Source organism: Streptopelia decaocto (assembly GCF_964273445.1).
Source record: "Streptopelia decaocto genome assembly, chromosome: 1".
NCBI lineage: Eukaryota > Metazoa > Chordata > Aves > Columbiformes > Columbidae > Streptopelia > Streptopelia decaocto.
Window position 1 is genome coordinate 26,481,603 of NC_138663.1, and position 71,058 is coordinate 26,552,660.

At 42.5% G+C, this 71,058-nt stretch overlaps 2 protein-coding genes across 2 annotated transcripts in view; both read left to right on the forward strand.

Annotated features, from left to right (window-relative positions):
• The window catches only part of LOC309453159 (uncharacterized protein), a gene marked incomplete at its 3' end in the record, with an annotated part of 16,120 nt that extends 14,864 nt beyond the window's left edge, over positions 1–1,256 (forward strand). Inside the window, exons 8-9 of the mRNA XM_082076365.1 lie at positions 345–626; positions 1,098–1,256. Of these exons, the coding sequence (XP_081932491.1) occupies positions 345–626; positions 1,098–1,256 (441 nt within the window). The remainder of the gene's footprint in view (positions 1–344; positions 627–1,097) is intronic.
• Positions 1,257–2,776: 1,520 nt separating this feature from the next.
• LOC309435132 (uncharacterized protein) lies at positions 2,777–59,746 on the forward strand. The gene is made up of 39 exons (XM_082043045.1): positions 2,777–3,010; positions 11,176–11,290; positions 11,558–11,731; positions 11,853–11,959; positions 12,475–12,612; positions 13,384–13,529; positions 16,950–17,000; positions 19,809–19,842; positions 19,922–19,994; positions 21,244–21,304; positions 21,461–21,726; positions 22,604–22,751; positions 23,406–23,461; positions 24,217–24,328; positions 25,979–26,007; positions 26,110–26,176; positions 28,796–28,851; positions 29,819–29,930; positions 31,581–31,609; positions 31,712–31,778; positions 34,398–34,453; positions 35,421–35,532; positions 37,183–37,211; positions 37,314–37,380; positions 40,000–40,055; positions 41,023–41,134; positions 42,790–42,818; positions 42,921–42,987; positions 46,391–46,476; positions 48,174–49,157; positions 49,993–50,231; positions 51,319–51,468; positions 52,438–52,471; positions 55,000–55,106; positions 55,286–55,379; positions 56,364–56,441; positions 57,337–57,618; positions 58,315–58,550; positions 59,282–59,746. The coding sequence occupies exons 1-39, from the start codon at positions 2,808–2,810 to the stop codon at positions 59,598–59,600; spliced, it is 5,181 nt and encodes a 1,726-aa protein (XP_081899171.1). The 5' UTR covers positions 2,777–2,807; the 3' UTR covers positions 59,601–59,746.
• The last annotated feature ends 11,312 nt before the right edge of the window (positions 59,747–71,058 follow it).

Sequence of the window (71,058 nt, forward strand, 5' to 3'; positions counted from 1 at the left end):
TTACTCAGATTTTTTGCTAAAGCAGCCACGTTTCAGAGCTGCATATATTTTTAGAAGCGATTGCTGCAGAATGAGTGAACCGCCTTTGCGGTGGCTCATTTTTAATCCAAAAGTTAGCAGTGGTTTTGTGTTTCTGTTGGAAGGAATCCTATCAGAAATGATGTGAAAGCTGTTTTTGTTTTAAAAGAGCCTGGTTTCACTTTGATATAGTGCTGGATCAGCAGATGATAAACAGAGTCTTGATGGCCAACCCCTTTACTGATTTTTCACAGAACTGACTTCTTTTAGACCCCTCTGAGTTGTTTTTTCCTTTTTTTTTTTTCTTTCTTTTTTGCTGTCTACAGGTTGCAGAACTTTCCCAGCAGTTGGAGGCACAGTCTGAAAAATGCAAGCAGCTGGAAGATGAAAATAAAGATTTGCGAGAAGAGTTGTCCACCATGCGTGAGAACCGCCAAAAACTGGAGAAAAGCAAATGGCAGCTGATAGAAGAGGTGGCTAACCTGAAACATCGTTTGGAGAGTAGCATGGTGGATCGCAACCTTATAGAACAATACGAAAAAGAAGTCAAAGAACAAGCAGAACAAGATATAAGACAAAAACTACAAGAAGTCAATCTATTTTTGCAGGTAAGTGAATTTCTTGTGTGTGCCTGTAGTCTCAATTATATACTTCTCTTGTGGTGATAATTTTGTAGTATGTTATTTTTGGTTCCTGATTCTGTGTGTTAGTGCTGTACTTCTTCTCCCACTGCCCTTCAGCAAAGACGGGAAATATGGTTGGGCAATGGTGCTTTCACGTGTGAGTAACGTGCCTGCAGGGCGCTGAATGCAAAGCTTGCCCAGGGTGGCTTTCTGTTTTGCAGTTCCTGGGCGGTATCACTGTCTGGCCTTGTTCTTACTGTTCATCCTTGAACTCAATATTGACACTTAGAGTTGTCATGGCCAGACATACAGTTCCTGCTTTATCATTGTACAGGGGAAAGCGCTCAGAAAAGAAGTCACTGAAGTTGTACAGGGGGTGGAGGTGAGGGACTTATTTTAGACCCCTCTGAGTTCTTTTTTTTTCTTTTTTTGTTTTTTCTTTTTTGCTGTCTATAGGTTGGTGAACTTTCCCAGCAGTTGGAGGTAGAATCTAAAAAGTGCATGCAGCCAGGAGCACAAAATCAGGATTTGCAAGACGGCATGGTATCTGATCTCATAGGGGCCACGGAGCAGCATCACAGGCCCTCAGCAAGAAAAGCAGAACAGGTCTGGTGACAGTGAGCAGGGCAGCCATGACCGCAGGTCACCAGGCCAGGCCATAGGGACGGGCACGTCTACAATTCAACCAGACGTCACGTCCATGGGTGAGGGTCAGGGCTGAGAGCAGTGAGGCTGGCACAGGCCCGGCTGCAGCTTCAGGCCTCGCCAGCTTCTTCTAGGCCTGGCAGATGAATTCCTTCTCAGGAAGAGAGGGAAGTAACACCGCCATAACTCGGAACAACGGTATGAAGTTGCCTTTGCCCAAGATCAGCCCTTGATCCCCGTCTTAGGCATGAATTGAGCAAGAGGCAGTTCAGCTTTGGCTTTTCTGAATGGTGTCCTTGCTTTGCAGGGCACAATGTGGTAGAGGTGATGCAGAAAAAAAAAAAAAATCTGTAACATTTGCCACCAGTAGCTGTCTCTGCCCATCTTTACTTAGTCACCTTGACTCAAAAGCAGAGTTTCCAGAAGTGTTTTTGAGGTGCTTTGACTGTTCAATAGTGTGTAACCTTTTCACAGAATCACAGAATGTTAGGGATAGGAAGGGACTCAAAAGATCATCTAGTCCAATCCCCCTGCTGGAGCAGGAACACCTAGAGGTTAGGGTTACACAGGAAGGCGTCCAGACAGGTTTTGAATGTCTCCAGAGAAGGAGACTCCACAATCTCTCTGGGCAGCCTGTTCCAGTGTTCTGTCACCCTCACTGTGAAGAAGTTTCTTCTCAAATTTAAATAGAACCTCCTGTGTTCCAGTTTATATCTACTGCCCCTTGTCTTATCATTGGTTGTCACTGAGAAGAGCCTGGCTCCATCCTCGTGACACTCACCCTTTACGTATTTATAAACATGAATGAGGTCACCCCTCAGTCTCCTCCAAGCTAAAGAGACCCAGCTCCCTCAGCCTTTTCTCATAAGGGAGATGCTCCACTCCCTTAATCCCTGCTTCTCCACTCATTCCTCAGGTTCCTTGCTAAAGCAGCTGTTTTTCAGAGCTCCTTTCATTTGTAGAAGGTGTTACTGTAGAAGAAGTCAACTGTCTTTCCCTATTTTCACAGCTGAAGACACCATTACCAATCAGATGCTGGCAAAGTCCCAACTCCAGAAAACAAGGAGTGGTTCTACTGCGATACGTACAAGTAGGACTGATCAATAAACCAGGACATGAATTGCATTGGAGATTTTGTCCACAAACAGCCTCACACACAAATATGGCGGCCGCCCCTTGCCTACTTAACGGTGCCACTAACGGCCACCACGCTCTCGAGGCGGCGCACGCGGGGAGCCGCCCGCGCGGCGGGCAGAGCCAGCCGTTCCTCCCGTCACCGCCCAACCGCGCCTGCGCCGTCGCGTGGGGGGCGGTGGCCGTTAGCGCTGTTGCCGTTACCGGGGCAGCGAGACGCTGTTGCGTGGGCACCTGCCCCTCGCAGTTCGCCGCGCAGCAGTAGTAGCGGGCGGAGGCCGCTTGCGGGAGCTCCACTCTCCCCGTCCCAGTCCCCGACTCTGCCGGCCGATTGCCTGCTGCCGTTGCTCGCCTGAGGCGGGACCGTGCCCGCGCCCCCGCTGCGGGATGAAGAGGATCTTTGGCTTCGTGTGGAGGAAGAAGGGGCAGCCGCCGTCCGGCGGCGCCTCCCTGCCCTGCCCCGCCGGTGCCTACGACATCCAGTACAAGGAGTTGAGCAAGCTGCACCGCGCGGCTGCCAGCGGAGACCTGGCCCAGGTGCGGCGGCGGCTGAAGAAATTCAGCATCGACGGGCGGGACGAGGAGGCGAGGTAAGGGGGGAGCAGCGCCGCAGGGCGGGGGGCGGCAGCGGCGGGAGCCTCGAGGTGCAGCCGCAGCCCCCGGCAGCGACGCGGCGCTGGGGACAAACGGCCGCGTCGCTGCGAGGGGCGGGAGGGCTGGTTCTGTCACCGAGCTCGGCCCTTGTGCTGCCAGAAACACTTCCATTCGACCTAGCATCCCACTGTCGCCTTTTGTCCCGGTATCGTTTCCTGGAGTCGTATTTCCCTGCGCAGGGGTGGAGGGGAGCTGGCAGCAGAAAGACGGGGTGCATAAGGGACATCACAGCCATTCTCCAGCCACACTCAAAAGTCAAACTGCAATGGCATGCATCTCCGTGTATCTCTAAGGGCTCGGCGTGCAAGTTTAGCAGTTGAGCCAAAAAAGCTGCATTCTCTTACCAGGGAGTAACTTGTGGAGAGGTAGGCACTGCAGTTAGGAAAGAGTTCTAGTGCAAAATGACTGTGTTTTATCTTGGTTCTCTATGCGCAGTTGCCTGATACGTCTTTTATGACTGTGATGTGTCAGCCAAAGCAATAGTCTGATTTTGGGTGGCAGGTACTTAGTTGTTTGTTCTGAGGCTTTCACACAGCTAATCGGTGCCTTGGCTTGGAAGATCTGGGCAGCAACTTGCAGGAGAAACTACTTTTTCTGGCAGGTGTTACTCTGTGGGTTTTTGAGTCAAGCATAGCAAGTGCTTGCAATTATATTTTAAGGAGAAGCCCTGGGCTGCAGCATAGCTCTTAGTGATCCATCATAAGCATAAGGGAATTAGCTGAACTTTTGTGTCATGTATGTGTCAATTCTCTAATGCTTTTTTTTTGAAAAGTCTCGGATTCAAAACCTTTATGACATTTTGAAGACATGCTGGTTTAATAGAGTAGCTCAACATCTATTGCAAAGCCTGGACTTTTGCCAGCCAGCTAGCATACTGCCTTGAAAGCACCTAAATGGGATGAAGTTCAACAAGGTCAAGTGCCAGGTCCTGCGCTTTGGCCACAACAACCCCCTGTGCCCTGCTACAGGCTGGGCACAGAGTGGCTGGAGAGCAGTCAGGCAGAAAGGGACCTGGGGGTACTAATTGACAGGAAGCTCAACGTGAGCCAACAGTGTGCCCAGGTGGCCAAGAAGGCCAATGGTATCCTGTCCTGTATCAAAAATAGCGTGGTCAGCAGGACAAGGGAAGTGATCCTTCCCCTCTACTCTGCATTTGTGAGGCCATACCTGGCGTATTGTGTTCAGTTCTGGGCCCCTCACTTCAGGAAAGATATTGAAGTGCTGGAGCGGTTCCAGAGAAGAGCAACAAGACTGGTGAAGGGACTTGAACACAAGACCTATGGGGAGAGGCTGAGGGAGCTGGGGTTGTTTAGTCTGGAGAAGAAGAGGCTTAGAGGTGACTTAATCACTCTCTATAACTACCTGAAGGGAAGTTATAGCCAGGTGGGGATTGGTCTCTTCTCCCAGGCAGTTAGCAATAGGACAAGGGGGCATGGGCTTAAACTCTGCCAGGGGAAATTTAGGCTGGATATTAGAAAGAAATTCTTTAGGGAGAGAGTGGTCAGGCATTGGAATGGCCTGCCCAGGGAGGTGGTGGACTCACCATCCCTGGAGGTTTCTAAACTGAGATTGGACATGGCGCTTAGTGCCATGATGTAGTAAATGGACTGAAGTTGGACCAAGGGTTGGACTCGATGATCTGTGAGGTCTTTTCCAACCCAGTCGATTCTGTGATTCTGTGATTAAATACAGCTATATTTGTAGGAGAAGCAAGAAAGAGCATGGTAAGCATACACTTCAGTAATGTGTGTTGTGTGCCTTTGTGTTGCCAGTTAGGAGTTGTTTATGCAGCTCGCGATGGGGGATGCAGTTTAAGATGGTCTGAGTGCTTTTTGTGCACACTCCAGCTTCCTGAGTCAAGGTGCCCAATGACATTTGTGGAAATAGCTGCTGAATGTTTCTCTTTTTTTCTTACTACCCCTTCTCTTTGACTGTGGCTGATTCAGTCAGTCATCAGGTCTTAGCAGACCCCGGTAGGAAATTTGGCTGGGTTTTAGATTTTAAGTTCATCTTGTCTAGAAAGCTTTGTTTCCTCTGGAAAGGCTTCCTTCTGTATGTCATACTACTATCAGTGTTATAACTGAGCAAATAAAGTAACACACTGTAAAAAGAAATAAAAACAAACAAACACAAGAGAAAGTAGTGTACATACACAGAGCACTGTGATGATTTTGGCATGACAGTGCCCAGTGCTGAAAAGCTCACCTGAGAGGAATTCAGTGGACAGTCTGCCTGGTTGCTGCAACCCCTGTACACTATACCAGCCATGAGGGTTGCAGGCCCAGCTGTGCCCTCTTAAGTGCTTGTGGCTGTGATATGTGTTGTGAGTGACCATCACATGCAGTTGTGTTTCACAGCTTCACTGTGTCCTCCAGGGACTAGAAGAGTTGACGTAGTTGGAAAGTGATGTAAAGAACAAGAAACGTGACTAGTAATGGCTAAGGTGTGCACTGTTCATATGAGTATCTCTGTTCTGCTCCTCAGGTTTTCCAAAACCAAAATCTTGTACCAGGGACATGGCAAGTATCAGATCTACAGGCTCCTTGCATAAAGAAGGTCCTGTAGCACACAGGACCTCCCAAAAACTGCACCTGGAACGGTATCAGTTAGGAGTGTGCAGTTTTTCAGAGGTGGTCTCCTTCTCTGTTGGGACAGGTGTCCTGCAGAGCAGCAGGAGCTTTACCTTCTGCACAGAGTGAAGCTTGTGCTGCTTTCTGCCTGTGATTTAGAGGAAAACACATGCAAGGACTTTCTGGGTGATTGTGTCTTTGGGTACAACTAGGCTGATTAATTGACATCAGACCTAAAATGTTCTGTGGCTTGAAGGAGCTCTTTACTTTCTGACAAGACTTTAACTTGAAGAAAAAAGTTTCATTTTCTTATGCTGGTCATGTACTGTTGAAATACAGTATTCCTTCCTTAAAGAGGACTTCCTCTGTAGTAGGCTTTTTATGACTATGATAGTCTAACATGTTAGGATGGTCAAATATTACTTTCCTGTAGTCAGGATTACAGAGTCTTGCTCTCTGGTTTGCTACATGTTATCAGAGGCACTTCGGTGCATGTGCATCCTTGTGTTTGGTGCAGTAGTAAACATGCTAGGAAAAAAAAAAGAAAGCAGCATAAATTCTCAAAGCGCAGGGAAATACTAATATTCTTGCGATAAAACCCACCTTCTACATTTCTGATACGCTTCCGGGATGTGAATAATCACGGAAGAACTTAAGAGTTTTACTTGCCATAGCTCTCAGATGCTCAGGCTTTGGTCTCTGTTGTGCCTTGTGTGTTGTCCTGCTGGATGCAGTGACCAACGCCTGGGCCCAGGAATCTGTTTGTGCAGGGTCAGTTTTACGGTGAGGGAAATGTCACCTTACAAAGTGGACTCTCTGGAAGGTTTTTGCTAGCCAGCCTCAGGCATATGGTGTGCAGCTGCTGCTACTTGTAATCTTTTGCTGTTACAAAATCTTTTCTTAAGCTTACTTTTTACAAAGTGAAACTCGTGGTCATATCAATTTATCCCAGCCTGAAATATTTCTTTAGTTGTCTGCCTGTGCTAATTTAATATATTTAATTTTTAGGACACCTCTGCATCTCGCCTGCGCGAATGGCCACGTGGATGTTGTTACATATTTGGTAGAAAGCAAGTGTAAGCTAAATCTTCTTGACAGTGATAACAGATCAGCCCTGATGAAGGTATGTGGAATATGTTATGTGCTTGTAAGTGGGGCTTATGGATTATGCACTAAATGATGTATCTGGCAGGATTCTTTACACAGCCCTATGTAGAAGCATGCATATTGTGGTGGATTGGTATGGAATAGGCATATGTTACTGTTAGGGAATAGAGTGCATGAGCTAATCTTAGAAGGTGCTCTTATTTTCCAGCATTGGGAAGCTGGGGGAATGGTAACAGAGTGAAATGTAAATTCTGGAAGTTTTTCCTTTGTGTGTTGTTCCCAGGCAGTACAGTGCCAGCAAGAAAAATGTGTGGCTATTCTACTAGAACATGGTGCTGAACCAAACCTGCCAGATGCTGATGGCAACACTGCCCTGCATCTGTCTGTCATCTCTCCTAATACGACTGTGGCAGAGCTGCTACTTGATTATGATGCCAATATTGAGGCCCAGAATAAGGTAAATTTTTGTATTTGTTAAGGAAATTCTTTCAAGAAATTGCATTAATATTTCTCTTCAAGGTTGTGTTGTTTTTTTTTTTTTTTTTTATTTTGAACTTTATTTATTTATCTGTCCTTTCAGGAGGGATTTACTCCACTTGCTCTTGCTAGCTCTGAACACCAGGAAGAGATAGTAGAATTTCTCCTTGGGCACGGAGCTAACGTGCATGCTCGAGATCAGCGTGAAAGGTGAGGGGTTAGTCAGAACACTACATGAGTCTCCTTAGTACTGTCTAAGCTGGATTGATGAGAGGCATGAGAATGAGCTCTTAAAGAAAAAAATCAGGGAACCACACGGAAAGAGCTATTTCTGTGTGACTTTTGAAAGCAGGTCTGCACTTGACTGCTGTCATACCTCAGTGGATGCTTTCTGCATTGAGTTTGCAGGAAGGCATTGGCTGTGATGTCCCTTCTGGCAGGAAATGTGCCATTAGCTCAGCAGCGTTGCCTCAATTTGAAAACAACATCTCCTGTGCAGCAGCATGTGTTGTCTGTGTAAAAAGTTATGAAACTTGTTTATGAAGTTATATTGATAGAGGAAACTAACATTTTAAGGGTTAACCAACCACATAAAAAGGGCCTATTAAAGAACCACCACTTTAAGCCACATAATGAATATCTAGTTTAGAGCTGTATGTAACCAGTTGTGTTAAGAAAAAAACAGAACCTCATCGAATGCCAAGATAAGTTTTACAGCACCAGCTGTAACCTTGAGGCGACAAGATAGCCAAGATTTACAGCAAAAAGGAAGTGCCAGTCTGATTTCGTTCGACTTGGCAGCTTGGGTTCCAGCCAATTCATCATAATGAGCCAATGCTGAAATTTTCACTGTGACAAAGCTGAAGGAGCCTTCATCCAAAGACCCCTCCTCAAAATCACCAAGTGGCACTGCACAGGTGCAAGAGGGGAGGGTCAAAGAGGAGGCTATGGAAATGGTTATCTGAGACTGATTTTAGAAGAGGCGGGGAAAGGTTATGAATATGTATAGGCATTCCTGGGGTTATTATGAATATGTAATACCTTACTGTATTTAAGCACATTTCTTATTGTTAAAAGGTATGCGTGTTGGGTGGAGCGAATCCCCCACGCACCCAGCGCTGTTTTGCTTATGCTCTAATGAACATGTGTTTAAGGAATACAATTAAGGAATTGGATTAAACGTTTTTTATACATAGAAAAATCGTAAGTTGTTTATTTCATGAGCAAATAAAGTAACACACTCTAAAAAATAAAAGACACCCAACCAAACAAACAAAAAAACCCAACCAAAAAAAAAAAACCACAAGAGAAAATAGTGTACGTACATAGAGCACTGTGATGATTTTGGCATGACAGTGCCCAGTGCTGAAAAGCTCACCTGAGAGGAATTCAGTGGACAGTCTGCCTGGTTGCTGCAACCCTGGTTGCTGCCATGAGGGTTGCAGGCCCAGCTGTGCCCTCTTAAGTGCTTGTGGCTGTGATATGTGTTGTGAGTGACCATCACATGCAGTTGTGTTTCAGAGCTTCACTGTGTCCTCCAGGGACCGGAAGAGTTGACATAGTTGGAAAGATATGTAAAGAATAAGAAATGTGACTAGTAATGGCTAAGGTGTGCATTGTTCATATGAGTATCTCTGTTCTGCTCCTCAGGATTTCCAAAACCAAAATCTTGTACCAGGGACATGGCAAGTATCAGACCTATAGGCTCCTTGCATAAAGTAGGTAGGTCCTGTAGCCCACAGGACCTCCCAAAAACTGCACCTGGAACAGTATCAGTTAGGAGAGGGCAGCTTTTCAGAGGTGGTCTAGCAAAGCCTTCAGCCTTACTGAACGAGATGGGCAGAACTTAGCAGGGAGTTGGAAGCACTGTAGGCATGATGCCAGCTAGTCATGAATCCTGGGTCGAAGCTAATCGCTAAGAGAGATTTACCTTGTCAGCTGCCTGTCAGAGTGAACTCTAGAGCTTTTCATTGCTTAGCTTGTAGCTGCTGGGTCATGGGCTCAAGTGCTGTTGGAAATGCATGACGCCAGCCTGCTGTTTCCCTGTTGTATCCCATTGGGGCGGTTTTGCAGCTGCTCAGGCATCAGCAGTTCTCTTTTACCCCATGGCTGATCAGCATAGGATTGCAGAAGCAGGAGAAGCAGAGTCTGGACAGGGTCCCCACGGCTGGGTGGCAGAGCAGCTTTGATGTTACTGGAGGTTTCTTGCAGGTACGTGAAACTGTGATATTCCCTGCCAGCCTGTTCCCTAAAGTGGATCTTCTGTGGAGCTCAGCAGGCCTTGCTGCAAGCAGAGCCATCTCCTTTCCTGTTGGCAGGCTGAGAGGCTTGGTTGAGGAGGGCAGCAACCAGTTGCAGGTTTCCTGAAGGCTTTTCGGTTTGCAGAGCTGATAGTGACTTCTTGAGGTTTGTCATGTTTCATAGTGCTTGCTAGTAGAAGCTTTTAGGTGATGGTGGAATCCTTCATGGCCAGTTACGGTCAGCGCTCCCAGATAATCTTAGTCAGTCATTTCTTCAGATATGGAGGATCCTGTATACTTACATGGGAATTTCTCAGGAAGTGGTGGTAGTCACCATTGAGGGACTCCTCCGTTGATGGTTCTGTCTCTTCCCCATCTGTAGCAAGATATTGCAAGTTCTGTGTTCTGCGTGTTTTTCTTGTCCTCGTCCTTGTTGCCATGGAGGAGGCGCATCAGCTGCACTGTAACGAGAAGTATCTGCATTACGAATTACTGTGTTTCTGCATCACATACCACTGCATTTGTTTACCTCTCCCTTTTCATTGCCACCTAGCCAGTGGGAGAGAGCTGCTGTCCTCTTGCTTCTCAGCAAGGTACCAAAGCAATTGCAATGTTAGTTGAGCATTTCTAAATACAGACAAGGACCTACCCACAGTGTTGCAGTTCAAAACTGGTGCTGCCATCCCCCTCAGTTTTAGAGGAACTGCAGGATTGTTATTGCATCTCCTTCAAGGGAGAAAGGTCCTGTGTGTTTTGTGGATTGTCTCCTTCTCCGTTGGGACAGGTGTCCTGCAGAGCAGCAGGAGCTTTACCTTCTGCACAGAGTGAAGCTTGTGCTGCTTTCTGCCTGTGATTTAGAGGGAAACACATGCAAGGACTTTCTGGGTGATTGTGTCTTTGGGTACAACTAGGCTGATTAATTGACATCAGACCTAAGATGTTCTGTGGCTTGAAGGAGCTCTTTTCTTTCTGACAAGACTTTAACTTGAAGAAAAAAGTTTCATTTTCTTATGCTGGTCATGTACTGTTGAAATACAGTATTCCTTCCTTGAAGAGGACTTCCTCTGTAGTAGGCTTTTTATGACTATGATAGTTTAACATGTCGGGATGGTCAAATATTACTTTCCTGTAGTCAGGATTACAGAGTCTTCCTCTCTGGTTTGCTACATGTTATCAGAGGCACTTCGGTGCATGTGCATCCTTGTGTTTGGTGCAGTAGTAAACATGCTAGGAAAAAAAAAAGAAAGCAGCATAAATTCTCAAAGCGCAGGGAAATACTAATATTCTTGCGATAAAACCCACCTTCTACATTTCTGATACGCTTCTGGGATGTGAATAATCACGGAAGAACTTAAGAGTTTTACTTGCCATAGCTCTCAGATGCTCAGGCTTTGGTCTCTGTTGTGCCTTGTGTGTTGTCCTGCTGGATGCAGTGACCAACGCCTGGGCCCAGGAATCTGTTTGTGCAGGGTCAGTTTTACGGTGAGGGAAATGTCACCTTACAAAGTGGACTCTCTGGAAGGTTTTTGCTAGCCAGCCTCAGGCATATGGTGTGCAGCTGCTGCTACTTGTAATCTTTTGCTGTTACAAAATCTTTTCTTAAGCTTACTTTTTACAAAGTGAAACTCGTGGTCATATCAATTTATCCCAGCCTGAAATATTTCTTTAGTTGTCTGCCTGTGCTAATTTAATATATTTAATTTTTAGGACACCTCTGCATCTCGCCTGCGCGAATGGCCACGTGGATGTTGTTACATATTTGGTAGAAAGCAAGTGTAAGCTTAATCTTCTTGACAGTGATAACAGATCAGCCCTGATGAAGGTATGTGGAATATGTTATGTGCTTGTAAGTGGGGCTTATGGATTATGCACTAAATGATGTATCTGGCAGGATTCTTTACACAGCCCTATGTAGAAACATGCATATTGTGGTGGATTGGCATGGAATAGGCATATGTTACTGTTAGGGAATAGAGTGCATGAGCTAATCTTAGAAGGTGCTCTTATTTTCCAGCATTGGGAAGCTGGGGGAATGGTAACAGAGTGAAATGTAAACGCTGGAAGTTTTTCCTTTGTGTGTTGTTCCCAGGCAGTACAGTGCCAGCAAGAAAAATGTGTGGCTATTCTACTAGAACATGGTGCTGAACCAAACCTGCCAGATGCTGATGGCAACACTGCCCTGCATCTGTCTGTCATCTCTCCTAATACAGCTGTGGCAGAGCTGCTACTTGATTATGATGCCAATATTGAGGCCCAGAATAAGGTAAATTTTTGTATTTGTTAAGGAAATTCTTTCAAGAAATTGCAGTAATATTTCTCTTCAAGGTTGTGTGTGTTTTTTTTTTTTTTTATTTTGAACTTTATTTATTTATCTGTCCTTTCAGGAGGGATTTACTCCACTTGCTCTTGCTATCTCTGAACACCAGGAAGAGATAGTAGAATTTCTCCTTGGGCACGGAGCTAACGTGCATGCTCGAGATCAGCGTGAAAGGTGAGGGGTTAGTCAGAACACTACATGAGTCTCTTTAGTACTCTCTAAGCTGGATTGATGAGAGGCATGAGAATGAGCTCTTAAAGAAAAAAAATCAGGGAACCACACAGAAAGAGCTATTTCTGTGTGACTTTTGAAAGCAGGTCTGCACTTGACTGCTGTCATACCTCAGTGGATGCTTTCTGCATTGAGTTTGCAAGAAGGCATTGGCTGTGATGTCCCTTCTGGCAGGAAACGTGCCATTAGCTCAGCAGCGTTGCCTCAATTTGAAAACAACATCTCCTGTGCAGCAGCATAAGTGTTGTCTATGTGGAAGCTCTGTGTGAAGATTGAACTTTTGTTTTGACTTCCTCTCCCGTTTTGCTGTTGTTTTTAATACTTAATGAAAACCACTATTTTTTTGTTCATTTTGAAGTAATTGGACAATACTATTTTTTGAGAGCAAATAGGAATAAAAATAATTACAGTGTCTGTGTGAAAGGATCTATTTTTTTATCATATTTTGGATGTTTCAGAACACCACTTATGATTGCTGCTTCTGATGGGGAGCTTAATTTGGTCAAGCTGCTTCTTCGGTATGGTGCTGATGTTTCCCATACAGACCCTCATGAATGGACAGCTGAAGATTATGCTGTTATTCATGGACATTCTAGGTAAATTTTTAACTTTTTCTAATGATAAAGTTGTCAGCTATCAGCGTGGCTTTGGAACATCTGTGGTAACAGCTCAAAGGTTTAATGGTGTGTTGAGACCTGTCTAGATGCTGTGCTCAGTGGCATCTTCCAATACGTATTGTTCCTGTGTCTAGTGTTAATCTGGAAGTTGAGGAAAATTTCCGCCCAGAATTCTCTCTTAGATTTCAAGTTTTGTTGCAAAGCTCCCATTTGACCAATAAAAGCTCTAAAAAGTGTCTGTATCTTACTGTTATCCAGTGGTGGAACTTGGCAAACTGCAATGCATGTAAACCCTCTCTCCAGACCAGCACTACTGTCTTTACTGACTTCCATTACAATGCCCACGAACTACCAGCCTTTTATTGTAGAGGAGGTCTAACTGATATCCCTTTTGTTAAAATGTTAAGCAGTTTTAATCCTGTCTGCATAGCTTTGTTCATGTGGGTGTTCCTTCTCTAAGGTGGTTATGTGTGCTCAAAAACCAGGCTGAAAAAAATGTACCAAGCAGGAGTTAATAACTTTGTTGGGATGAATATCCGTCTCTAGAATTAATATGACTGTAAGAAATATTGAAGTCATGCCATAAGTTCTGTGTGTATTACCCTGAGCAAATACATACAAGTATTTAAATTCATATGGCTATGAATGTGCACAGGATGGATAATAAATGGCTGCTAACTATTCTGTTAGATGGTATAAGCAAGTATATGGTTATTTTTGCCAATATATTTCCTTTCTTTCTCTCTACAGTCTTAGTGAACTACTGGCACAACACGCAGACTCAGAAAACACAGCAGAAGCTTCTGCAGGTGCTGCGCCAGGCCTCCCAGTACTTAGCATTCCTCCCTGGGCAGGAACTGCTGGCATTATGTTGGGTGCACCTGCTGTGGACAGAGGTAGGATCCTTAATCATGGAGGAGCTCAGGAGGAAAATCACTATGGCCTTTTCTTTAGGTGTTTTGTATGTTAACGCTTGTTGTGTTCACCATTGACTTCAGTGGAGGTGTCAGTGAGAGTAGGACAAGAAGTTTTGTGAATGCGCTTACTTGTTGCTAGTTGGAGATGCTTCTCGTCAGACTGTGAATTGGGATTTTTGTGTTCCGTGTCCACTTAGGGCTTGTTCCCTTCCGCCTGTCAGATTGCCCATCTCTAGATTGTTTATCTAGAGGAAGAGAGAAGTGGGACAGGGAAGAAACTAGGCGGGAGTGGTTTTGTTTTTCAGATGTGTCCTTTTACCTGTAGATGGCCATTCAGATTGTGAAAATCCAATCGTAAAAGCAGTAGGTTCATCCTGAGTAGTTGTTCATCTTTCTGTAGTTAGGAAGTAACAGATGAGTTAACAGGAAGATATGTCCTGTTGATTTCCACAGAGTTTGTGTGTCTTTGTGTTGACTTTGTTAACAACAACAATGCACTGTGTATACTGTATCTTCTTGGACATCGTTTGATTTACAATGAAAATAATGGGTTTCTTTCACTTTCAGTAATTTTATGAAATAAACTTTAAAAAAATCTGTATTACCTCGTGATCCAGAAAAAAATCAGCTAAATTGACCTGTGATAAAAAATAATTAACTCTTTCAGTGAGTTTTTAAAATCCAGTCTATGCTTATGAGCATAACTGTAGAGGAATCTTAGAAAATTAATATTTTCATGTAAACAAAATTGTTTGTCTTGAACTTTATAACTCAGGCCCTACAGTGGGAGGTTTTATTCTTTCTGGTTTTTTAAGGGTGTTATATCAGAACTATGTGGCAAATGGGCAGCAGACACTGTTCAAACACAGTTCATTACTCCTTTTTTTAAAATATGAGCACGACATGGGATGTTTTTCCTCATTGACTTTTCCAAGATAGGAGAATATGGGAATTTAATTTAGAGCAGTTGCTTTGATCTAGTTGGAGATTTGTGAAGTTTCTTGATAGAAGAAGGAGGATTGAAGGAGGATTTTCATTGTGCGGTGCTATTTTTGTGGGTGGTGGTGGTATTGGTGTTGTTTTAAGGGCTTGGTACAGGTAGTTTAATCAGCAAAATATTGCTTTCAGCCAAACAGCACTCTCTGTTACTGCTTCCTGTGAATGTAGATAATTGCTGTGATACCACATTGTAGTGGCTGATAGGCCTGAGTTATTATTTTAAAATATGACTTGAAGAATACTATTGGGTGATTCTGAAACTGACATACCCTCAGTGAAAATAATTTGCCCCATTCCTTGAAAATGATCATACTACTAATACAAGTCCCCAGTATTATGGGAAGTCTTTACTTCTTATGTTCATTTGAAGAGGCATCATAAATGCGAAGAGAATGTTATGCAAGTTAAGGACCTGGAAGGAGAAAGTGTGTGCTGTTCTCAGTCTGCTTCTAGTAAGGCTTGGTTTTCTTCTGAGTAGCATGAATCCTTTTGATCTTGTGCTCAGTCTCTTGGAAGATGACCTCAGTGTGTTGAGAGAGATGAGTAGCATATAGAGGACACTCATTGGCGTTAATTCTGCAGTGTCTGGCTTGCACCTGCAAAGCACATGTCCTGCATCATGATAGTCCCTTTGATACGCTGCATAACAGGCTTTGAAGCCTCTGTTAGTGGAGAAGCTGGGATGATCTTGAGTGACCAGAGAAACACCCACTTCAGAATTACTTTATTTTGCTCTTCTCTATTGTTTTCCTGGCATCTTCAGTGTTGTCCTTATCCCTTTTGCTGGTTTTGTACTTGTCAAACATTCTTCAAAATATTCTCCTCTAATGAGCAAGTCAGCATACTTAAGAAGTTGGCACAAGCTTATTTGATTGTTTACTTCTTGTCAGAACATGAACCTTTCTATTAATCACAGGCGAGTTTGCAAAAACCTCCAAATGAATGGCTTCCAGCCCTAGCATATTGAATGACAGACCTTTTGGATTTGAAGTTGGAATTTCTTTGGCAAAAATAACAATTCTGCAACTTTTCTAAAGGCAAGGATTCAGATTTCCTGTGTGTCTGCAGTGGCAGCTTGTTTTAGCTGCTGCACTGCCTATTAGCATATTGTTCCTTCAGTGTTTCCCTGAGTCCCTTCAGACACTGTTGGTTTTTAATCGTAGAGCTCTTGGAAAATAAGTGAGTGCTTCAGTGTGATTTACATCTCCTGAGGTCAGGAAAAGTTGTCCTGTATCACTTTTGAAGAAAACCAAGAAATGGAGATGGGATGCGAAACCATCTTGAGGTCTTTAAGTGTATGTTTTTTGGTAGGAATCCTTTTGCCACATCCGTTACATGTATTTAGAGTAAAATCAATATCAGCAGGACACCCTTCTGCTCTGAGACAAATGTTTCCTTACCACAGAGAAATTTGGTGTCAGGTAGCTGCAATAACAGAACCTCACTATTAAAATAAAAAATTTTACTAAATAGGATGGGTGGAGCAGGTGGTTGGTGATTTATATTCTAAAACTTCTGCCCCACAATACACAGACATGCACAGGCACAGAAACACGCATGCGTGACACTCACAACAGTCCACGCACCTGTTTTGGTCCACTTGTGGCCTGCCCTATGGTGCTGAGGGAACAGGGTATTCATTCAGACTGCTTGTCATGTCTGCATTCTGGTTGGTGGCGTAGGCTGCCGCATGTCAGCAGTTTAGCATGGTCACATCAATGTAAGCAGGACTCTCTTGTCTTCACACTGATGTAGGAGGGTCCTATGTATCAGGCACCAACTGACACAGCTTTTAAGGTGAGCTGGTTTAAGGCAACATGTTTCTGGGCTGCTTTTTCAGTGAGGGATAACAAGCATGCTAAAGCTGTAACTTGAATGATTGTAGATAACATAATGGCTGGAAGTTGTGTAGTGGTGGAGCCAAGATTTCCTTCAAAATGTCTGGACAGTGTATGTCCAAAGTTCAGTTGTTGGCACTTAGGGATTTTGGGATGCTTAGAGGGAGTGGGTTTGAGTGTGCTGTATGTATAAAGCACTCTACAAATACGAAGGAATTGCGTTTGCAGTCTATGCTAGATGAGAACTAATCAAGTTAGCAGTACATTTCTGGTAATCTGTTGCAGTATTTCAAAATGTTGGAATGTAGGTATTTTACATGGAGCTAGTAAATTAAGTTACACTGTTTGACACTGTCCCTTGAGAGTAGAGTTCTGCCGTTTGTGATTGTTTTCATTTCTAGCACTTAAAACTGTAGAGTAGGCTCGTAGTTGCAGTACATTCTCCCATTGCTGTAGTTTTGTTGATGTGCTGTTTATGTTTTCCAAATTTCTGGGAATTGAACTTTATTCTGATGTCACTGTTTCGTCTGTCCTTTTCATGCCTTTTCCTAAATGGATATAGAAATGCAACAATCTCCTAACTACACATCAAGAACAGGAAAATCAAGGAAAGGTATTCTGTACAGTAGCATTTCAAATATGAAACACGTTGTATTATGTACAAATACATCTATGATGTTTTGTATCCTGGAGGACCCTATTTTGATGGGTTTGCTTTTATAAATCAGATTTGTGAGCAGTCTTTGGGCACTTTTTGTTTGTTTGCATGTTTTGCGTGAGTCATTTGTTATTGAATCGTTTGCTTTGTGTCATCAGTGACAGTATTTTTTTTTTTTTTTTTAAATATGTTCTTTGATTGCTCCAAAATGGAAATAGACTTCAGTTAAAGGGGAAACAAGTAATCCCCAGAGACAGCTTTTCTAGATCTTGTTTCTGTGGTAGGGAATCAAGGTCTGTCTGAAAGCATGCTCATGAACTTCCTCTGTTGCCTTCTAACAGGCAATGTGACCTGGTTTCGATCATTGCTTAAAGTTACTGTACGTTGAAAGCCGAAGTTCGGATAACTTCCTTAGCTGATTTGATTAATTATAACTGTACTAATCAAAAATATATCTGAAGTATTGTGTCAAGAGTTTGTAACTGGCTGTTCCTCCCTATCCCCCCAGTTCTAAGAGGCATGTTTTCATTCAGCTTGGGACGTTAGCAGGTAGATTAGACTGTGAGCACTGAGTTTACAGGAAGCTGCAGAATGTAAAAATAATTACTCTTTTAAAATATGATGTGTTTGTAGTAGGAAACATTAAAAATCAGAGACTGTATTAGTATTTTAGCTAGTTCAGCTTGCACTGGAAGTTTCAGCCTCTAGGTTTTGTCTGTGTGACGTGTCTACACTGAACATGTCTACTGTATTTCATGGTCTGAAAGCCTTGTTCAGGTCAGGAGATGTACTCATCAAAGTTCCCACATAAACCCTGTCTTTCGGACAGACGCAATTTGCATGCTCGTTTGTGGTTTACTGGTAGTAGAAGAGATGTCTTCCAGCATGGTATGCCTTTGTTGTCTTTTGCCTTCAATGACTTTGCCCAACACCTCAGTTTGGTTGTCAGCATGTGACTTCATGGGAGGTCACCTGTCTCCATCTCCTGTTTATAAACAACTTCATTTTGTTATGATAGTTAACAAGAATTAGTTATTGAGAACTTGAGGAGTGCTGAAATTGCTGCTCTGTGGAGGTTATATTTGTTTGGTTTTCCCTTCCGTCTTGGGACTTGAAGAGCCCTTTTGTTTCATCTTAGTTGTTGATAGTTGAGATGTTAGCACTCTTCAGGCTGGATTCCTTGAGTGCAGATTTCATTAGGACATCAGCGATGTGCTAGAGGGCACTCTCATTGAGTTTGCAGATGGCCCCAAACTGGGGGGATCATTCTATACGCTCCAGGGCAGCGCTGCCATTCAGAGGGACCTTGGCGAGCTGGAGAAAAGGACTGTCAGGCATGTCTTACAAAATGCAGCAAGGACAAATGCCAAGTCCTGCACACAGAGAGGAACAGCCTCTTGCTACAAAACATGTTGGGACTGCCTGGCTGGAGAGCTGCTTTGCTGAGAAGGACCAGAGGGTCTTGGCAGGGAGTGAGCTGAGCGTGAGCCAGCAGAGTGCCCTGGCGACTGAGAAGCTCGACAGTGTCCCGGGCTGTATTAAGAGCAGCATAGCCAAGAAACTGAGAAAAGTGATTGTCCATCCTCTTTGGCAACTCACTGGAGTGTGTCCAGTTCCCTGGGTACAATTTTGAGCCCCCAGTGCAAGAGGGACTGGTCTTTCAACAGTGAGCAAATTCAGTGGAGGGCCATCCAGTTTGTCTAGGGCAGGAGTACTTGCCCTTTGAGCAGAGGCTGAGGAAACTGGGCTTGTTCAGCCTAGAGAAGAACTGACTTTGAAGGGGTCCTAGCTGCAGCTTCCAGTACATATGAGGCGAAGACAAAGCCATGTTCTTCCCAGTGCTGCATGACAGGAGGTGGAGACACCAGAGGCATAAACGCAAACAAGAGAGTGTCTAACTGAATGTGAGAAGCTGCACTGTGATAAGGACAGTCAAACAGCGAGGTTGTACAGTCTCCTTCCTTGGAGGTGTTCAAGACTGGTCTGGATAAAGCCTTAAACAACCTTATCTGACCTCTTCACTACGCCTGTCTTGAAGAGGTGTTGGCTAAGAGACTTCCTGAAGTCCCTTCTGACCTGATTTGTCCTATGATCCTGTATCCAAGTTGCCTTCATACCGCTGACGAAAGCTTGGTGTGTAGCATAGAATGCCCTGGTTATTATGCCCCTTTTGTCTGTTGAATGCCCTTTTCTGTGCAGCATAGAGAACTGCTGGTGATTCTTCTACCTGAGGATAAGCTTGAGATCTTAACTGTACTTTGTGGTTTTTTTCTTTACATTTTCAGATTAATCTGTAACTGGGTAGAGCATTAGGTAGTGTAGCATGTAGCATCATGTTATACATGTTACATAGAGTAGTAAAATCTCTGCATGTGATGTGTTCTCATGTGTAATATGAGTACTTCAGAGGTTCATGTACTTAGTATTTTGCTAAACCACCAGCATTATGTTAACTGTTAACTAACATAGTGTATTCCTACTATGCTTATTTTTTTAGTTTAGAGGTGTTTCTTAAACTTGTAGGACATAAGAGTCCAAAGGAGAGAGAACTCTGGTATTTTTGTTGTCTTTTTTAATTCAGTATGTCTTGAAAAATAAGTCGCTTTGGAAATAGATTCATTCATGTTGTCTTGTGTTGAATTGACTGCCCAAAGTTTCATTCTCTTATGACCTTTAGAGTTGTCCATGTGAGATATTTATATGTATTGGTTAATTTTTTGCATGCCAAATCTAATTTCAACATGTCAATGAATTTTTACACAGCAATAGATGACTCTTCCCAAGGAGACTCAATAAGGTAAGACTTTGAAAATACCTAGCACGTACCTGAGGAATCATTTGAGAGACACAGCACTCATTTTGCTTTGCTTTTTAAGAAGCTCTGAGAAAGAGGAGGGTGATGACAGTTGGCATACCTCTGAGGAAGAAGAACTCGATTTTACCCCCAAGGTACGGTGCCTTTACAGGAAAAATGTTCTGCAAAAATAAGTGATTTGAAGGCAAGTTTTCTCTGGGATTGACAGAAGCTGCAGTTCCAGCCAATATTCTTTTCTCCTTAGAAGCAGCCTCTGGCCTGCCAGCCTCTCTTCTGCTGTGAGTTTTTCCCTAAAAGACCTGTGACTGTGGCCAAGCATGCAGTAGATTTGTGGTTTGGGGCAAAAGAGCAATAGGTGACGGGATAAACAACCACATGGTTTTATTTATTCTTGTTCATTTGAGTCAGATTTGCAGACCCTGCAAGTTGATAAGTTACTATGCTAACCTATTCTGTTCTTCTCCAAACATTGTTATTATTTCCTGTAAATTTGGTGATAGAATCCTAACTGCTCAGAAAAAGGGCATTTATTTACCAAGATCTACTGAAATCCTTCATCACCTAGTTCTCCTTTCCTCCTCGTCAGGTTCCTCAAGAGCACTCAATAGATGACTTATTCAAATGGGTCATCTTTTTTCTGCTATGAGATGGCATTCCATGCTTGCATGTGATCTCACACTGCATGTTTTCCCTCTCTTTTGAATGCTTCGGTAGTATTCTTTCTGTCAGCTACAAGCTCTCATAGCTGTTTTTACTGAAGTTCTGAATGGTTTTCAACTTCTGCAGTGATGTCCGGAGCATCTAATCTGTTGCACTGGGACTCTGCAGTGGTGAGGAACCTGAGTGTACTAGTTGAACCCTCTCTGTGATGGTAGAGATACAAGCATGTTTAGTTTTAAATATGGTTTAATTTTCTTGCACTGATTTAAATAGAAATGACGCATTTTTCTGGCATGATTTTTAAATGTAGGGATATTTTAGTAAGTGTACTTGCAGGTACTAATTTATGCATTCAGTCTAGGGATCTTAACAGTTACTTGTGTTGTGTGTATTTGCAAGCAAGCATCCTGAAACTGCAATCGTAACTACAGCTGACTTTTACAAATATTAAAACCAGACGTTTAGAACTCTTATGCATCTCAACATAGTTTTGGAAAGAATTTGCAAAAGGTGTCTGCGCAGTGTTTTGGGGTGAAATACTTACTGAATTGCATATGTGAGAAGTGTTTGCATAGTTAGAACTATAGGATGGAGGAAGCACCTGAGCACTATCAAAAGGACAAGCCGATTGTATTTACTGTTCAAGATTTGATGTGAACAAAGGATTTGTTTTTGTTACCGTTTTAAAAAAATTGGTTTGCTTAAATAAATCTTTATTTACAGAAGCCGCAGAAGCCAAACTTGACACTGTTAATGAAAGCTTCCCAGAAGTTCAGGAAAAAGAGTAAGCTATTTGGAAAAGATTGTATGATATCCTGATATATAAAAGTAGACTTGATAAGTAGGGTTTTGGTTTTTGTGGGTGGTTTTTTGTTTTTTTTTTTTCTGTTTACATAACTCCTTTCGTTCACATGCATTTTTCCTTTTCTTATGCTTTAAGACGATGGTGATGGTTCTACAATTGAAAGTCCTAAGTCACCAAAGAAAAGCCTCAAAGAAGAACAGGAGGAGGAAGATCAGGAAGATGAAGAAATTCAGTCTAAAGACATACAGGTGGAGAAGCAGGGAAAGAAAACAAAACGTAAAGGGGAAATTAATGAGAAATTGAAGTATTTTAGTAATGCTAAGTATGAAGGGGAAGCTTGGTGTGGAACTGGAGATGTCTGTGATGATGATCATAAAATAAGTAAAGAACTTGATGAAAAGGTGGAGGAATCTGTTGATACTCCTGTGTCTTTATAGCTGGGTGTTATGAAAAGGTGCGAGAAAATGTAACTTCTATGTCTCCAAAGATAATGAATAATGAAGTATCTTGCAAGTCAGTGCCAAAACAAGCTGTCTTTCAAAATCTAAGTAATTTGCAAGATACACAAGAAAGCCAGAATAGGAAAAGCATGATTCAGGAGAAGTTTCACAGAAATGCAGCAAAAAGCCCAAAGCTTGAAAGCCAAAGACCAAACTCTGTTGTTCTTGAATGTGTGGGTGATGAAGATACTGAGGAAGCCCTGAAGCGAGAAAGGGAAAACTTGTGCTTAAAGAGCAGTCAAGAAAATTTAAGAGCAGCATTTCACTCAAGCACCAAAGTAAGCATATAGGGATGATCCAATGACAACATTATTTTCTAAGGGTGATACAGGTAAGAAACAAATAGTAAACTGGATTTCTCTTAATACTTATTCTTCACATATATCCATCTTTCGATCATCCTTTTTGGTATTAGAAAATGTCTCACTGCTAGCCAAATCAGTTTCTTAGGTATAAGAATAATATCAGGCAACATTTTCCATATTTTTTTATATTGGTTGCAGTGGTTTTGCAGTAAAAAGAATAGGCGGTAGACTGTTTCTGGAATCAATTGAATTTTTCTCAGGGGCTTTGCAGAACTGGAGGTGAGACTTAGAACATTAGGCATTGCTTTCTACTCATGCAGATTCCCATGGAAAAACTGAAAGTCTTGTAAAACAAAGCTCAACAAAGTTTCCCTGTTGTCTTACACAAGAAAGGTATTTTTCAAGTTGTTGATGGATGGCAAAAAAGGTGCTTGTTTCTGCTCTTTCCAGCTGCTTTGATCCATTTCTTTTAGGGAGAATCACCTGAATGGGAAGAAAAGGAGGAGGAGCAGGAGAAAGAAGACACTGGTGAAAAGCTACAGACTGCAGTTCTTGAGGGAGTGAAGAATTCTATTTGTAATGATAACCATCAAGTCCACAACGCTTCAAAAGAAAATGCTGGTGAGAGAAATGAATTAGTAAATACTAGTCCCAGTTATTCCTCTCTAAATGTTAATGCACACTAAATGAAAGAAAATGGTGATTGACCTCTAAGACAGCAAATGTTTCCCTTGCCTGTGAATGCTAGTGGGCATTGGCAGAGAAGGAAAGCAGCTTTTGTTCCTTTTCATTAATTCTTGAAGAACTGCAATTATGATTTTGGATTCCCAGTAATGCTATATGAAGCAAGTACCATTCTTGCTTGCATTGCTCTGTTGTCCCTTAAGTAATCCGAACACAACACACACATGATAAAAAAATGGAGGACTAAGAGTGTCTTGGGTGTGACAGTAGTATTCCCCTTACTGGCCCATGTTGTTGGATTGAAAAGCTGTGATTGTTCTTAGCTGAAGGCTAGGAGAGATTTTAGTTAAGCTGAGAGCTGTTTGTTCTAGTACCTCACCTTCTACAGTTTTAAAATGTAGAGGGTCTCTCCAGTGCCACAGCTGTGTGTGCTTGAAAGCATTACCAGCTTCTTCAGAGTTGAGCACTTTGGTTCTTACCTCAGGTCTCAGAGTAGGAGCAGAAGGCATCTTTTGGATGCAGGGCTTGACCAACGGGGAAAGCAGAGTCAACTAAAACCACTCAGTGTCTCACTTGTTACCTCATTTATAGGTGCCCTGCCAGCCGAGGGAGCAGAGGAAGATAATGATTCTCCCTGGGATTCCGAGGTACTGTCTGTGGAAGACTCAGGGGTCCCCACCAGAAGGGGTGCATGGAGGGGAGGAGTAAGATCCAGAAGCACTTGAGAGCTTGCTGTTGCCTTGATCCCTAACGCTGATAAGGCTCGTTTCTTCTACTGCTTCTACTCCACGTTTATAACCAGGGCCTGGCAGGATTGTTGCTTTTTCACCATGCAGCTCTATTCTGCTGACCTGGTCAGCGATTTTCCTTAGGGTATAACCTGTATGGTTAGCTCTTCTGATTGGATCCCCTCTAGCTTTTGTAGGTGTGCTCCAGCCCTTTTTGTAAGCTCTGCCTTGCTAGTCTTCATTCAATCCAAATTGGCCTTGTGACTGGGAGTATCAATATATTCCGTCACCATGCAGGATACGTGCCTAAGAAACATAAGCAGAAACTTGAATGTCAGGTACTAGTTCAGTACAGAAGTTGGATCACCACAGACCTGCAGCTATTGGTTCGCAACCCACGTCTTGAGTTGCCATGTTAGTTTTCCTTTCTGGCTGTCCAGTTTCTCAGTGTGACAGAACAGTTTAGATGAGTTATAAGGTTTTTGCCTAAGACCTGAAAACACACACAACTGTTGTGATTTTCCAGTATAGTACATCTTGGTGTGTCCTTTCCTGGGGTCTTATAAAAGGTTTTTGTACCTCTAATATACTTGATACCATGCTGTGCAAGTTGGCTTTTTGCGTAGAAATGAGTTGAAAATGCATTTGTACCCATTGTCATGCATATGTTTTAGATTATAGAGTCGGATTGTGAAGGTCTGAGGGAAGTATCATCCGGTGTGTTTCTCCCAGCTGCAGACAGACAAGGAATATACTCCAAGATTGTCTCCGAGGAATGCAACAACGGTAACTTCCTGGGGGACTAGATGTTTGTCTGTAGGCATTTATAGACTAAAGTGAACTTTTATCAGTGTCTGTCTTAGCAATGCTGTTCCGATGTGGGTGCATGCTGTAGCAATGAAGTGCTTACTGTTTGAATTAACACCAGTAATCATAGCGCTTGCTGGCCACTTTGTAAAGAAAGTTGTCTTGTTTGCATTCTGTGTGTTCTTTGGACGTGTTTGTATTTTTTTGGATTCAGGTTCTTGTTGCACGATGATGAAAGTGTATGTGTTTTAGGACTGACCTGCCTGAACACTTAAACGTTACTGGATGCTAACGCATCAGAAGAAAGCTGTGATCTGGCTAAACATTTTTACCCCCAGCTTAATTTTTGATAGCTTTCTGTTTCGCTTTGCCTAGGAGCTAAAATGGGACCGAAAGTTCAGGTTTTGTTGCTAAGGGTTTCTGCCTGTGTTTTGTGATACTGTCTCCCTAGCATCTTGAGCATAGGATGGCAGGGAAGTTTAGCTCTTGGGGTAGAACTCTTTCCAGAAGAACTTCTCCTTTACCAGGTGGTTTGTCGATCCTGCTTCTAGGATAGGTACAATAGGACAACTGAAGAAGCTAATCCAGTTTGAGTTTAGTAAGCTAGAAGCAAAACTTGACAAGCTCCTGGGAGCTTCTAAATCGACTTGTTGAGTAGTTGTCATGGAAGTCTGCTTTGTGTGATTCCACTAAGGCAAATTTAAAATCCCTGTGGGAAGGGGGTGAAAGATCATTATGGTGATCTTTCTAAGGTTTTCAATAGTGCTAGACCACCAAGTGAAGTGAAATCAAATACCGTTTGCTTTTAATATTTTTTTTTTTTGATCCAAAAGTTTTGCTGTGGAGCCGTTCTTAGTAACACTTCACGGACTCATTTCATGCGAGGACTCAAACTCAAAGAATTAAGCAGAGGATTTGAGAAACATAGGTGGGCCAGTAGATTGTGTGGGTTTGGAAATGATTTAATGCTGGACAACATTTAAGGAAAAAAAAGTATTTGGAACTATACTACAAATGCAGATGACAACCAAACAACATTTGTTTGTTTCCTTGCAAGCTAAACCAGAACAATTTGATGCGAACTAGCTCGATTTTCTTTTTTCTTTTATTTTCCTTTTGCTGAATGACACATGTGAGGTTTCTGTGTCTGCACCCATGCTTGCCGTGTCCCATCAATGGAAAGGAAAATACTCCTTCACACAAACCACTTGCAGAATTGCAGTCGTAGCGCTGGTGCGCTGTTTTGTGATCATTCGCTATAGCAGACCGGATTTGGTTTTACAAATAATCCTTTTAGAAAACAGGATTCAGCTCCTCAAAAGGACTAAGTATTTTGATTTTGTTCGTTCAACAAGCCCGACCTTATTGCTTCACATGAATTGTCCTAGTTTTGTGATTATTGTTTTTTAAATCCAAGGTGCGTGATGGGAAGTGTGTGGTGTCCATTTCTGATATAGTCCTACAAATGCTATATGATGAGGCAAATTGAATGTTAGGCATCATACTCTTGATGAAAGAATGCTTTCAACTAATACTTAGCTGCAAACCTGGTGATGTTGAATGGAGTAAAAGAGACCTTCAATTAAATAAAATCACATTTTTCAAAACATTTTTTTTTTTAACCTCCAGGCTTTTCAGAGAAACCCAGCAATTCCCAGGTAAGTATTTGTTCATGTCAGATTGGCTACTTGCTGTCCTCATTGAATAGTATGTGGTTACTTTGAAATTGGCCTATTGTCATTGGATTGTGTCTTTTCTAGCTGAAGACTCCAGAATCTGCTTTGGAAGTGAAGGAAACCTCTCCTAAAAAAAGGCAGCAGGAATCAGGTAACGTTTAGTTCATGTGGTTCTGGGTTTAGCTTCATAATCTTTCTGGAGAGGAGTATTTAGTAAAGCATCTGATTGATTTGTTTTGCAGATCTGTTGGAGGAATTAGGTTTAGGAGATGCAGATGATGTTGAAGGTATTCATAGCAGTCTCTGTAGTGTTTTGGGTTTTTTTATGGCCAGACACATTGTACTGGCATGTTTTTTTCCTAATACTAAATTAATGGTTCTAGCAAGGTGTTCTGGGAAAAGAAGGTCTACTGAAATACGCCTCTATGCATGTGTGTGCTCCTCCTCTGGTCTGCCATTCAACACTGCAAATACCCTTCCATGATGTGGGCTTCCTCCTCTATACCTGCTGTCATCTCCCCTTTTCAGGGGAGTCCTGAAGTTTGCTTTCCTTCCAGTTTCTCAAAAAAACCCTTCCTGATATTTGTGGTTCCCCGAGCATGTGCCGTAGCTGATTCCGGGCTAGGGATCTGCAATTTAAGCTGTCCAGGTGCTGCAGGTGAGACAGAAAGGATCGTTCTTGGGCTCATCCGGTAGCTGTACGTAGCAGGAATGATTGCTTCCCTGGCTTTTCTCTACCTGTCTGGCAGTTGCTTTGGAACGTGTAGCAAATACATTCCTTTGAGGCTGGAAACTGCCCAGCAGGTTCAGAGGCAGGGGAAGGAAGCGGGGAAGAGAGACAAGGTGGGAGGAAATGACAGTGTCAGCGTGTTGCCAGGAATTCTCTGTTTTTGGAAACAAGGATAAAAGTGACACAGCTAGTTGGTCCACTAGAAATTGGAGGGAGGATATATGACTTCAGTGGTTTTTTAGTTTCCTTGTTTTAACGTTTATTGATTTCCATATCTACTATTGAGATGAGTTTTTAAGAGTTGCTACATTCAGCTATTGAAAATAGAAATGAGAGAGAGGTGAGCAGATCTGTCAGCAAGTACGTGAACTTGTAACTTTGAAGTATAGAATACAAATGGTTCCAAGCACCTTGGCATCCTCGCTTTAGGGGGATAAAAAAAGTACCATATTTCTTTTGGCAATAATAGAGATTAAACTTCTCCCTAGGAAAAATCTCTCTCTCTCCTCTTGCTCTTCCAGTCCTCCTCTCCACCACCTCTTCCTCTCGCTCTTCTCGTCTCTCTCATGTCTTTGCAGTGGGTAAGCAAGAGCAGGTCCTCTTGTGCCCTTTGTTTTGTGGTGATAGCGTTTTTGTAAGATGCATAGAGGTTTGTTAAAAGTTGTTCAAGCATGAGTGCTGGTTTTGTCTGTATTACACAATAATGTGAGATGTAGCCCCATAGCGGATCATTACGTTGTATATACGTTTGTATAATATTACAAACACAGAACAACCACCTTTTCGTAGCTCGTTTCGTGTCAGCTACTTTTCTGGTGTGTCTTTATTCATTTGTGCCATGTTAGTGTTTCCCCAGGTGTTATCGTGAAGATCAAGTGTTAAGAAGTACATGTGACAATTTCCTTCCAACTTTTATGGTTGGCTTTTGGTTTAAGCAATTTAGATGGCTTCAGCAAAGCATCACAGTTCCTGCGGCACAAAGCTGTATGACTCTAAAAGGCCTGAATGCCATCCTTCACAAGTTTATTTCATAAATCTGGAAAAAAAGTGCAGTATCTTGCACAACTGAGTGTTCAATGAGAGATTAGATTTCCCGATCTATTTACTTTGTTACTACTCATCAGAACTTATTGAAATATGTTTTTGGGTCAAGAGTGTTGGGTCAGCTTGGATCAGTAGTGTTGTTCCTATCTTTTCTGTATAGAAGAGTAGCTGCTTTGCACTGTCATCTGCACAAAATCACTATGGAAGACAATTGATGAGGAGGGAAATCTCAGAGGAGAGAGGAGTGGTAAAGGCTCATTGGAGAGAGCACTAGAAGTCACATGAGTGAATCCTGAGTCAGTTTTACCTAATGGAGTAGCTTAAAAGAGCCAAATGAAGATAGTCGCATCTGGCCAGGAACCCACTGAGACTGAACCTTTTGTTTGTCTGGTAGAGAAGAGATTTGGATGTTAATCCCCTAAGATAGAAACAACTTTTGCGTGTTTGGCGTGTGTTGGAGCTGTGAGCCCATACTCTGTGTTTCAGTGGCAATGCTGAGGTGTTGAGCGTCTGGGAAGGTGCAGGGTAACACCCCTCTGTCCAGGAAGAGCTTTCTTGGTGGCGCTACAAAACGCGCGTTGTTGCTTCATGATTTTAGTGTGAGGGTGTTTTGGACAGTGTTTCTACATTACCTCCTGTGCAGCGGAAAGCAGTAGTAAGTGCCAGATTCTGGTTCTGTAGGCTGGAGAGCGGGTGACCTAAACTCTGTATCTCACCGGACTGCAGCATGCAGGAGTGTCTTCCTGAATTGGGCTGGGTGTTGCTTGTAGCTGTGTCAGCTGTTGTGCATATCCATCTTCTGCTGGAAAGGAGGCAAGAGGAGGTGGCAGTGAAAAGGAAATACCATGATGTGACCAGGCGTGAAGAAACACTCTCTTCTTAGGTTGTCCTTAGCAAGAGAACCACTGCGCATCTTTTGGATGCAGGGCTTGACCGACGGGGAAAAGCAGAGTGAACTAAAACCACTCAGTGTCTCACTTGTTACCTCATTTATAGGTGCCCTGCCAGCCGAGGGAGCAGAGGAAGATAATGATTCTCCCTGGGATTCCGAGGTACTGTCTGTGGAAGACTCAGGGGTCCCCACCAGAAGGGGTGCATGGAGGGGAGGAGTAAGATCCAGAAGCACTTGAGAGCTTGCTGTTGCCTTGAGCCCTAACGCTGATAAGGCTCGTCTCTTCTACTGCTTCTACTCCATGTTTGTAACCAGGGCCTGGCAGGATTGTTGCTTTTTCACCATGCAGCCCTGTTCTGCTGACCTGGTCAGCGATTTTCCTTAGGGTCTATAACCTAGACGGTTAGCTGCTTCTGATCAGATTCCCTCTACCTTTTGGAGGTGTACTGCAGCCCTTTTTGGAAGTCGGGTTAAACAGAGATACCGCACATCCTGGCTGTATGTGCCCTTTTAGTTCTGTCTGTGGTAATAGGCGGGCTAGAAGAAAATAAGCAGGGTCTGTAGCTAACCCCCTCTGGCTTTGCTTGTGAGAAATAAAAACAAACTCTTTCCTACCCCCTTCTTAAAAATACAGGACTAAGGACTAAATTATTTCTTTCCGTTTTTTTTTTGGGGGGGGGGTAGCCTGAGTTTCTGTAAGCTCTGCCTTGCTAGTCTTCATTCAATCCAAATTGGCCTTGTGACTGGGAGTATCGATGTATTCCGTCACCATGCAGGATACGTGCCTAAGAAACATAAGCAGAAACTTGAATGTCAGGTACTAGTTCAGTACAGAAGTTGGATCACCACAGACCTGCAGCTATTGGTTCGCAACCCACATCTTGAGTTGCCATGTTAGTTTTCCTTTCTGGCTGTCCAGTTTCTCAGTGTGACAGAACAGTTTAGATGAGTTGTCAGGTTTTTGCCTAAGACCTGAAAACACACACAATCTTGGTGTGTCCTTTCCTGGGGTCTTATAAAAGGTTTTTGTACCTCTAATATACTTGATACCATGCTGTGCAAGTTGGCTTTTTGCATAGAAATGAGTTGAAAATGCATTTGTACCAATTGTCACGCATATGTTTTAGATTATAGAGTCGAATTGTGAAGGTCTGAGGGAAGTATCGTCCGGTGTGTTTCTCCCAGCTGCAGACAGACAAGGAATATACTCCAAGATTGTCTCCGAGGAATGCAACAACGGTAACTTCCTGGGGGACTAGATGTTTGTCTGTAGGCATTTATAGACTAAAGTGAACTTTTATCAGTGTCTGTGTTAGCAGTGCTGTTCCGATGTGGGTGCATGCTATAGCAATGAAGTGCTTACTGTTTGAATTAACACCAGTAATCATAGCGCTTGCTGGCCACTTTGTAAAGGAAGTTGTCTTGTTTGCATTCTGTGTGTTCTTTGGACGTGTTTGTATTTTTTTGGATTCAGGTTCTTGTTGCACGATGATGAAAGTGTATGTGTTTTAGGACTGACCTGCCTGAACACTTAAACGTTACTGGATGCTAACGCATCAGAAGAAAGCTGTGATCTGGCTAAACATTTTTACCCCCAGCTTAATTTTTGATAGCTTTCTGTTTCGCTTTGCCTAGGAGCTAAAATGGGACCGAAAGTTCAGGTTTTGTTGCTAAGGGTTTCTGCCTGTGTTTTGTGATACTGTCTCCCTAGCATCTTGAGCATAGGATGGCAGGGAAGTTTAGCTCTTGGGGTAGAACTCTTTCCAGAAGAACTTCTCCTTTACCAGGTGGTTTGTCGATCCTGCTTCTAGGATAGGTACAATAGGACAACTGAAGAAGCTAATCCAGTTTGAGTTTAGTAAGCTAGAAGCAAAACTTGACAAGCTCCTGGGAGCTTCTAAATCGACTTGTTGAGTAGTTGTCATGGAAGTCTGCTTTGTGTGATTCCACTAAGGCAAATTTAAAATCCCTGTGGGAAGGGGGTGAAAGATCATTATGGTGATCTTTCGAAGGTTTTCCATAGTGCTAGACCACCAAGTGAAGTGAAATCAAATACCGTTTGCTTTTAATATTTTTTTTTTTTGATCCAAAAGTTTTGCTGTGGAGCCGTTCTTAGTAACACTTCACGGACTCATTTCATGCGAGGACTCAAACTCAAAGAATTAAGCAGAGGATTTGAGAAACATAGGTGGGCCAGTAGATTGTGTGGGTTTGGAAATGATTTAATGCTGGACAACATTTAAGGAAAAAAAAGTATTTGGAACTATACTACAAATGCAGATGACAACCAAACAACATTTGTTTGTTTCCTTGCAAGCTAAACCAGAACAATTTGATGCGAACTAGCTCGATTTTCTTTTTTCTTTTATTTTCCTTTTGCTGAATGACACATGTGAGGTTTCTGTGTCTGCACCCATGCTTGCCGTGTCCCATCAATGGAAAGGAAAATACTCCTTCACGCAAACCACTTGCAGAATTGCAGTCGTAGCGCTGGTGCGCTGTTTTGTGATCATTCGCTATAGCAGACCGGATTTGGTTTTACAAATAATCCTTTTAGAAAACAGGATTCAGCTCCTCAAAAGGACTAAGTATTTTGATTTTGTTCGTTCAACAAGCCCGACCTTATTGCTTCACATGAATTGTCCTAGTTTTGTGATTATTGTTTTTTAAATCCAAGGTGCGTGATGGGAAGTGTGTGGTGTCCATTTCTGATATAGTCCTACAAATGCTATATGATGAGGCAAATTGAATGTTAGGCATCATACTCTTGATGAAAGAATGCTTTCAACTAATACTTAGCTGCAAACCTGGTGATGTTGAATGGAGTAAAAGAGACCTTCAATTAAATAAAATCACATTTTTCAAAACATTTTTTTTTTTAACCTCCAGGCTTTTCAGAGAAACCCAGCAATTCCCAGGTAAGTATTTGTTCATGTCAGATTGGCTACTTGCTGTCCTCATTGAATAGTATGTGGTTACTTTGAAATTGGCCTATTGTCATTGGATTGTGTCTTTTCTAGCTGAAGACTCCAGAATCTGCTTTGGAAGTGAAGGAAACCTCTCCTAAAAAAAGGCAGCAGGAATCAGGTAACGTTTAGTTCATGTGGTTCTGGGTTTAGCTTCATAATCTTTCTGGAGAGGAGTATTTAGTAAAGCATCTGATTGATTTGTTTTGCAGATCTGTTGGAGGAATTAGGTTTAGGAGATGCAGATGATATTGAAGGTATTCATAGCAGTCTCTGTAGTGTTTTGGGTTTTTTTATGGCCAGACACATTGTACTGGCATGTTTTGTTCCTAATACTAAATTAATGGTTCTAGCAAGGTGTTCTGGGAAAAGAAGGTCTACTGAAATACGCCTCTATGCATGTGTGTGCTCCTCCTCTGGTCTGCCATCCAACACTGCAAATACCCTTCCATGATGTGGGCTTCCTCCTCTATACCTGCTGTCATCTCCCCTTTTCAGGGGAGTCCTGAAGTTTGCTTTCCTTCCAGTTTCTCAAAAAAACCCTTCCTGATATTTGTGGTTCCCCGAGCATGTGCCGTAGCTGATTCCGGGCTAGGGATCTGCAATTTAAGCTGTCCAGGTGCTGCAGGTGAGACAGAAAGGATCGTTCTTGGGCTCATCCGGTAGCTGTACGTAGCAGGAATGATTGCTTCCCTGGCTTTTCTCTACCTGTCTGGCAGTTGCTTTGGAACGTGTAGCAAATACATTCCTTTGAGGCTGGAAACTGCCCAGCAGGTTCAGAGGCAGGGGAAGGAAGCGGGGAAGAGAGACAAGGTGGGAGGAAATGACAGTGTCAGCGTGTTGCCAGGAATTCTCTGTTTTTGGAAACAAGGATAAAAGTGACACAGCTAGTTGGTCCACTAGAAATTGGAGGGAGGATATATGACTTCAGTGGTTTTTTAGTTTCCTTGTTTTAACGTTTATTGATTTCCATATCTACTATTGAGATGAGTTTTTAAGAGTTGCTACATTCAGCTATTGAAAATAGAAATGAGAGAGAGGTGAGCAGATCTGTCAGCAAGTACGTGAACTTGTAACTTTGAAGTATAGAATACAAATGGTTCCAAGCACCTTGGCATCCTCGCTTTAGGGGGATAAAAAAAGTACCATATTTCTTTTGGCAATAATAGAGATTAAACTTCTCCCTAGGAAAAATCTCTCTCTCTCCTCTTGCTCTTCCAGTCCTCCTCTCCACCACCTCTTCCTCTCGCTCTTCTCGTCTCTCTCATGTCTTTGCAGTGGGTAAGCAAGAGCAGGTCCTCTTGTGCCCTTTGTTTTGTGGTGATAGCGTTTTTGTAAGATGCATAGAGGTTTGTTAAAAGTTGTTCAAGCATGAGTGCTGGTTTTGTCTGTATTACACAATAATGTGAGATGTAGCCCCATAGCGGATCATTACGTTGTATATACGTTTGTATAATATTACAAACACAGAACAACCACCTTTTCGTAGCTCGTTTCGTGTCAGCTACTTTTCTGGTGTGTCTTTATTCATTTGTGCCATGTTAGTGTTTCCCCAGGTGTTATCGTGAAGATCAAGTGTTAAGAAGTACATGTGACAATTTCCTTCCAACTTTTATGGTTGGCTTTTGGTTTAAGCAATTTAGATGGCTTCAGCAAAGCATCACAGTTCCTGCGGCACAAAGCTGTATGACTCTAAAAGGCCTGAATGCCATCCTTCACAAGTTTATTTCATAAATCTGGAAAAAAAGTGCAGTATCTTGCACAACTGAGTGTTCAATGAGAGATTAGATTTCCCGATCTATTTACTTTGTTACTACTCATCAGAACTTATTGAAATATGTTTTTGGGTCAAGAGTGTTGGGTCAGCTTGGATCAGTAGTGTTGTTCCTATCTTTTCTGTATAGAAGAGTAGCTGCTTTGCACTGTCATCTGCACAAAATCACTATGGAAGACAATTGATGAGGAGGGAAATCTCAGAGGAGAGAGGAGTGGTAAAGGCTCATTGGAGAGAGCACTAGAAGTCACATGAGTGAATCCTGAGTCAGTTTTACCTAATGGAGTAGCTTAAAAGAGCCAAATGAAGATAGTCGCATCTGGCCAGGAACCCACTGAGACTGAACCTTTTGTTTGTCTGGTAGAGAAGAGATTTGGATGTTAATCCCCTAAGATAGAAACAACTTTTGCGTGTTTGGCGTGTGTTGGAGCTGTGAGCCCATACTCTGTGTTTCAGTGGCAATGCTGAGGTGTTGAGCGTCTGGGAAGGTGCAGGGTAACACCCCTCTGTCCAGGAAGAGCTTTCTTGGTGGCGCTACAAAACGCGCGTTGTTGCTTCATGATTTTAGTGTGAGGGTGTTTTGGACAGTGTTTCTACATTACCTCCTGTGCAGCGGAAAGCAGTAGTAAGTGCCAGATTCTGGTTCTGTAGGCTGGAGAGCGGGTGACCTAAACTCTGTATCTCACCGGACTGCAGCATGCAGGAGTGTCTTCCTGAATTGGGCTGGGTGTTGCTTGTAGCTGTGTCAGCTGTTGTGCAGATCCATCTTCTGCTGGAAAGGAGGCAAGAGGAGGTGGCAGTGAAAAGGAAATACCATGATGTGACCAGGCGTGAAGAAACACTCTCTTCTTAGGTTGTCCTTAGCAAGAGAACCACTGCGCATCTTTTGGATGCAGGGCTTGACCGACGGGGAAAAGCAGAGTGAACTAAAACCACTCAGTGTCTCACTTGTTACCTCATTTATAGGTGCCCTGCCAGCCGAGGGAGCAGAGGAAGATAATGATTCTCCCTGGGATTCCGAGGTACTGTCTGTGGAAGACTCAGGGGTCCCCACCAGAAGGGGTGCATGGAAGGGAGGAGTAAGATCCAGAAGCACTTGAGAGCTTGCTGTTGCCTTGAGCCCTAACGCTGATAAGGCTCGTCTCTTCTACTGCTTCTACTCCATGTTTGTAACCAGGGCCTGGCAGGATTGTTGCTTTTTCACCATGCAGCCCTGTTCTGCTGACCTGGTCAGCGATTTTCCTTAGGGTCTATAACCTAGACGGTTAGCTGCTTCTGATCAGATTCCCTCTACCTTTTGGAGGTGTACTGCAGCCCTTTTTGGAAGTCGGGTTAAACAGAGATACCGCACATCCTGGCTGTATGTGCCCTTTTAGTTCTGTCTGTGGTAATAGGCGGGCTAGAAGAAAATAAGCAGGGTCTGTAGCTAACCCCCTCTGGCTTTGCTTGTGAGAAATAAAAACAAACTCTTTCCTACCCCCTTCTTAAAAATACAGGACTAAGGACTAAATTATTTCTTTCCGTTTTTTTTTTGGGGGGGGGGTAGCCTGAGTTTCTGTAAGCTCTGCCTTGCTAGTCTTCATTCAATCCAAATTGGCCTTGTGACTGGGAGTATCGATGTATTCCGTCACCATGCAGGATACGTGCCTAAGAAACATAAGCAGAAACTTGAATGTCAGGTACTAGTTCAGTACAGAAGTTGGATCACCACAGACCTGCAGCTATTGGTTCGCAACCCACATCTTGAGTTGCCATGTTAGTTTTCCTTTCTGGCTGTCCAGTTTCTCAGTGTGACAGAACAGTTTAGATGAGTTGTCAGGTTTTTGCCTAAGACCTGAAAACACACACAATCTTGGTGTGTCCTTTCCTGGGGTCTTATAAAAGGTTTTTGTACCTCTAATATACTTGATACCATGCTGTGCAAGTTGGCTTTTTGCATAGAAATGAGTTGAAAATGCATTTGTACCAATTGTCACGCATATGTTTTAGATTATAGAGTCGAATTGTGAAGGTCTGAGGGAAGTATCGTCCGGTGTGTTTCTCCCAGCTGCAGACAGACAAGGAATATACTCCAAGATTGTTTCCGAGGAATGCAACAACGGTAACTTCCTGGGGGACTAGATGTTTGTCTGTAGGCATTTATAGACTAAAGTGAACTTTTATCAGTGTCTGTCTTAGCAATGCTGTTCCGATGTGGGTGCATGCTATAGCAATGAAGTGCTTACTGTTTGAATTAACACCAGTAATCATAGCGCTTGCTGGCCACTTTGTAAAGGAAGTTGTCTTGTTTGCATTCTGTGTGTTCTTTGGACGTGTTTGTATTTTTTTGGATTCAGGTTCTTGTTGCATGATGATGAAAGTGTATGTGTTTTAGGACTGACCTGCCTGAACACTTAAACGTTACTGGATGCTAACGCATCAGAAGAAAGCTGTGATCTGGCTAAACATTTTTACCCCCAGCTTAATTTTTGATAGCTTTCTGTTTCGCTTTGCCTAGGAGCTAAAATGGGACCGAAAGTTCAGGTTTTGTTGCTAAGGGTTTCTGCCTGTGTTTTGTGATACTGTCTCCCTAGCATCTTGAGCATAGGATGGCAGGGAAGTTTTGCTCTTGGGGTAGAACTCTTTCCAGAAGAACTTCTCCTTTACCAGGTGGTTTGTCGATCCTGCTTCTAGGATAGGTACAATAGGACAACTGAAGAAGCTAATCCACTTTGAGTTTAGTAAGCTAGAAGCAAAACTTGACAAGCTCCTGGGAGCTTCTAAATCGACTTGTTGAGTAGTTGTCATGGAAGTCTGCTTTGTGTGATTCCACTAAGGCAAATTTAAAATCCCTGTGGGAAGGGGGTGAAAGATCATTATGCTGATCTTTCTAAGGTTTTCAATAGTGCTAGACCACCAAGTGAAGTGAAATCAAATACCGTTTGCTTTTAATATTTTTTTTTTTTTGATCCAAAAGTTTTGCTGTGGAGCCGTTCTTAGTAACACTTCACGGACTCATTTCATGCGAGGACTCAAACTCAAAGAATTAAGCAGAGGATTTGAGAAACATAGGTGGGCCAGTAGATTGTGTGGGTTTGGAAATGATTTAATGCTGGACAACATTTAAGGAAAAAGAAGTATTTGGAACTATACTACAAATGCAGATGACAACCAAACAACATTTGTTTGTTTCCTTGCAAGCTAAACCAGAACAATTTGATGCGAACTAGCTCGATTTTCTTTTTTCTTTTATTTTCCTTTTGCTGAATGACACATGTGAGGTTTCTGTGTCTGCACCCATGCTTGCCGTGTCCCATCAATGGAAAGGAAAATACTCCTTCACACAAACCACTTGCAGAATTGCAGTCGTAGCGCTGGTGCGCTGTTTTGTGATCATTCGCTATAGCAGACCGGATTTGGTTTTACAAATAATCCTTTTAGAAAACAGGATTCAGTTCCTCAAAAGGACTAAGTATTTTGATTTTGTTCGTTCAACAAGCCCGACCTTATTGCTTCACATGAATTGTCCTAGTTTTGTGATTATTGTTTTTTAAATCCAAGGTGCGTGATGGGAAGTGTGTGGTGTCCATTTCTGATATAGTCCTACAAATGCTATATGATGAGGCAAATTGAATGTTAGGCATCATACTCTTGATGAAAGAATGCTTTCAACTAATACTTAGCTGCAAACCTGGTGATGTTGAATGGAGTAAAAGAGACCTTCAATTAAATAAAATCACATTTTTCAAAACATTTTTTTTTTAACCTCCAGGCTTTTCAGAGAAACCCAGCAATTCCCAGGTAAGTATTTGTTCATGTCAGATTGGCTACTTGCTGTCCTCATTGAATAGTATGTGGTTACTTTGAAATTGGCCTATTGTCATTGGATTGTGTCTTTTCTAGCTGAAGACTCCAGAATCTGCTTTGGAAGTGAAGGAAACCTCTCCTAAAAAAAGGCAGCAGGAATCAGGTAACGTTTAGTTCATGTGGTTCTGGGTTTAGCTTCATAATCTTTCTGGAGAGGAGTATTTAGTAAAGCATCTGATTTATTTGTTTTGCAGATCTGTTGGAGGAATTAGGTTTAGGAGATGCAGATGATATTGAAGGTATTCATAGCAGTCTCTGTAGTGTTTTGGGTTTTTTTATGGCCAGACACATTGTACTGGCATGTTTTGTTCCTAATACTAAATTAATGGTTCTAGCAAGGTGTTCTGGGAAAAGAAGGTCTACTGAAATACGCCTCTATGCATGTGTGTGCTCCTCCTCTGGTCTGCCATTCAACACTGCAAATACCCTTCCATGATGTGGGCTTCCTCCTCTATACCTGCTGTCATCTCCCCTTTTCAGGGGAGTCCTGAAGTTTGCTTTCCTTCCAGTTTCTCAAAAAAACCCTTCCTGATATTTGTGGTTCCCCGAGCATGTGCCGTAGCTGATTCCGGGCTAGGGATCTGCAATTTAAGCTGTCCAGGTGCTGCAGGTGAGACAGAAAGGATCGTTCTTGGGCTCAGCCGGTAGCTGTACGTAGCAGGAATGATTGCTTCCCTGGCTTTTCTCTACCTGTCTGGCAGTTGCTTTGGAACGTGTAGCAAATACATTCCTTTGAGGCTGGAAACTGCCCAGCAGGTTCAGAGGCAGGGGAAGGAAGCGGGGAAGAGAGACAAGGTGGGAGGAAATGACAGTGTCAGCGTGTTGCCAGGAATTCTCTGTTTTTGGAAACAAGGATAAAAGTGACACAGCTAGTTGGTCCACTAGAAATTGGAGGGAGGATATATGACTTCAGTGGTTTTTTAGTTTCCTTGTTTTAACGTTTATTGATTTCCATATCTACTATTGAGATGAGTTTTTAAGAGTTGCTACATTCAGCTATTGAAAATAGAAATGAGAGAGAGGTGAGCAGATCTGTCAGCAAGTACGTGAACTTGTAACTTTGAAGTATAGAATACAAATGGTTCCAAGCACCTTGGCATCCTCGCTTTAGGGGGATAAAAAAAGTACCATATTTCTTTTGGCAATAATAGAGATTAAACTTCTCCCTAGGAAAAATCTCTCTCTCTCCTCTTGCTCTTCCAGTCCTCCTCTCCACCACCTCTTCCTCTCGCTCTTCTCGTCTCTCTCATGTCTTTGCAGTGGGTAAGCAAGAGCAGGTCCTCTTGTGCCCTTTGTTTTGTGGTGATAGCGTTTTTGTAAGATGCATAGAGGTTTGTTAAAAGTTGTTCAAGCATGAGTGCTGGTTTTGTCTGTATTACACAATAATGTGAGATGTAGCCCCATAGCGGATCATTACGTTGTATATACGTTTGTATAATATTACAAACACAGAACAACCACCTTTTCGTAGCTCGTTTCGTGTCAGCTACTTTTCTGGTGTGTCTTTATTCATTTGTGCCATGTTAGTGTTTCCCCAGGTGTTATCGTGAAGATCAAGTGTTAAGAAGTACATGTGACAATTTCCTTCCAACTTTTATGGTTGGCTTTTGGTTTAAGCAATTTAGATGGCTTCAGCAAAGCATCACAGTTCCTGCGGCACAAAGCTGTATGACTCTAAAAGGCCTGAATGCCATCCTTCACAAGTTTATTTCATAAATCTGGAAAAAAAGTGCAGTATCTTGCACAACTGAGTGTTCAATGAGAGATTAGATTTCCCGATCTATTTACTTTGTTACTACTCATCAGAACTTATTGAAATATGTTTTTGGGTCAAGAGTGTTGGGTCAGCTTGGATCAGTAGTGTTGTTCCTATCTTTTCTGTATAGAAGAGTAGCTGCTTTGCACTGTCATCTGCACAAAATCACTATGGAAGACAATTGATGAGGAGGGAAATCTCAGAGGAGAGAGGAGTGGTAAAGGCTCATTGGAGAGAGCACTAGAAGTCACATGAGTGAATCCTGAGTCAGTTTTACCTAATGGAGTAGCTTAAAAGAGCCAAATGAAGATAGTCGCATCTGGCCAGGAACCCACTGAGACTGAACCTTTTGTTTGTCTGGTAGAGAAGAGATTTGGATGTTAATCCCCTAAGATAGAAACAACTTTTGCGTGTTTGGCGTGTGTTGGAGCTGTGAGCCCATACTCTGTGTTTCAGTGGCAATGCTGAGGTGTTGAGCGTCTGGGAAGGTGCAGGGTAACACCCCTCTGTCCAGGAAGAGCTTTCTTGGTGGCGCTACAAAACGCGCGTTGTTGCTTCATGATTTTAGTGTGAGGGTGTTTTGGACAGTGTTTCTACATTACCTCCTGTGCAGCGGAAAGCAGTAGTAAGTGCCAGATTCTGGTTCTGTAGGCTGGAGAGCGGGTGACCTAAACTCTGTATCTCACCGGACTGCAGCATGCAGGAGTGTCTTCCTGAATTGGGCTGGGTGTTGCTTGTAGCTGTGTCAGCTGTTGTGCATATCCATCTTCTGCTGGAAAGGAGGCAAGAGGAGGTGGCAGTGAAAAGGAAATACCATGATGTGACCAGGCGTGAAGAAACACTCTCTTCTTAGGTTGTCCTTAGCAAGAGAACCACTGCGCATCTTTTGGATGCAGGGCTTGACCGACGGGGAAAAGCAGAGTGAACTAAAACCACTCAGTGTCTCACTTGTTACCTCATTTATAGGTGCCCTGCCAGCCGAGGGAGCAGAGGAAGATAATGATTCTCCCTGGGATTCCGAGGTACTGTCTGTGGAAGACTCAGGGGTCCCCACCAGAAGGGGTGCATGGAGGGGAGGAGTAAGATCCAGAAGCACTTGAGAGCTTGCTGTTGCCTTGAGCCCTAACGCTGATAAGGCTCGTCTCTTCTACTGCTTCTACTCCATGTTTGTAACCAGGGCCTGGCAGGATTGTTGCTTTTTCACCATGCAGCCCTGTTCTGCTGACCTGGTCAGCGATTTTCCTTAGGGTCTATAACCTAGACGGTTAGCTGCTTCTGATCAGATTCCCTCTACCTTTTGGAGGTGTACTGCAGCCCTTTTTGGAAGTCGGGTTAAACAGAGATACCGCACATCCTGGCTGTATGTGCCCTTTTAGTTCTGTCTGTGGTAATAGGCGGGCTAGAAGAAAATAAGCAGGGTCTGTAGCTAACCCCCTCTGGCTTTGCTTGTGAGAAATAAAAACAAACTCTTTCCTACCCCCTTCTTAAAAATACAGGACTAAGGACTAAATTATTTCTTTCCGTTTTTTTTTTGGGGGGGGGGTAGCCTGAGTTTCTGTAAGCTCTGCCTTGCTAGTCTTCATTCAATCCAAATTGGCCTTGTGACTGGGAGTATCGATATATTCCGTCACCATGCAGGATACGTGCCTAAGAAACATAAGCAGAAACTTGAATGTCAGGTACTAGTTCAGTACAGAAGTTGGATCACCACAGACCTGCAGCTATTGGTTCGCAACCCACATCTTGAGTTGCCATGTTAGTTTTCCTTTCTGGCTGTCCAGTTTCTCAGTGTGACAGAACAGTTTAGATGAGTTGTCAGGTTTTTGCCTAAGACCTGAAAACACACACAATCTTGGTGTGTCCTTTCCTGGGGTCTTATAAAAGGTTTTTGTACCTCTAATATACTTGATACCATGCTGTGCAAGTTGGCTTTTTGCGTAGAAATGAGTTGAAAATGCATTTGTACCAATTGTCACGCATATGTTTTAGATTATAGAGTCGAATTGTGAAGGTCTGAGGGAAGTATCGTCCGGTGTGTTTCTCCCAGCTGCAGACAGACAAGGAATATACTCCAAGATTGTTTCCGAGGAATGCAACAACGGTAACTTCCTGGGGGACTAGATGTTTGTCTGTAGGCATTTATAGACTAAAGTGAACTTTTATCAGTGTCTGTGTTAGCAGTGCTGTTCCGATGTGGGTGCATGCTATAGCAATGAAGTGCTTACTGTTTGAATTAACACCAGTAATCATAGCGCTTGCTGGCCACTTTGTAAAGGAAGTTGTCTTGTTTGCATTCTGTGTGTTCTTTGGACGTGTTTGTATTTTTTTGGATTCAGGTTCTTGTTGCATGATGATGAAAGTGTATGTGTTTTAGGACTGACCTGCCTGAACACTTAAACGTTACTGGATGCTAACGCATCAGAAGAAAGCTGTGATCTGGCTAAACATTTTTACCCCCAGCTTAATTTTTGATAGCTTTCTGTTTCGCTTTGCCTAGGAGCTAAAATGGGACCGAAAGTTCAGGTTTTGTTGCTAAGGGTTTCTGCCTGTGTTTTGTGATACTGTCTCCCTAGCATCTTGAGCATAGGATGGCAGGGAAGTTTTGCTCTTGGGGTAGAACTCTTTCCAGAAGAACTTCTCCTTTACCAGGTGGTTTGTCGATCCTGCTTCTAGGATAGGTACAATAGGACAACTGAAGAAGCTAATCCAGTTTGAGTTTAGTAAGCTAGAAGCAAAACTTGACAAGCTCCTGGGAGCTTCTAAATCGACTTGTTGAGTAGTTGTCATGGAAGTCTGCTTTGTGTGATTCCACTAAGGCAAATTTAAAATCCCTGTGGGAAGGGGGTGAAAGGTCATTATGGTGATCTTTCTAAGGTGTTTCCACAGTGCTAGACCACCAAGTGAAGTGAAATCAAATACCGTTTGCTTTTAATTTTTTTTTTATTTTTTTTTTGATCCAAAAGTTTTGCTGTGGAGCCGTTCTTAGTAACACTTCACAGACTCATTTCATGCGAGGACTCAAAGAATTAAGCAGAGGATTTGAGAAACATAGGTGGGCCAGTAGATTGTGTGGGTTTGGAAATGATTTAATGCTGGACAACATTTAAGGAAAAAAAGTATTTGGAACTATACTACAAATGCAGGTGACAACCAAACAACATTTGTTTGTTTCCTTGCAAGCTAAACCAGAACAATTTGATGCGAACTAGCTCGATTTTCTTTTTTCTTTTATTTTCCTTTTGCTGAATGACACATGTGAGGTTTCTGTGTCTGCACCCATGCTTGCCGTGTCCCATCAATGGAAAGGAAAATACTCCTTCACACAAACCACTTGCAGAATTGCAGTCGTAGCGCTGCTGCGCTGTTTTGTGATCATTCACGATAGCAGACCAGATTTGGCTTTTGAGATAATCCTTTTAGAAAACAGGATTGAGCTCCTCAAAAGGACTAAGTATTTTGATTTTGTTCGTTCAACAAGCCCGACCTTATTGCTTCACATGAATTGTCCTAGTTTTGTGATTATTGTTTTTTAAATCCAAGGTGCGTGATGGGAAGTGTGTGGTGTCCATTTCTGGTATAGTCCTACAAATGCTATATGATGAGGCAAATTGAATGTTAGGTATCATACTCTTGATGAAAGAATGCTTTCAACTAATACTTAGCTGTAAACCTGGTGATGTTGAATGGAGTAAAAGAGACCTTCAATTAAATAAAATCACATTTTTCAAAACTTTTTTTTTTTTTTTTAACCTCCAGGCTTTTCAGAGAAACCCAGCAATTCCCAGGTAAGTATTTGTTCATGTCAGATTGGCTACTTGCTGTCCTCATTGAATAGTATGTGGTTACTTTGAAATTGGCCTATTGTCATTGGATTGTGTCTTTTCTAGCTGAAGACTCCAGAATCTGCTTTGGAAGTGAAGGAAACCTCTCCTAAAAAAAGGCAGCAGGAATCAGGTAACGTTTAGTTCATGTGGTTCTGGGTTTAGCTTCATAATCTTTCTGGAGAGGAGTATTTAGTAAAGCATCTGATTTATTTGTTTTGCAGATCTGTTGGAGGAATTAGGTTTAGGAGATGCAGATGATATTGAAGGTATTCATAGCAGTCTCTGTAGTGTTTTGGGTTTTTTTATGGCCAGACACATTGTACTGGCATGTTTTGTTCCTAATACTAAATTAATGGTTCTAGCAAGGTGTTCTGGGAAAAGAAGGTCTACTGAAATACGCCTCTATGCATGTGTGTGCTCCTCCTCTGGTCTGCCATTCAACACTGCAAATACCCTTCCATGATGTGGGCTTCCTCCTCTATACCTGCTGTCATCTCCCCTTTTCAGGGGAGTCCTGAAGTTTGCTTTCCTTCCAGTTTCTCAAAAAAACCCTTCCTGATATTTGTGGTTCCCCGAGCATGTGCCGTAGCTGATTCCGGGCTAGGGATCTGCAATTTAAGCTGTCCAGGTGCTGCAGGTGAGACAGAAAGGATCGTTCTTGGGCTCATCCGGTAGCTGTACGTAGCAGGAATGATTGCTTCCCTGGCTTTTCTCTACCTGTCTGGCAGTTGCTTTGGAACGTGTAGCAAATACATTCCTTTGAGGCTGGAAACTGCCCAGCAGGTTCAGAGGCAGGGGAAGGAAGCGGGGAAGAGAGACAAGGTGGGAGGAAATGACAGTGTCAGTGTGTTGCCAGGAATTCTCTCATTTTGGAAACACTGTAATTTGCACAAAGTTATTATGGAAGACGATGAGGAGGGAAATTTTAGAGGAGAGAGGAGTGGTAAAGGCTAATTGGAGAGAGCTTTAAAAGTCACCTCTCGATACTAGCTAGAGAACAGGCAGAGTAAAAGGTGGGGGATTTTCATCTTTTGTATGCAGGGAGAAGTCTGGGTGCTGGCAGGTCTGACTTTTCCAGCTTTCAGGCAGATACATTTGACCAGAAAAGCTTATTCAGTCTGTGTTGTGCCGTGTTCCTCAGAAAACGTGTCCCAGCTCTCCTGTATCCACAAAAAACTTCATCTGTCTTTTAAGCAAAATGGTGGTGTCCATGTTACATGCCAGAAGTGGTCACACGTAGGAAGTCGTATGGTAGGAAGCTGCACGCATGTTGCAGTTTGTGACTTGAGTGGAAACTGGAGGAGTTCCGTCTATCTGAGAGATTGACCGCCCCCTGCTGAACTTGGAGTGGAGGTGTGGTAGAAACTCGGAGCACACTGGTGTGTCTAGACTCTTCTCATTCTAGGAGATATTGTTACCACTCAAGATGCTTATGTGCAAATTATCAACATACTGGATGCCTAGTTATGCCTAATCTGTGCCCCGTTCTTCTTTCTTGAGTTCTTTTTGTTTTGTTTTCTGAAAGGATGTTACATATCACTGTGATGTTGATGCAGATACCCCTCTTGAATTTCATCGGGTTCCAGTGCTTTTGGCCACCCCTCCCAATTAGCACTCCAAAAGCTGTGTGCTCAGTGAGGGAGGGACTTGCTGGGTTGTTATCCAGCCATGTTACAATGCTAGTAAGAGGGACAAAGACCCATCTCCACAAACTATGCATAACTGTTGGAGGAAATGAAGATGTTGACCTCCAGATTACAGAGGTTATTTGTATAGAAGCTAAGTGTTTACTTATTCCAAGCCTCCTGGTATTGATAATTTATAACACTCCCTACGGTACCTATCTGCCATCTACAAATGGTCCTTGACTGCCTGCACTTTTGTCCTTTACTTGTACTGCTGGTTGGAGCCTTCATCTGCACCAGCAAACAGCTTTGTACTGGGATATCTATAAGCATCAGGAAAGGCTAAATCTGACTTTTTCTTGTTTTTCAGGATTGCAGAGTAAAAGTGTCTGTTTTCCTTATGGAATACTATCCTTAGATAATCAAGTATCGTTGTTATTATCTTTAATACCTGACAGATTGTCTGAAATACATTATAGTCATCAATAGTTCATCAATAGATCATCATAACAACTCTGACATAAGTGCTATCAGCTCAGTAATGACTAATGTGTGTTGGGAAATGCCTTATGTTAAAATACCCAAAAAATACATTTACAAAAAATCCAGGAAATTGCATCCACCAGTGACTGAGGTGGGAGGAGAAGATTTTTATTTCACACTGTGTAACCTGAGGTTAGGATTGACCTCTGGAAACCTATATGACTGACTGAGGAGCTTAGGTTCCCAATTCAGACATATGAGTTGTGACTCTAAGTTTCTATCTAATGTAATCCCTTTCAAGAAATGAAACTTCCAAAACGAGTCACTTAAAGCAGAAAATGCCAGAAGTGAGTTTGGCCCTGTGAGTTATTAATACTGGATCCTTTTGTATTATTATGACAATACCTATTTTCTCCCTGTCTTGATCACTGTAGGAAGAATACTGTGTAGCTCTTTAGCAGTGAAGCTTTGTTTATAGAAAGGCTGTTGTATAGAACCCATAGAATTGTGGAGCGGGAAAGGAGGTGCAGAGTGCTCAAGGTGAAAAGCCTCCATCTCTGTTTTTAGGTGCCACACTAAAGCTGCTGGGACTTGTTTCTTTCTGAATACTTGAGACTTCAGAGTGTTGTGTGCCTTCCACAAAACCAGTGGCAACGAGTTGCTGCTTCTAAATTGTATCTGGGACTATTTGGAGTCCAATTCTCAGATGTAACAGAGATTCAAGGCAGACACCCCATAATGGGGAGCTCAGACTGAGTGACTGCTTCTGAGGCGTTTGTGACTTGTCCAATATTCCTTAGAGATTCTGGGAGAGGAAAGGTGAATCCAGTTTTCAACAGTACAAGTGAAATGTTTCTCGGCATTTCACAGGCCCGTCTTTGATTGTGCCTCACTTGTTTCTTCTGCAAGGGATGAGGCAGCAGTTTGACTGAAATACTCGTTCCAGAACCACATCTAGAGACAGATTTGTTTCATGCGTGGAGAAAAGCTGGGGCCTTACTGATTTCAGGCTGTGATTTTGTTGTTTGTGATTTTCTGTGCACAACACACAGGGAGGTTAAAATTGCTGGTGGAATGTAGCCAGTTGCTGCATAGCACACAGTGTGTCAGAGAGAAAGAGAGAGGGATATCACGCACCTTTAAGAAACAGGAATTTTGTTATTTGTGACCATGTATATCGATTTCTTTGGCACATTTCCTTTATGCATTAAAAACTAAAATGCCCTGGAAGAAAGGCATTCACACAGATGCATCTTGAATCTGTATGATGATAGTTTTATCTCTAGGAGCTCCCAGATTTGAGGGGAAGTGTTATTTTGCGTTAAGATTTTTCTCACAAATGTGATGATTCAAGATGTACTCTTGGTGTAAATAACTAATCTTAACTCATGCTTGTTATAAAAGTGCTTCTATTTTTCGCTGTAGGTGAGCACTCGGGATCTACCTGTCGTATGTCATCAGCAGCTGAAAAAGAAGACAACAAGGATGCCTTTGAAAATGATGAGATGCCCGTATGTAAAACAAAATATTTTGAATTAGAGTGTGAACTGGTTGATTGTGTTATAGACCAAGGTAAAAAAACAAACCTTACCAGTCAGTAAATAATGCTGAAGAGAGAGGCCTGTAGATGAAAGTTGTCTTACAGTCTGAAGTAAATTTGGATACAATCTTCTAAGGGTGGGGTAAAACCTTTGTCATTATGTTGGATGCTTGCTGTTATACTGACTTGTTTCCAGCTGATTTGCTTATATTTTGACCGGTATTCTTCCTTTTGTGCAGTGCTGACAAACAGTGCAGTCATGCATTTTTTCCCTATACAAAATGCTCATTCAAGTGAAGAGGGAGATTAGTCTATTATATGGTTATCTGCTTGGTTAAACATGCCTGCTCTTCCTCTTTGTGAGAGAAAGATCAAGCAAAACCACTTGAAATATGGTGACCTTTTTGATCCTTTCTCTGCCTCTGCAAAATACGTGCTTGTTTGACCATGGTAATAAGTGTTTGAAAAGGTTGTGGGTTTGGTTTTTTTTCAGAGGACATTCTAGAATAAGGCAGGCATCCTGTTCGTGTTGGGCGTACAGGACAGGGCTGGATAGAGAGGTCTGGAATCTTCTGTACCACCTCGAGGGACAGTGGAGTAAATGATTTCCACCCCACACCCAAGCACCATGAAAGAGGGACATGCTTAATTTTAACAGGCAGAGCAGAGAACTGAAGCCTACTGTAAGCTGGTAGTAGTTGGGCAATGAGCTTGGGAATGGAGAGGCTGAGACAAGTGGTGGCTGGTTGAGGTGCTCCTGCCCTTTTCTGAAGGAGGAATTTGTGTAGAGGGGGAAAAGGGCCTGGCTAATGAGAAGAGAGAGCGAGGAGTTGGATGGTCTTAGCCCATGGGGACCCCAAGGCTGCAGGCCCTGTTGCGAAGGCACCAGGAGCTAAGGAGACACATGGGGAGTGAGGATGTTGGGAGGAGGGTGACAGATGACTGGAGCAGTCGGAGCTATTGAGGAACAGAGCGTGGGGTCAGGGAGATGGGCTGGGGTGGACCTGCGACAGCATGGTACGGTTTCCATACAAGCTTGGGTTCCTGATTTTTTGGGGGATGAGGGAAGGAATGGACAGGTTTCCCTAATTAATGCTTCTCTTTGGAGCTTGGAATGGAATTTAATATTTCTGAATCTTGGGTGAAGATATAGTCCTAACTCTGCCAGTTCTCCATGTGCTGGACAGTGGAAAGCTTGTCATGTTCATCCAGGCTGTATTAGCTTAGCTGGCAGGGGACTGTAAAATGTCAGACAGCGGAGAATGGTGGAGGAAAGAGGGTGAGAAAATGTAGGCAGTTGTGATGAAAAATGGTAATAAAGCAATACAATGTGAAAAAATGAATTGCATTTTGATAACTGCTACCACATACGGAAAGCAGGCAGGATAAAAGGTAAAAGCAACCTTAATGTCTAAATGAATCTAATCCAAGATCTAAACATATCTAGTCCAAGAGAAACTACAGTAGGTCCTTGCATTTTTAAGAAAATGATGATTCAGTGAACCTGTAATTTAGTGTCACTCAATATTTTTTTATTATAAAAACTGCTTTCAAACTTTCTTATTTCTATTATTTCTGTTGAATGCTGAGTTTGCAACAGAAATTACCTAGATTGACTGCAACTTCCTTTTCCTTGGTAATCTTTCTATCTGTACCTGTTTGCTTAAGGGTAAATATATTTTAGAAACTATCAACTTGACACAGAAAACAGCATGGGAAAATCAGACTGACAAAGCAGAAATTCCACCTCAGGAAGCCCTAGTGGCAAATGAGGAATTGCACAGTGCTGACAAGCAGTTAAGTCCAAAACCCTGGGAAGAAAGATACGAAAGAATGTGGGTTGAAAGTGAGAAAAGAGAATTGAAAACAAATTTTAAAAGTATTACAGCAGAGCTGAAGTTTGGTGAAATTAATGAAACTCGGAAAAGTACTTCCCTTGCGGGAGAAATGTCAGAAGTGAAGAGTTCTGGTGTTGTTTCATCTCGTGCAACAGAATCAGATAAGAAGTTAGAAAATAAAGGTGAATTTGGAGATCTTAAACTTAAGCGAGGTGGCAAAGTACCCAAAATGGAAATTGTCATTCCAAGTCTTGGTGTCCTTCCTGATCAAAATAACTTAAATGCAAATCTGGAAGGTAGCTGGAGTACAGATGAAGACGACAGCACAAACCATACAGATAATATAACGGTGCCTCTCGCCAAAGGAGAGGAAGAGAAAAGGCCTGCGATGGAAAGGGAGGAGAATGAAAATGGAAGTAGTAGGAATGTAAGTAGGAATGTAATGGGAAGACCTGAATATTCCCCAAGACGTAACTTAAACACAAGTATTTTGGATGATGTTTCTACTATTCTTCCTAAAATACAATGTGTTTCTACAAGTGATGAAAATGCACTTTTTGTAAGAGAAAGGAAACTTGGAAAAGACTCTGGATTTAATGGTGATGTTCCCAGGGAGTGCCTTATCAACAGTCATAAAAGAGGAGAAACAGAAATTGAAAGTCTTCTTGCAAATGCTCAGCCGTTGTGTGGCACACTGAAAAAGAATCTTGATGAAGAACTAAAACAAGATATGGAAAGATTTAAGAGTAAGGTAGGAGTGCTGCAAATAGTATTCCTGGCTTTGGAGAAAGAGAAGGTACAGCTGCAAAAAGAGGTAGAAGTTCACCTGCTACTCCTTATTCTTTAGTCTTTGTCCATATCAATGGTCCTGTTCACTTCAGCTATTCATCATTAAGGGAAGATGCTTTGTGCAAATTGGGTTTTGTTTTAGTGGAAATACATTAGTTATGAATAAAGAGAGAAGTGGAGAGTTGTCCTTTTCCCCCTTTTTTGGAAAACAGTCTGTGTTACTGTTGCAGTTCAACAGTAGGTGGCACTCAGTTCCAGTGTCAATAATTCTCACTTCTTTGCCAGAAAAAGAAATGCGCACAGTGCTGTCAAATTCTGATTCTGAATCAAAGAATGAAAATAGCTTCTGAACAGGGTCTTGAATGATCTATTGATTTGCTGTGGTTTCTGCACGGTGTGTCTTCCTTGTCCTTGGCCAAAATTCCTGTTTGCTGTGAAACCATTTCTGCCTGTGCATTTGGGATCTTTATTCTTTTTACCCTCATTAAGGAGACAGTAGCCCCGCACACTTCCACGTGATTTTTGTTGTTGTGTTTTTACAGCTAACATTGTGCAGTCCTTCTAGCTCTTTGTCCATCAGTAATGCTTTCACTTTTTGTTGTTCGTGTTTTAAAAAACACTGTTGTTTTCTTTCTAAGGGCTGTGTTTTTGTTATCTCTTTAATCATGAGTGAATTCAAAGTACTTTCAATGGCTTAACACACTTTGTAGTGTAATTTTGTGAAAGTGCTTCTCCGTATGAATTTTATTTTTTTTTCTTTTATGTGATTTCGGAGGTAAACACTGAATTATTCAGTCTTGAGTATGGTGTTTCTTCTAGAAATACTGAGAAATACACGCAGTTTAACTTTCTTTTTGTAGGTTGAGAAGGAAAAAAGCAAACAAAGATGTTTCAAAACTGAGGTGATGGCAAACCAGGAAGATCTTGATAAATTAAATCCACCACCAGGCAACATTACTGATCAGCCAATGAAACAAAAGGTTACTCTAAGGAAGAAGGACTCTTCGAAAATTGAGACTGGAAACACTGCAGAAGTCAAAGACGAAAAGAATTTTTCATCTGAGGAGAGGTCGAGATGCATCAAGATGCCAATGAAAGGGTAAACTAAGGAAATAATGTCTAATTTTTATTTGTAGTACTACTCTAAGTATCTTTTAGGTTTTCAAATATTGTAGTAGTTGAAGTAGTTTCCTCAATGCCGAAAGCCATGCCGAGTAGTCCACTGCTTCTCAAAAATTTAAGAAAAAACAAAAGAAAATTAAAACCCCTAAGCTCATAACGGAGATTCAAGTGTATTGATTTATTGCGTGCTCAAAAAAAAAAAAAACCAAACAGACAAATTCCTGCAGATTTCCTTGTCAATACCGAGGCAAAATGCGCCTTCAAAACCAGAGCTGGAGACTGAAAAACTCCCTACTTATTTTTGTAGGAAATGGCCAACCAGGAAATAGGAACTTACAGTTTACTTCGCGTTCTCCCTTTTCTAGATTATTTTGAGTGATCTTCATGCAGTTGGTGTTTTCATAAAGTCCAGATGTTCTTTGTCAGGAAAAGGGAAAAGATATTACCAAACCAAGCTCAAAAGTTTGACGAAGGCACAGATATTTTTACGCAACCCTAAGCAGGAGTTTTTTTCCTGTCTGTCCTTCAAAGGCATCTCTGCTCTAGGTACTTCCTCTAATGGGGATATGAAATATGTTTCAGCTTAGCTGAATCTAGCTCAGATTCCACATTTCTTGCTCATTCCTAGGGGAACATTATTAAAATACTTGAGTGTCTTCCAGGGTCTTTGGAGTCAACTCTGTATTTTGTCATAGGTATTTTTCATCTCCGTTGTTTCTGGGCAGCATCTTAAGTACATCTGTTACACAGGGCTTTTTTCTGTAAAGCTACTCAGCTGATGATCTCCCTTTCTTTCTTTCCCTTTCTTTCCCTTTCCTTCCCTTTCCTTCCCTTTCCTTCCCTTTCTTTCCCTTTCCTTCCCTTTCCTTCCCTTTCCTTCCCTTTCCTTCCCTTTCCTTCCCTTTCCTTCCCTTTCCTTCCCTTTCCTTCCCTTTCCTTCCCTTTCCTTCCCTTTCCTTCCCTTTCCTTCCCTTTCCTTCCCTTTCCTTCCCTTTCCTTCCCTTTCCTTCCCTTTCCTTCCCTTTCCTTCCCTTTCCTTCCCTTTCCTTCTTTTTCTTTTGTAGTAAACTTTCCCCAAATGCCAAAGTTTCAAAGAAAAATAAAAGACAGGCTTCAAAGAAGAAGGCTGATCAGCAGATGAGCTCTTCTACTGGGAATCATTTTCAAGTACTGGATGACAGCACTTTCAGTGAAACATCTCAAGATGGAAGAAGGTACAGAATAGAAGGAATATTGTAAATAAAACTTTTTCATGATAAAGGTTGACCTAAAAGCTAACAGGAAGTTTTGTAAACCTGAGTGCACAATGATTCTTATTCTTTCATATGACAATACTACCTGATGCCCTTTGTATTCAAAACTACTTGTTTTTAGCTTGGAGTGCTTTGAGCATACCAGCCAAGTTAATGATAAGGTCAGACGTGCACAAATTCTGAATAATTACCTGAGTGTGAGTGTGTGTGTGTGCATAAATATATATATATTTTATCTTTTCCAAAAGAGAGAGGAGAGACTAAAATTACTCTTCCACTGCAGGCATCTTAGTTCTTTCTGCCTTTTGAATTATTTTTTTTTTCCAGCTCTATCCCCTCCCGACTTCTTGCTCACCCCAAAGTTACTGTTGCGGGAGGCAAAGTGAGAAACAGTAGGTGCTGATGCTGTCCAAGCACTGTCCAGCAACAGCTCAAGCATTGGTGTGTTATCAACACTGCCCTGGTCAGAAATCTAACACGCAGCGATGTGCGAGCTGCTATGAAGAAAATTAACTCCATCCCAGCCAGACCCAGTACACCAGAGAATCCAAAATTAGGCTGCTTTGACCTGTAAGAGAAGGATTCTCAATACTGAAAAGAGCTGAACCTCTAGATTTAAATAGCAAATGCACCTAACTCTGTATCTGCATATCTCTCTCTATATATCTGTAGCTGTAAGATTCCTGTCACCTTGGGTAAAGTGCAGAGAATAGTAATTTCAGCTATTTGCTTAATACCTCCTGGCAAAAATACCTTTCCAATAGACATAATGCTACACAATTTTTTTTCAGTCTTCAGCTCCATCTAACAAAATTCTCATACTAATTTTTACTTTAATTCACTACTGACGTTAAGTTTCAGAGCAACCTTAGATATTGTTCATAATGCAATATAAATATTCCAGTACTGAAATATGTTTCTGTTTTCCAGACCTGCAGCAAAACTAGGGAGTGAAAAGAACAAGGTAATGTAAAATTAATGTCTTGATAAATAGCTTGTGTCAGCCTTCAATCACTTAGATGGGAACAGTGTTTATGTAGTGATCAACCAGATGCACAAATTACTGCTAGTATGCAGCTTTGTAATATTTGAGCCAAATCTATGGACTGTGAATGAGGAAAATGCATCATTCATACATTTGTAATGATGTGTAATAGTATATAGTTGTATACAGAAAAGCCAGTTTAGAACTTTTTTCACCTTTTCTTTAGTCCATTTTTGCCCTCTGGAATGATTTTAATTATTTAATGGGTTTTATCTATGTATTGCACTGATGACACAAGTAAGAATGGTATAAAGGGAAGAACAATCCAAAATGCAAGGGTTGAGAAATGAAGATGCAGACAAGTGAAGCGGTGGGGGATGAATTTATATTAAGCTCCTACATAAAAAAAAAAAAAATTGCTTTTCCATAAGTTGCTATCAAAATTGAAGAGTATTAGTAGTGGCCACTGTTAATTTATGGATGTTTTTTGGGGGTTCTAAGGGTCCTGCCTGGTCCTCAAGAAGTTCATTTCAGACACTGACCTAAGCTTCCTATTCTCTGTTTTATGATGTGTGGCCATATTTAAATGTGTTCTTTCTTTGTGACTCTGTGAAAGACTAATTAACTGGACAGAAGACTCATTAGGACATCTGTTAAACTGTCTTTCTGCAAATTCACACAGTACATGAATATGAAACATGCTCCTATGCAGAGCACTAGCATAAAATTATGTCCCTTAAACATGCAGGACCCATGTGTTGCTCCCATTTCTGCATGCAGATGTTTTTTGTTGAGAAAAGTGGTGGAAAAGAATAAAGGCAGGGAGATATAGGGGGTAGGAAGGGAGGTAGGGGAGCTGTAGGTAATGGGAGAGTGCATCCAGACTTTTGTAAATCTAATCTGCCAGTATAAAGGCAGTTGTTATTTTTAAATAAACTCAGTAAGAAGACTGCAAAAGGGTGTGCTTGAACATGTACTTAAAGTGTATCTCAAAAGAGCTTTCACATAGATGTATTCATTTAATTATAGAATCAAAGAATCATTTCGGTTGGAAGAGACCCTCAGGATCATCGAGTCCAGTCGTAACCTAGCCTAACTCTAGCACTATATTTGTGTAATGGATGAACAGAACAAAGGACAATCTAATACAAAGTCCTGCCTTTGGTCATCAGAGTAATATCTGCAGTCGAACTATCGCTCTTGTATTGCAACAGATTTCGTTGCCTTTTGTTAGAAAAAAAAATACATTATTGCAGCATGTGCTGGTGTATTTCCAAGAAGATTAATACTTGAGCCTTTTGTATGTATGAGGAAACACAAGTCCTCATGAACAGCTGCTGATAGTTTGGAGGTGCTCAGCTGAGTAGGATGAAGAGAGGTCACCATCTGTGCAGATGCCTGCTGGTGGCAGGCAAGAGTTCCTACCTTTGAGTTCAATCTGAAGGCAGGTCTAATTGTATAATCAAATAAGTGAAGGCATATTTCAGGTTCTTGTAACCTTCTTCATGCTCATTTACCTGTTTCACTAGGGCATGATCAGACAGCTGCAGCAGGAACTTGCTGATGCTCTTAAAAAGCAATCTATGTCAGAGGCTTAATGAAGTTACTGTCCAAGTCTTTGACATGGGAATGCTCTGTGCTTACTTGGAAAAAGGTTTCTGTTTCCTAAGTTGCTTTGCAAAATAAACTGATGTGTCCATAGGTTATTTTGTTTGGTTTGGCCAAGCAGGTTGTCTGGTTTCTGACGAACACTAGGAATCCTGGACTGCTGCATTTGGGCTTTTTTATGCTGTCTCTGCTTTTTTTTACCTCCCCTGCCACCAGATGCTGTCAATTCTGAATGCTCTTGTAGCTTATTCTGCATATAATTTGTTTGGGTTTGGTTTTGGGGTTTTGTTGTTGTTGTTGGTTGGTTGCTTTTGTTTTGTTTGGGGGATTTGTTTGCTTTTCTTTATTTTTTTATCTCTTCTTCTCTCCCTTCTTTGGCCCTGCTCTAATTTGCCATCCTTAAGCAGCCTTCTTGCAAATGCACTGTAAGCTACTTTCTGAGGCAGGGGCCACCTTTGGCAGTGTTCTTACGACCACTGAAGTATAGAGGCCTGATCTAATCAGAAGTCATGTTAATCTATTATGAGGGAGTTGTGAAGTCACTTTAGGAGACGGATGAACTTTTCAATTCATATTTTTAGTGGAGGAGCAAACAAGCAGGTACAATAAAAAGAGTGTTACAAGTCACTGAAAGGCTTGGAAGAGCAGTGTTGGTGCTTAGAAATGTGCTGTAAGAAATCAGTGTAGGGATGGGAGAGGCCAGTTTGAAGATGCTGCAGTAAGACAGTTTGTGGTCATTTGCCAGTAGAAGCCAAGGTTTGAATGTACTTGAAATGATGATGGTCCATGGAGGAGAGGGTGTGCATACACACACGCAGTACTTGTATTCTTCAGCAGTAGTTGACTCCTCTCCACACAAGCTCACCTGACTACTGTGGATTCTTGCTGTGATTTTGCAGTTGTGGATGATTGCCGTGGAAAATAAAGCAAAAGAAGTCGAGGGCTTCCTCTTGGCATCTTCTGAGGCTAATACAACCGTAAAACAGCTGGAAGAACGTGTGCAACGGTAAGAGAATAACTCAGTGAAGCCAGATGTCTCTTGCTTTCTCGGACAGTCTTGTTGCATCACAACAAGTTCATACGCTATTTTCAAGGATGCTTTTGGTTTCGATCATGTTATTTCACGCTGCTCTTTCACAAGTGGTGCTCTGGATTTCCATAACAAGACCTTTATTTCTTTTTAAGCCTCGAAATGGAAAATGCCAAGTTGGAAGCCACAGTCCAGCAGCAGGGCAATAAGATCGAAGCCCTTCAGCGAGACCAGCAAACGTCTGCATCAGTAAGCTGGTCACAAATTTCCCTTTTTGTGAGCTCCCAAGCCTAGTTAACTATTTCTGTGGGGAACTTTTAAGATGAGGTTTTCCTGGAGAGCCTAGGGGAGTTCAGTTCCTGTGTTCTTCCGAATACAGGCTTCTTACCTCTGAGAGGTAAGGATTTGGCACAAATATGCTGGTGTCACTATTGTCTGCATTAGACCTGTTGTGACATCAGATGCTGCTCCAGGCACTTGTGGCAATGTGTATTATTAAAGGTATTCATCAAGTTAACTCACGGAAATCCCACAGGGGATATTGATGCCAAGCACTTTGTGCCAGGGGCCTGACTGGCATCATCAGACCGGGACAAAAAATTATACTCCAGGACATCTGCTGTGCTGGATTGCTTTTCCTTTGGCCACTTGGTATGTGTTTCCATGAAGCAGTGAAGAGGAATGCCTGTGGTATCATTTTCAGAACTCAGTGTGAGCCTTGGAATTTCCCAGTGCCTCTATGCAGTGGTTAATTTTAGCTCAGAGAAGGTGCTTTCATCAGTGACCTTTATGAAGCAAATGATTTTTGTATTGTAACCAGTGAGCTCGGCTTCTTGCTATGACTCCAGCTGTTAGTGCTGAAGAGATTTTGAAAATAACTAGGTGTGAAAGTTGAACTTCGTACTGATACTGTCAAAGGAGGGAAGGGAGTCACAGTGCTGGTCCTTCCCCTTTGGTTAACAGGGTATGATTTTCAAATGTACTGTGGGTGGGAAAAGCTTAATACTTGTTTTCGTTGAAGATTCATCATATCCCACATGATGTTCTCTTTCCATAAAGCAAAAGGCAGAGGTGATGATTGCTAACAATTTTACAGCGGCATCAAACTAAGGCTGTTTTGATCGTTGGTGCTGGTTGTAAATGCTGTAGAAATATTCATTTTTGGTAATGAGGTGTAAACTTCAGCCTGGAAAGTCATGGTGTGTTGTCTTGTTTCTTACAATGCTTCCGTAGATTCATAACCGCCTGGAAGACTTAATAACTACCTTACGGACAACACAGGCAGCTGCAGAGGACCACCACCATCAGCAGGTACCTGACTGGCTTTGATGAATGACTGGTTTAGTCTTTGAATTTTTTGTGTGCAGCTAATTGATGAAAGCAAGACACATTCCTGTGTGATCTACTCTAGGTGTACCTGCTTTAGCAGGTGGGTTGGACTAGATGATCTCCAGAGGTCCCTTCTAACTGCAGCCACTCTGTGATATCAGGTGGGCTGTGTAGGCACAGTGCAGCTGACAAATACCCTTCTGGTTTTAGGGCAAGGCAGCCTCAAGGGAAAAGGCTGTGAATTTCTTCATTCCCCTGCTGCTGTGTTTTGTATCTGTGTTGTGGTGTGCAAGATACTTGTGTTCATCAGCATGATTTGCCTGATGAATTATTTCTCCCATGCCACGAGTGGGCAATGAGCAAGTGGCTGTGTGGTTCTTAGCTACCTACTGGAGTTCAACCGTGGCAGATGATGGACAGAATGAATGTTGTGGGCAGCAGGGAGATCTGTGGTTGAAAACTGAGAGAAGACTGAACTTAGGAGGCCAATCTTTTCTTGGCAGTTTTGTCAGAGGTTGCCCATGAGACCATGTCAGCTTCTGTCATGAGACCCAGTGTTTCACCTACTCTGTAAGGACACTTGAGAAAGTTGTACACCCTGAGGATTTTTTTATCTAAGCCTTTGTGCTAAGGTGTTCATGGCCTTCTCTGTATCAGTAGACTTTTTTTTTTTTTTCTTAGAGAATGCCACTAAAAGCTTCATGTCTATTTGCATTCTTTATACTTGAACTGAATCAGCAAGTTCTATTCCACTCAAATGTATTGACCTGTTTGGTTTTTCTGGTTTTGGTTGGTTGGTTTTCTTTGGTTTTGTTTTGGTTTGGTTTGTTTTTTTTTTATCTTTTTTCTTTTTTTTTCTTTTTTTTGCTGTCTACAGGTTGCAAAACTTTCCCAGCAGTTGGAGGCACAGTCTGAAAAATGCAAGCAGCTGGAAGCTGAAAATCAGGATTTGCGAGAAGAGTTGTCCACCATGCGTGAGAACCGTCGTAAACTGGAGAAAAGCAAATGCCAGCTGATGGAAGTGGTGGCTAACCTGAAACATCAATTAAAGACTAGCATGGTGGATCACAACCTTATAGAACAATACAAAAGAGAAGTGGAAGAACGAGCCGAACAAGAATTAAGACAAAAACTACAAGAAGTCAATCTATTTTTGCAGGTAAGTGAATTTCTTGTGTGTGCCTGTAGTCTCAATTATATACTTCTCTTGTGGTGATAATTTTGTAGTATGTTATTTTTGGTTCCTGATTCTGTGTGTTAGTGCTGTACTTCTTCTCCCACTGCCCTTCAGCAAAGACGGGAAATATGGTTGGGCAATGGTGCTTTCACGTGTGAGTAACGTGCCTGCAGGGCGCTGAATGCAAAGCTTGCCCAGGGTGGCTTTCTGTTTTGCAGTTCCTGGGCGGTATCACTGTCTGGCCTTGTTCTTACTGTTCATCCTTGAACTCAATATTGACACTTAGAGCTGTCACGGCCAGACATACAGGTCCTGATTTGTCATTGTCCAGGGGAAAGCACTTAGAAAAGAAGTCACTGAAGTTGTACAGGGGGTAGAGGTCAGGGATCCTCATAATTTCTTGGAGGAATCCTTTTCTATATGCCCTGTCTTACAGAGACAGTGTTATTTCAATTAGTAGCTTTGATGAGTAATGGTTCTAAGAAGGGGTTTCTTTTGGAATGAAAAAAGCAATGTAACGTGGTAGTTCCAGAGTTCTGCCTTGATTGCTGATGGTAGTGAGGAGGCACAGTTGCCTCACTGAGTAAAGCTGGGCCCTCAAAATTGCGTACAAGAAACTGACTGGTGGGGACTCTTCTGTTTTCTTTGCGGTGGTTCAAAGTGCATTATCTCCTTCAGATGCAGGCAGCCTCCCAGGACAGATTAGAACAGATCAGAGCCAGTCATCACGCTTCCCTGCAAAAACAACTGAAACACAGGATTAGAGAACTTGAATTTGAATTGGACAAGATACAAAATATTCAACAAGACTATATATATAAAAAAGATTTCACGCAGGCGGAAGTGAAAAGGTACAAAGAGCTGTATCTGGAGGAGGTAAAAATTAGAAGATGCCTGGCAAATAAACTGGAAAGGTAAGTCCATGCTTTTTTGGAGTGGTAGTAAGATACTTTTTCCTCATACATTTTCCTCCTAAAATCCTTTTTCTATATCTGCTTAGTATTAGATATGTACACATAAGATGGTGTATTGTGAGGAAAGTACCTTAAGACCCTTCCCCTTTATTAGAACTGTCTTAATTTCTCTTTAGTGTTCCAGCAATAACACCACTGATCATGGCATTACTAGGGGATTTTTTAACTTGTTTGTGCTTTAACAGGCAGCCTTTTTGCTAATCTCTAATAATCTCCTCCTCTTATTCTGTGTATGTCAGAAAAGATAAACTTGATGCTTGAATGACAGGCTCTTCAGGCAGCAGAATTTGATTCTGTGAAGCAAAAGAAATCTTTTCTGGATTCCATTTTAGCACCATGTCTGAGGTTTGAGCTCAGAGAGAGAGCCCAGAGTTCTTAGGCACATGACATGCCTTTCAGAAGAAGCGCTGTAAACACATGGCATTCACAGGTTGCTTTGAAGCCCTAATGCTGGCAAGTCCAAAGTGTTGGTAACTTGCTGGTCCTTCTAGGTAATGTGACTTCTTAGAAATAGGCTCTCCAAAAAACCTCGGATCAAATTATATTCTTGTTTTGGACAGTCTTAATCCCTTCTACTTTCAGAAGTCAAATAATAGTCAAAGACCTGGAGGTTAACTTTGTGGAAGAGTTCCTCCCACAGGTCATTCTTTGTATGCTTCTGAATGTTTCAGAGCTAATGAGAAACTCGCAGAAGCCAACGCGCATCTCCTTCAGGAACGCCATCGAAACAGATCTCTCATCGCAAGCAGCATCGTCAGTGGAGGTGTGGCTGCAAGTCCAATTCTGTATTCAACTGAACTGGGACATCTTGGCAGCAATTTGGCACTTAACGGAAGTCTGAGTCTAGGAGAAAGCTTCCTAAGCCTAGCTGGGAGCACATTATTATCAAGAAACAGGGTTGAAGCCTATGTGGCTAAGATAAGCATTTTGAAATACTGTTGTCAACTGCTGCTCAAGAGTATCTGTAAGCAAGGTTATTCTGCCTTTTAGCCTAAAGCTAGAATCCATTTGTAGTCAAGATGACAGTGTGTGGATTTCATCTGTTATAATGGAACTTCTTTAAACCATAGGAGTAGTCTGGTTTACCCTTCTTGCCAGTTCTGATATTCAAAAAGTTCTTGGTAGTAACAGCGGTTGTGTCTGAAGTACCAGGACTGTGCTGAAATTGAGTTCCTAGGCTCCAAGTATCATCTTATGGAGTCTCAGACGTACCAGCCTACTCTGTGCTCAGGTAACCCATGTGGGTAAGTAGTCAGTCAACACCGCTGTATGAAGAACAATTATTGAGAAGGTGACTGCTGCAGGGGAACCCGGGATGTTACTGCCTGAAGAGAGGTGCAGTGAGGTGAGAAGTGCCCGCTCAGGAGGCTTGGGATAGTCAGCGATGGTGCCTTTTCCGGGGACTGGGGGGAAGGAGAACAGTGGAGACATTTAGCTGACACTCGGCTCATGTGTTTGATGACAGACTTTAGCCAGACCTTCATTGTCATAATTCCCCTGTGCTTTCTTCCTGTATATTTTTTAAATGCCCAGTTATAATCCAGCAGGTGAGCTACAGATTGTTTTGTGCTAGTTAATGTTGCTCAGTAATGGGAATGTTACAACCTGCCTGACCAAGAGTTTCTCTTCATTAAAAAATCAGACCCCAAACCAAGACGTCTCTATTTGTTAGGATCTTTTAAGGCTTTTTCATGTTATGTTTGGGTTTTAAGAATATTCTAGAGCTTTAGTGTTACAAAAATGTAGCTGTTAAAATATTAACTATATATTTTCTGTATAATTCTAGATACGGCAGGAACTGGATGAAAGAATCACTAAAGAAATTGAACAGGGTAATGTGTCATTATGTCAGGCATGTTTTTAAGGAAAAAGATGACTGTTCCTAACTCTTGAAAAGAATGGCTTGGAAGCTGTGAAGTTCCTGTTCTAAGCACAGATTTTCTTACTTTTTTTCTGCTAGCTTTCCAGTTTAGACTTGAATGTGAGACTTTCCTGCTCACCAGAATATTGTGCAGGAAGTTATGCGGTTGCCTGAAAAAAAGGCACAAAGACAACTAACTCATTTGCCCCACACAGATCCACTCAGCTTAAGCTAAAATCACCTTTCACGAGCGTTAATCTTCAAGCACAAACATCAAACATAAAAACAGCCCCGGGATAAGATTTGTATAACTTCAGCCATCACTACTTCTTCCCTGTACCTCAACTGCATTCAGCTCTAAACCACACCATACACGTTCCCTGCTGTTAGTTCTTAATGTTTGCTGTCGACTATTCATTGCTTCTATTTGTAGCTTATGTCTTGCAGTCTTTTTTGAAGAATATAATCAGTGACAAAATATACCCTTTCTTTAGGAAAAGTTAATTCCGTAGTGTTTAGGCACACACGAGTTTCAATACTTGTAATGCATAGCATAAAATACATGCTCTATAATATGAGGCCAGGTGTCCAAAGAGGAATTTCACCTCTTCATGATAAGTGGTCCCCCAGAGTCACCACTTTGCAGTGACTGGTGCTATTTGAAAGCAAGTAGGCCCTGAGAACGTTTCCTTCTGTTTCTGTGTGCTCTGAATCACACAGAGAGTGTTCAGCTGTGGCCTCAGAGCTATTTCCATGTGTCTGAATGGACACAAAGTCATTGCATCGTGTCCGCGTGCGTTTTGAACGTAGTTGTGCGTCTGACAGGAGTCATAGAGTGTGCTTGGTTTGGGCACCTTGTCTAAAAAACGTGGCTGGAGAAAGATGGCAAAGGTGTCTTTGCTTTCACGGATTATGTGTTTTCATGGAGGAAAGAGGGTTTTGCCAGGGTGAGTTACAGAAATGCCCCTCAGAGAAGGTGCCAGGCTGGGAGACTTGTCCTGACCTGGCTGCGCTGGACAAGCGTTGGTGTTTTCACAGCCAGATTCTTTCCAGTTTGTCACAGTGAATGCAGAAGCTGGTTTTTAGGAGTAGCGTTCCAGTAAATTACTGGTTTGAACATTTAAGGAAAACAGACACTTGAGGCTGAAGAGGCCTGCAGGGGGCTGAATTCAGCACTGGTGTAATCAGGTGCATTCCCTGAAGATGTTCAGCGTGGAACCTCTGGAATTGCTTTCACCAGCTTTAGAAATACTGCTGACTGATAAGCACATGAGGGGAAAAAACCAACAAAAAGTATTTCTTCCTTTGTGCCTGCCCCTTTCATTGTTACGTTCCCTTGGAATTTTTCAAACCTCTTTCTGGACTGTAGTTTCTTCAGTTACCCCTAATGTTTTTACAGTGATTTATTTGGCTGTGTCTACTGGAAAAGTAACACCAGCAATCTTGTCTCTTTTCTCCCCAGCCACTGCTGCGCTTGAAACTGGATCTACTGGAGCTTCTCCCGTGGGATCCACTGATAGATCTTCAAAAAATGTCCATGTTGACCAGGATCCACTTTGAGGGCAATACGGGAGGACTGTGATGTTTTAACCAAAAGTTATCTGATCTGAGTAAAATGCTAGGGAAAGGCTCTGGAAATTCTCTCTGGTTTCCCATCCCTTGTTTCAGATGTGAAAACATGTTTATTGCAGTTTGAATATAAATGTATTTATTGCAGTTTGAATGTGAAATAAATAACTTACACTTTTTCTGTGGATAAACAACGTTTAATCCAATTCCTTGTATTCCTTAAACATGTGTTCATTAGAGCATAAGCAAAACAGCGCTGCGTGCGTGGGGGATTCGCTCCGCCCAACACGCACACCTTTAAACAATAAAAAGTGTGCTTAAATACAGTAAGGTATTACATATTCATAATGACCCCAAGAATGCCTATACATATTCATAACCTTTCCCCGCTTCTTATTAAAATGAGTCTCAGATAACCATTTCCATAGTCTCCACCTGACCCTCCTCTGTTGCGCCTGCGCAGTGTCACTTGGTGATTTTGAGAAGGGGTCTTTGGATGAAGGCTCCTTCAGCTTCGTCACAGTGAACTTTTTACCCTTGGCTCATTATGTTGAATTGGCTGGGACCCAAGCTGCCAAGTCAATTGAAACCAGACTGGCGCCCCTTTTGCTGTAAATCTTCATTATCTTGTCTCCTCAAGTTTACGGCTAGGTGCAGTAAAACTTCTTATCTTGGCATTCAATGGGGTTCTGTTTTCTGAACATAAATTTACATGAAGCTCTAAACTAAGCATTCATTGTGTGGCTAAGCCTTAAAATGTTAGTTTGTTAGTAGGCACCCACTATATGTTTAGTTAACCCTTAAAATGTTAGTTCCCTCTGTCAATATAACTTCATAAGCAAGTTTCATAACTTTTTACATAGAACTTAACCACCTTTTCCTTTTTCCAGGTTCAGAGCCCGTGCCTCATTTGGTTATATCTGTAAACATTAAACATCTTAGCACAAATCACAACTGCATTTCTCACAATTCCCCCTTTTTCTTTTTATCCTATTGATTCGTGCTTTAGCTTCCAAGTTAGCTAGCACTTGCCTAGCAGCGGCTAGGTCCAGTTTGGTGTTATCTTTTAAAATCATTAATTTATACCCCGTTCCTTTTGTTGCCATTTCAGGATCTATAGGCATGCCCGAGATTTGCATGCCTTGGACTACTGAATGTATTAACCGAATAAAGCACGGGATCATACATGGCACAAACAGTAAACCCAGAAATGCACATACTATCATGAACCCTATTTTCTTCCACCAGGCTACCATTTCGAGACCAATATCCATTAGGTGGACCTGGGTACCAAGTGGGAGGAATAGAGATATTTGGTGAATTTGCCCGCAACACTAACTTACAAGGGGTTCGTCCAATGCCTTATTATGCATGATTGCCATTTTCATAGGAAGTTGAACTGCTTCCGGTAGTTTCAATATCTCCTCCGCACGTTTGATATGTTTGCCTTGAGAGTTCAAAAGTCCCTTTTCTTTCCAAATTGCTCTGTGCACATGCACAACCCTCACGGTTAGCTGCTTCCGTCCATAAACCAGTTTTCAGCGTTTTCAATAGGAATGTCTTTTAGGTCTGGTTGATTGGATTATGTTGCTTCCATGGTCTCCAGGCAGTCATGATGAACTGGTTCTCCAAAGTTACCACTGAGGAAAGAAGCTGGGTTGACAATGTTAGTGACGATAATTTCTACACCATTTTGTTAGACACTGTGTGGGATACTAGCACAGTCATTTTCTGACCCATGGTAAATCTCCAGGCCTCCTGTATATTCAGTACCACTGCAGCAACTGCCCGCAGGCATCCAGGCCACCCCTTTGCAGTTGCGTCTAACTGTTCGGAGAAATAGGCCACTGCTCGTCAATATGGGCCAAGATCCCGTGCCAATATACCCAAGGCTATTCCCTCTTTCTTGTGAAAGTACAGGAAAAATGGTTTACTCACATCTGGGAGTCCTAGAGCAGGGCTGACATCAAAGCCTTTTTAAGTTCTTTAAAGGCTCATGTGGCTTCCTTATTCCATTGCAGGTGTTCCTCGTCCATAGGGTCCAGGTCACACACGTCTCCTTGGTTCTAGTAGCGATTAAAATGTCATCCACATATTGTAGCATCTGTCCCTCATCAGACGAGGCTTCCCAGCATTCAAAATCTTTAGCAAGCTGATTTCCAAATATTGTCGGGCTATTCGTGAATCTTTGTGGCAACACCGTCCATGTTAGCTGGGTTTTAAAGTTATTTTTAGGGTTCTCTCATTCAAATGCAAATATTGTCTGGCTAGCTTCATGGAGAGGGAGGCAAAAGAAAGCATCTTTTAAATCTAAAACGATAAACCAAGTCAAATTAGGTGTTAATACTCTCAGAAGGGTGTATGGGTCTGCTACCACTGGGTAGAGGTCCTCAGCTACTTTGTTTATAGCTCATGAGTCCTGAACCACCCAATATGACCCATCTGGCTTGCGGACAGGCAACACAGGGGTGTTAGAACTGGACTCACATTCCTTTAATAACCCTATTTGCAGGAATTTCTCTATTACTGGCCGAATTCCTACTTCTGAACCTGGGTCAGAAGGTGTATATGTTATGTATATGTTATGGATTGACAGCAGCAGATGGTGTTCACTGTTTGCACCCGCAAATCAAGTTGATAACTGTATTTCTTGACACACTGCCAACTGTGAATATGCAAATTGCTTTTCATTGATAGCACCACCGTTCCCTACCCTTAAGCACTGCTTTAGCTGAGGTTGCTGTTATAGCTGACCTTTCGACTACCTATTAATAATTAATTACTATTGATCACTGCTACAAGCACAATTAGCACAGTTACTGTTACACAGGCAAGAGCGCAGTCCATGCTTTACTCAGGATAATTTGGACCACATACCAGTTAGGCCTTATGGGCACAGCGGTGGATCACAAATGACAAGCACAATTTTCACTTTTGATCTTCCCTTGCCACTTAAGGGAGCACAAATTCTGCTCCCACCTCGTAGGGACATTCCCAGATGTCTACTGCGGAGTCTGCATGTAGAATGGAGCTCTAGGCATCTTTGTAAACAAAAAGAAACCTCCCGTTCACATTTATAAACACTGGTGGCCTCTACATGAATTCTAATGCCAGTCACTTTTTCTCTCAGTTGTATTATCAAAACGCTGTGCATACAACCACATTCCTGTTGCAGGAATGAACAGACAGTTCTTATCCAACCCAAATGCTCCTCTTTAATGGCTTTTCATGAAAGAGCATCAATCATGCTGGAATATTTCTGTATTTCCCAGTGCAAAGCCAGCAGGCCTTTCACAGCAGCTAGGCAGCCACAGCAGAAATCACTTACCAAGGAATCCTGAACCACACAGGCCCAATCCAGCTCCCTTTTCCATACAATTCTTCAGATGAACTCCATCAACAATGTGCCTTTGTATTTACTGTTTTTACCGTTATGAAACACAAATTGTTTTATGCTGTCCTCTAATTTTCATGAGTTGCAGGGCTGTATCCTGGAAATGCACCAACATTTTGGAGAAGCTGGGCTTTAGAACCGGGTTTGCTTCCTGACATCCATAATGGAGCCGATCCTTCTTCCAGAATAAAAGGACTTTTTTTTAATTACCCATTTATTTGGGGGCAAGGAAGAAGTTACTTTAAACATGGGCTGAATTTAATCTCCTCTCTATAAATGACTGGCTGTATTACTTTCCAGCTCTATTCCTTAAGCAAAATCCTGCACCTGCATTTTGCCATCTGCCATCTGAGGGGCCCGAGTCACTGTGCGAAAAATCAGCTTTCACTCTGGACACAGAAGACGTGTAGATGTTCTGGGCATGAAGACAGGAGCAAACAGACAAAAACACATACCAGAAGCACAGGGAAAATTGATGGATCCCTCAGAAGTCTCTCTCTCTCTCTCTTCATTAAGTTACTGAGGCTCAGGTGGCTCACAGCAGAGTGCATGAAAGCCTCAGTGCTTCCATAAATAATGCTCAGCTGCCCAAAGGCCCAAGCTGCTGCAGGGCATTGCCCTGGGTGCATCTGTGCGCTGCAGCGTGGCACTGACAGCCAATGGCAGGACAAGGGGTAATGGGTGCAAACTGGAACACAAGAGGTTTCACTTACATTTGAGAAGAAACTTCTTCTCAGTGAGGGTGACAGAGCACTGGAACAGGCTGCCCAGGGGGGTTGTGGAGTCTCCTGCTCTGGAGACATTCAAAACCTGCCTGGACACGTTCCTGTGTAACCTCATCTAGGTGTTCCTGCTCCGCAGGGGGACTGGACTAGATGATCTTTTGAGGGCCCTTCCAATCCCTGACATTCTGTGATTAGCGGTGTGGTCACCCGGCAATTCCCCTTCAGCTAAGGGCAGTTCTGCTGGCACCTGCGCTTTGCTTTTGAAACTCAGAAAAAGCATCACTAGAACAGAACCCAAAACTACCACCATACACAACATGGTTGTAGAGCGTCATACATGTCTTATCCACACATAAAATGTTATGACTCTCAGATTCACGTTTGTCTTTCTTACTGCTTTCTGCACTGGCTGGGCTTCTGAAAAATGGTGGAATTAGAAGTTAAAGAGCATAAACTCCAAAATTACTCGGTGGATGTTATAAACTATGCAAGATGTTAAACCAGTCTCTAGATAAAACCCCTTCACCCACATAACAATCGTCACTTAAATTATAACAATAGCTAACCTTACCAGATATTTGAATTCTGTTCCATTTCTCATCAGAGACTGTTGCCGCTCAGATCCTGTCCATTTTTAATGGAATGTGAGCTGATGACTTTTCAGGGAAGCAGCCCTACTAATCAGAAGTGCAATTCCAGAGAGCAATCCTACCCCGTTTTAGTTACACAAAATAAGCTTAAGCTTGCTTTTTCAAAGATGTTGAGCATTAGCACTTCCTAGATTTAAGGTGCACTTACACCTGACTCTTGTATCCAGGATGAGTGAGGACAAGCAGCAGAAGAAACACGGCACAAAGCAAGAAGGCTGTTTCCGTTCGGCGTCGATGGGCACACGCTTTCACGCACTTTGCACTTGAAATTTAATCATGGAAATTGTTCTGCACCCTCCTACCACTAATGATGCGATTGTTAGCAGCAAGGTGGGCCCCAGTCCTATTGACTGTTTACATCTTCACGTGCCCTGGGTTTGAAATCTATTTCCAAACTAACTGAGGTTCTATTGTGTGATATTTCCTCGGCAGCATCACACATTTTCAATCGGCATCAGCTCCTCAGCCGTGATCACTTCCTGCCTTGGCTTCTGTTCAGCACCGCAACTCCCAGCAAAACACAAGTCCCGTAGATCCAGCCTGTGTACATGAAATTGTGTAGATGAAGTGCTATTTAAGTGGCGGGTGGCAAGAACTGTTTTTATTCCCTGGAAATGCCATAAACTGAGTTTGAAATGCTGGTAAATGGCTAGAGTTTTTATTGCTACATTCTTTTCCTGGTCTTTTGTATGTATATTGCTTTGAATACAGCTTTGACAATCTATGGCCTGTATCTGACTGAGGACACTACGGTTTGCAGAAACATCCCAACGTTCATCCACAGTGGCGTCCATCTGCATCATAAGCCGAGTTGAACTCTGAAATTATACAAGTGAGAATTCCCAAAGATTTAAGCACAAAAATCCAAAGCAAGAGCCATCACTTTAAAATTATATTTTAGGATAAGAAGCTTCCATATGAAATTTTAGTGCCCTAACATATGTCTGAGAATGTTTTCTCACAATTTCTCATAATATGAATGACATGCACACTAACTGTATTTCTGTTAAAAAGAACTCCACTATAACGAGCGTTGCTATAAAACCTAACTTTGCGCACGTTCAACAGGATTCTATCCTGCTTACTTCATTTTTGTATGGATTTCACTACTTCAAATTGAGCTTCTTCGATTACTCCACTTGCATAATTTCCGCTGCAGTTTCTATGCAGAGCACTGGAATCACCACTGCTGGAAAAATAAACATTCAAGATAAATCTAGAGCATAAACCAAAAATAAGATGATGGGACAACTGCTGAAGATGTTTCAGTGGACAAAACTGGTACCTGCTGTCACGGAGGCACCCCGAGGTTAGTTTAAGGGACAACAGGGTCCAAAACGACTTTTATTAAACCAGTGAGAAACAGAGTTTTAGTGCTCCAAAAGTGACTTAAATACAGGTTCGGATATCAGTTGAGGAAAATTATTAAGGGGCAGCAACTAATACAACAGGCGGTCCACAGAGCGCATGCACACGGCTTCACCCAAACAATGCCGGAGCCGTCTCTGAGTCCGGGAGGAGTACACACTTGCCTGTACACGGTGTGGGATTATTTTAAAGGGATACACGTACTCGTCTTGAGTACGGGAAGTGCACACTCGCGATTCTGCGAGGGTAAATTTACAATACACTCGCAATCCTGCGAGGAGAAATACACGTGCAAACGTGCATGGAAAGTTACACGTGCTTATGTGGAAGCACAGGAGGAAAATACACCCACCATTATGCGAGGATTAAATTTACACGTGCTCGTATTGAGCACGGAAAGTTACGCGTGCAAATGTGCATGGAAAGTAAATACATTCGCAATCCTGCGAGGAGAAGTTTTACTCACACCTGTGCGGGCAAGGCAAGCGGAGTCTCCATCCCGGGGGGGGCGCTCGGCGGCAGCATCTCGCTCGTGCTCCGAGCGACCCGCGACAATGGGCGGAGTCTCGACGAGAGTCCTGGTTTTTATTGGCTGATCAGATCTGACTGTGGGCATTCCAGAAGCTTCTCTGCACCCCCACCCTGGCTGTGGGTGCCCCTGAAGCCTCCAAACATCCCCCACACTGGCCGCGGGCGCCCAGTGGCTCCCTGGCGCCTCGGCACTCCCTTCTCCTAAGGGTCCTGGCCAGGGGGCTCTGGGGCCAAACCAAAGCTGTCAGCCTCCAAGAGCAGAGAGAGAGGGAGCTGTGTCTGCTCCTTCCATATCGAAGGAGGGAGGAGGAGAGAGGGGGGTTTGCATCCTGCCACACATGCACATGCCCTTGTGCTCCCTCGAGTAACAAACACCTTTTATCGAAAAGTGCAAGTGGCAGGAAAGAAGTTCAGCATTGAATGAAACTTGTTGGCACTAGGTAGCACCATTAGTGATGTAATGCTGAACGGCAGCAGCATGTTGTTCAACACAAGTTCCAGAGTTCCGGGAACGTGCTGCAAGGCTGCAGGAAGGAAGATATCACCGCCTAGATAAGGTCAGGCTTTAGCACTAGCTAGAAGCTCTTGGCAGAAGTCTGAATGCTATTGTGTTTTCAACTTTGATTTCTACCTTTGTCAGCGGAGCTTTTATTTTCTTCAGGGTAAATGCTGCTACTGGAGCAAATGTCAACATTTCTGCCATTATAGTAAAAAAAAAGTCCCTGAAAAGGACCCTACAACAGAACACAGCACACTGGAAGAGGCTATCGGAACAGGATTTCTGGACAGGTGCCTGGCTCTTCACTATCTTCTGTCATATGTTTTTAATCTAAGCCTGGTACATTTTCCCTCTCCCACCTCAAGACTTGATCTGTACATATATGACCATCTGGCACATCTGGCTTTTCATCTGTGAATCCCTGATATATAAGGTATTCCTTATTACCTACGCATCAGGGAAGCTAAGACTGATTGATATAACGCTGCTTTTCTGCATCTGTAACGCTACTGAAGAACTCTCTTCCACTTAAAAAAAAAAAATCCAGAGACTTATGTCATCATTCTAATCAACAAACTGCTTTCTAGCTTTCTGTTTTAGAATGACTAAAACAGGGCCTTCACTCTATGTCCACCTTCTGGTTTCAATCCCATTTATTTTTCCTATGAAAGTAAAGGAATGATATTAAAAAGAGTATCTATATTAGCTTTCACTGGTGACCTGTTTTTCAGCTAGACTGGACTACATGTTTGTTTCAATAAAAATATTGTTTCAGATGGGTTGTAAAAAAAAAAAAAGAAAACCACCACCACCACCAACAAAGCAACCCCAAAAAAACAAAAAAAAAAGAGACAAAAGGCTGTGGCTGGAGCCCCCACATGGGGCATGGGGAAGCTTGTCTGGCTGCAAGAAACTGTAAAGCCCTGAGGAGATGCAAAAGAAGGGGGCAGGGAGAAATCCTTCACTATTCAGAAAGATTTACTCCACAAGACTCCTTGTTGTCTTGTGGAGTGATTATGGGACACACCACGTGATGTGGACAGAGGCTAAACACACGACAAATCACCTCACCCACCCTAGGCCTGGGGACAGACTGCGCTGTGGGAGTCACCTGGGAAAACAGTAGCACCAAACACTAACCACCACAGGGATGGTGTTATAAGATTTCTTTCCCAAACATATGGAGGAACAAATTCCCCAGTCTGTCGTCTTCATCTATATGGCACCGTCTCCTTTGAACACCAGGCTGGGCAGTGATTTCTACTACCATTGCATCTCTGTGAATAGAAAACAAGCTGTCCTTGGGGGCAGAATGACTGCAAGGTACGCAAGTTCCATGGCAGCAAGGAATCATTCAATGCATCCCAGCAGGTGTGCTACAAAGGACTGTGTTACTGGTAAGCTTCATTTCATCCGGCACAGTGCTACAGAACACAGTGGTCCTCTTTTTGCACCCACTAACTTTCTCCACGACAAAATGCCCTTTCCATACTTCTTGGGTTTAACAGCCTTCCTTGTGCTGACCCCTTTAGCAACACAAAAGCTCAGTCCTGAGCTTCCCACCGTGTGGCTGAGGAGGAGGAATTCCTGGCACAGGAGCTGCTGGAGGTGGCAGCCCCTTACAGAACCCCTTCACAAACACCAGCTCATCATCACCCTAGTATCTCCTTATTTTCTCCATTCATAGCTGCACCGATCTGCTTATAGTTAGACTTGTTCAGTATGATGTAATTTCACACGCTGTTGCATTTTCATACTTCGGTACCTTCCGTATCCTACTGTGCATTTGGACACCTGGAAGTACAGAGCGATGGTCGTGTTCCAGGTCTGGCCAGGTAGCCGTAGCAGCAG

Coding starts and splice junctions, on each gene's coding strand:
- LOC309435132 (XM_082043045.1), top strand. CDS start 2,808: ATGAAGAGGATCTTTGGCTTCGTGTGGAGGAAGAAGGGGCAGCCGCCG. Junction 23,462..24,216: donor ATTCTCCCTGGGATTCCGAG/GTACTGTCTGTG, acceptor CATATGTTTTAG/ATTATAGAGTCGGATTGTGA. Junction 49,158..49,992: donor AGGTACAGCTGCAAAAAGAG/GTAGAAGTTCAC, acceptor TTCTTTTTGTAG/GTTGAGAAGGAAAAAAGCAA.